Source organism: Mustelus asterias, chromosome 13, assembly GCF_964213995.1.
Source record: "Mustelus asterias chromosome 13, sMusAst1.hap1.1, whole genome shotgun sequence".
Lineage (NCBI taxonomy): Eukaryota > Metazoa > Chordata > Chondrichthyes > Carcharhiniformes > Triakidae > Mustelus > Mustelus asterias.
In genome coordinates, this window is record NC_135813.1 from 78,345,477 (window position 1) to 78,417,565 (window position 72,089).

Consider the following 72,089-nt stretch of genomic DNA (forward strand, 5'->3'; position numbering starts at 1 on the left):
GCAGAGACGTTTAAATTAAAACCTACCTCTAGCCATATACACTTGAGATTTTTTGATGGGTTTTGATGGATTGAGGATGCTTCGCCTTGCACAGATTAATAAAGCTTCTCATTGAATGTAAGATTCCCTAAAGAAATATGATCATAAATTAATAAGATGTCACTAGCTTACATTTACAAAGGAAGGATGTATTGTGATGAAGAATACAGTAATCAGCGGAACGAAGGTTTATGGGTGAAGTTGGGCCTTGTGATGTTGGCTGAATGCAAGTTTATGAAATTCTTTCGCCTTTATTTTCAGGGAAAATAAAAGGTTAACTGCCCCGTTAATAGAATGGAGAAAGAAATCTATCGGCTTGCATCCCAATATTATACAGCATGATTTTATATCATGCAGCATGAGGGCGGCACGGTGGCACAGTGGTTAGCACTGCTGCCTCAAAGCGCCAGGGACCCGGGTTCAATTCCGGCCTTGGCTGATTCTCCCCGTGTCTGCGTGGGTTTCCTCTGAGTGCTCCGGTCTCCTCCCACAGTCCAAAGATGTGCAGATTAAGTTGATTGGCCATGCTAAATTGACCGTTAGTGTCAGGAGGATCAGCAGGTTAAGTACGTGGGGTAATGGGGATAGAGCCTGGGTGGGACTGTTGTTGGTCCAGGCTTGATGGGCCAAATGGCCTCCTTCTGCACTGTAGAGATTCTATGATTTAACACAACTAGTTATTATTATTAGTTAGACATTGGTTGAAGATAATTACAATTATTCTCAGTGCTACAGCTGGTTGTGATTTTTGCCCCTCGATACATCTCCTATTTACACCATGTTAGGTAAGTAATTAAATGAAATTGTAAAATGTATATGTAAACACTATTTTTAACAGGAATTAAGTTATGCACAGATTGTGGATTAGTGCAAATTATGTCACTAAAATAATATTTCTCAGCCATCTGTTCTTATTTGCAATATTCTAAATCCTACCAGGGTCCCTAGGATACGAATGACTATGTGTTAGAATTAAGATCAGTGATATACGAGTGTGAATGGGCAGTATTGAGTGTGTTACAGTCTATAATTAACTCTTTTGTTGCAGCCACAGCCAAATAACCGCTGGAAAGGAGTACTTCCTGTGCTTTGTAACACGTAAATCTTGCACCATACCAATTAAAGGGTAAAGGTGTGGCTTGTGGTTCGATTCAATCTATTTTCCAGCATCCCCATTTCTCGTGTGTGCTATGTTGGAAACCTCGATTTGTAATGCATGTTGTGGTAGTGGGTACAAAATGCTTAAATTCATTGCTGGCTAGGCGCCTGCAGTAAAAGGCTGGAGATTATACCATCTTCCAGCTCATTTAGCATCAGAATCAGGTTCAGTGCATCTTTTGTATTGCACTCAATAGAGAAGAGAGCAGGAAAAAGATAAAATGGACCATAATATCATGTTCTAAGTGAGGTATGCAGTACCACAGAATGCCTACAGTGCAGAAGGAGACCATCCCCGCCCTATCCCCATAACCCTGTGCTTTTATTACGGTCAACCCACCTCATCTGCACATCTTTGGACTGTGGGAGGAAACCGGAACACCCAGAGGAAACCGACGCAGACACGGGGAAAACATGCAAACTCCACACAGACAGTCACCCAAGGCTGAAATCGAACCCAGGTCCCTGGCGCTGTGAGGTAGCAGTGCTAACCACTGTGCTACCGTGCCTCCCTGCCAGTACTGAGCATAGTGGGAATACTGTCCCAGGTAGTGGTAACTGGAGTATGTAGCATGGTAGATAAGGGAGTACCTGAATCTTATTAATATGGACTTCCAGAAAACATTTGATAAGAATCCTCGCAAGAGACAGTTACTAAAAATGAAGGAGCAGGTAAATGAAGGCAATCTTTTGACATTGGAAAGGAATTGGGTTGGAGGTGGGAGACAGGAAGGAAGTAATGGGTATGAATTCCAATTGGCAACGTATGATGTCCTCTGGAATCTGTACAGAAGGTTCAACTTTGTCTGAATAGCGCACAAGAAACAATACTTTTCACTGTACACAAATATACGTGACAATAATAAAACAAATCAAATCTGATTTATTATTGTCACATGTTTAAGCAGAGTGAAAAGTATTGTTTCTTGCGCGCTATACAGACAAAGCATACCATTCATAGAGAAGGAAACTAGAGAGTGCAGAATGTAGTGTCACAATCATAGCTAAGGTGTAGAGAAAGATCAACTTCATGCAAGGTAGGTCAAAAGTCTGACAGCAGCAGGGAAGAAGCTGTTCTTGAGTCGGTTGGTACGTGACCTCAGACTTTTGTATCTTTTTCCCGACAGAAGAAGGTGGAAGAGAGAATGTCCGGGGTGTGTGGGGTCCTTAATTATGCTGGCTGCTTTGCCGAGGCAGCGGGAAGTGAAGACAGAGTCAATGGATGGGAGGCTGGTTTGCGTGATGGGTTGGGCTACATTCACAACCTTTTGTAGTTTCTTCCGGTCTTAAGCAGAGCAGGAGCAGTACCAAGCTGTGATACAACCAGAAAGAATACTTTCTATGGTGCATCTGTAAACATTGGTGAGAGTCGTAGCTGACATGCCAAATTTCCTTAGTCTTCTGAGAAAGTAGAGACGTTGGTGGGCTTTCTTAACTATAGTGTCGGCATGGGGGGACTAGGACAGGTTGTTGGTGATCTGGACACCTAAAATCTTGAAGCTCTCGACTTTTTTTACTTTGCCCCCGTTGATGTAGACAGGGGCATGTTCTCCTCTACGCTTCCTGAAGTAGATGACAATCTCCTTCGTTTTGTTGACATTGAGGGAGAGATTATTGTCGCCGTACCAGTTCACCAGATTCTCTATCTCTTTCCTGTACTCTGTCTTGCCATTGTTTGAGAAAATACCCACTACTTTGGTGTTGTCAGCAAACTTGAAAATCGAGTTGGAGGGGAATTTGGCCACACAGTCATAGGTGTATAAGGAGTATAGTAAGGGGCTGAGAACACAGCCTTGTGGGGTACCGGTGTTGAGGATGATCATGGAGGAGGTGCTGTCGCCTATCCTTACTGATTGTGGTCTGTGGGTTAGGAAGTTCAGGATCCAGTTGCAGAGGGAGGAGCCGGGGCCCTGGCCATGGAGTTTGGAGATGGGTTTCGTAGGAATAATGGTGTTGAAGGCTGAGCTGTAGTGAATAAATAGGAATCTGACACAGGTGTCTTTGTTATCTAGGTGTTCCAGGCTTGAGTGCAGGACCAGTGACCTAAATAGAGAGATGGAGAGCCATATATCCAAGGTTGCTGATGACATTGTTAGGTGGCATGGTAATTGTTAGAAAGTTGCAGAAGAACACTAATTGATTAAGTTAGTGGAAAGAAATTGTGATAGATTAAGTTACATACGGGGAATTTTGAAGTCATTTCTAAGAGAGTATGCCCCAGACACGACCTAGAAGTGTACCACAATTTTTGCACCTTCACATTTTAAGTTCCACCTTCACATGATCAACTGTTCATGTTATAAATGCAAGCTCAGCCTTCCTTCTTTGCTCCAACACAGACAAATGAGTGTTGTGTACACCCATAGCTTAACTTACAAAGTCCCTGTAATTACTTGCTGGTTAATCGTGACAATTCTTGAGTTGTCAGCTTTTTATAACAAGTATCAGCTTTTCTGAAGCTCTGGGTCAAATTTTACTAACTTTCTAAGTTGATGCAGATCACGGGGTTATGGTCAATCAGCCTTCAGTTCCATATCCTCAATCTCTCTTTACACCACCCCCTCCTCCGCCCACATCCGCTCCTTTCAATTATTTACAGCACAACTCCCTTGAATGTATTAAAAGGTCTAAATTCTCATGGACTTCCTGTGTGTTTGATGTATGTCTGATCCCTCTACAGGACATTTCATCTGATGAAGAAGGGAGTGAATGATTCAAAGTAGCAGAAGAAATCATAATGGACATTAGAAATGAATAGAAAATACAAACCAGTCTCCCATCCATTGACCCTGTCTACACTTCCCGCTGCCTCGGAAAAGCAGCCAGAATAATCAAGGACTCCACGCACCCTGGACATACTCTCTTCCACCTTCTTCCATCAGGAAAAAGATACAAAAGTCTGAGATCAGGTACCAACTGACCCAAGAGCAGCTTCTTCCCTGCTGCCATCAGACGTTTGAATGGACCTACCTCATATTAAGTTGATCTTTCTCTACACCCGAGCTGTGACTGTAACACTACATTCTGCACCCTCTCCTTTCCTTCCCTACGTACAGTATGCTTTGTCTGTATAGCGCGCAAGAAAATACTTTTCGCTGTACTCACTAACATATGTGACAAAAATAAATCCAATCAAATTAATAGAAGGGGAAGAGAGTCAGTCATTTAAAAAAAAAACAGGAAAAGAGGAAAAAGGAGAATGAGGAGTGAGATGGAAAATAAGGCAACAGCAGTAAAGAGCTGAACTGGAAAACAAATTAGAAAACAGACACAAAATAACAATAAACGGTAGGTTTTAAATACCAACAGCTTACATTTTTTAAATTGCAGTATGCATTAGGGAAAACATGGTCAGACTGTATAGAAACAGTTTTTTTCCCCTCCATTTCCCCCATCCATGTATACAAGAAATATTAAAATTATGATCTCTGGGAAAAGTCTGATCAATATAGTGCCTTAAAAATATGGGCGGCATGATGGCACAGTGGTTAGCACTGCTGTCTCACAGCTCCAGGGATCTTGGTTCGATTCCCATCTTGGGACACTATCTGTGTGGAGTTTGCACATTCTCCCCGTGTCTGCGTGAGTTTCCTCCGCGTGCTCCAGTTTCCTCCCACAGTCCAAAGATGTGAGGGTTAGCTCAATTGGCCATGCTAAATTGCCCCTTAGTGTCCCGGGATGTGTAGGTTAGAGGGATTAGTGGGGTGAATATGTAGGGGTACGGGGATAGGGCCTGGGTGGGATTGTTGTCGGTGCAGACTTGATGAGTCGAATGGCCTCCTTCTGCACTATAGGGTTTCTATGATTCTTTCTATGATTATGCTGGAACTGAAAATTGTGATTTTATGATCCTGGAATATTTAAAATGGCATCACTGAATATATATGTGGGCAGTTATACTGTTTTTTAAGTTCATTTATAAGTGTCATAAGTAGGCTTACATTAACACTGCAATGAAGCTGCTGTGAAAATCCCTTAATCCCCAAACGCCGTTGCCTGTTCGGGAACACTGAAGGAGAATTAGGTGCCAGTGCACCTAACCAGCATGCCTTTTGAACTGTGGGAGGAAACCGGAGCACCCGGAGGAAACCCACACAGACAAAGGGAGAATGTGCAGTCTCAAGCTGGGAATCGAACTTGGGTCCCTGGCACTGTGAGACAGCAGTGCTAACTACTGTGCCGGCCCTGGGAATGAAATTAAAAGATGCAGTGAGATGCTGTGCATTGCAACAGCCAGAGCTACCTAACTGAATGGAGATTGTAACTTTATTATAATAAAACCAAGTTAAATAGAAACTTAGAATACATAAGCCTTCAAATTCACCATCTTCGCTCTCTGATTAAAGGTTCTTTTCTCAAAATATTAACTGGTTCTCTCCTCACAGATGCCACCTGACCTGCTCACCCAATGCTGGAAAATCTCAGCCAATCTGACAGCATCTGTGGAGAGAGAACAGAGCTAACATTCTGAGTCCGTATGACTCTTCATCAGCGCTCATTTGTTTTTACCTGACCATAGAATCCCTAATGCTGAAGGAGGCCATTCAGTCCTTCAAGTCTGCAATGACTCTCTGAAAGAGCATCTCACCCACCCGCCCTATCCCCACGCATTTACCATGGCTAATCCACCGAACCTACACATCTACACAACCTGCAGTCCAAAAACGTGCAGGTTAGGTGGATTGACTAAACTAAATTGCCCCTTAGTGACCCAACATGTGTAGATTAGAACAATTAGCCAGGGTAAATGTGTGAGATTACGGGGGAAAAGGGCCTGGGTAAGATACACTGAGTCGGTACAGACTTGGTGGGCTGAATGGCCTTTTCTGCATTGTAGGGATTCTATGATCTTTGGGCACTAAGGGGCAATTTGCTGTTTTAGGACCGGCTGTTTTTTTCAGCATGTTCTGTTTTTACTTCAGATTTCCAACAGTTGCAGTGTTTAGCAGGTGTAATGCAACATTACACCTGCTAAAATAAGTGTTCGTATTAGTGAGAGGCAACATGGTTTTGTGAAGGGGAGGTCGTGTCTCATGAACTTAATCGAGTTTTTCGAGGAAGTGATGAAGATGATTGATGAGGGTAGGGCAATGGATGTTGTCTACATGGAATTCAATAAGGCCTTTGACAAGGTCCCTCATGGCAGACTGATGCAGAAGGTGAAGTCGCATGGGATCAGAGGTGAGCTGGCAAGGTGGATACAAAACTGTCTCGGTCAAAGAAGACAGAGGGTAGCAGTGGAAGGGTGCGTTTCTGAATGGAGGGCTGTGACAAGTGGTGTTCCTCAGGGATCAGTGCTGGGACCTTTGCTGTTTGTAATATATATAAATGATTTGGAGGAAAATGTAACTGGATTGATTAGTAAGTTTGCGGATGACACAAAGGTTGGTGGATTTGCGGATAGCAATGAGGACCATCGGAGGATACAGCAGGATATAGATCAGTTGGAGACTTGGGTGGAGAGATGGCAGATGGAGTTTAATCCGGACAAATGTGAGGTAGTACATTTTGGATGTTCTAATACAGATAGGAAATATACAGTAAATGGTAGAACCCTTAAGAGTATTGATAGGCAAAGGGATCTGGGTGTACAGGTACACAGGTCACTGAAAGTGGCAATGCAGGTGGAGAAAGTAGTCAAGAAGGCATATGGCACGCTTGCCTTCATCGGCCGGAGCATTGAGTTTAAAAATTGGCAAGACATGTTGCAGCTTTATAGAACCTTAGTTAGACCACACTTGGAATACAGTGTTCAATTCTGGTCGCCACACTACCAGAAGGACGTGGAGGCTTTGGAGAGGATACAGAAAAGATTTACCAGGATGTTGCCTGGTATGGAGGGCATTAGCTATGAGGAGAGGTTGGAAAAACTTGGTTTGTTCTCACTGGAGCGACGAAGGTTGAGGGGAGAACTGATAGAAGTCTACAAGATTATGAGAGGCATGGACAGAGTGGATAGTCAGAAGCTTTTTCCCAGAGTCAATTACTAGGGGGCATAGGTGTGAGGTGCGAGGGGCAAGGTTTAAAGGAAATGTACAAGGCAGATTTTTTACACAGCGAGTAGTGGGTGCCTGGAACTCGTTGCCGAGGGAGGTAATGGAAGCGGATACGGTAGTGACTTTTAAGGGGCATCTTGACAAGTACATGAATAGGATGGGAATAGAGGGTTATGGTACCCGGAAGGGTAGGGGTTTTTAGTTATGTCGGGCAGCATGGTCGGTGCAGGCTTGGAGGGCCAAAGGGCCTGTTCCTGTGCTGTAATTTTCTTTGTTCTTTTATTTATGAAATGACAATAACTATACACACCAGTCCACCTGGCCATTGGAAAACTTCAAGCGCACTGTCCAAATTTGGCATGTCAGCTATGACCCTCACCAACTTTTATAGATGCACCATAGAAAGCATTCTTTCTGGCTGTATCACAGCTTGGTATGGCTCCTGATCTGCCCAAAACCACAAGAAACTACAAAAGGTTGTGAATGTAGCCCAATCCATCACACAAACCAGTCTCCCATCCATTGACTCGGTCTTCACTTCCCGCTGCCTCGGCAAAGCAGCCAGCATAATTAAGGACCCCACACACCCCGGACATTCTCTCTTCCATCTTCTTCCTTCAGGAAAAAGTTACAAAAGTCTGAGGTCATGTACCAACCGACCCAAGAACAGCTTCTTCCCTGCTGCTGTCAGACTTTTGAATGGACTTACCTTGCATTAAGTTGATCTTTCGCTACTCCCTAGCTATGACTGTAACACTACATTCTGCACTCTCTCGTTTCCTTCTCTAGGAATGGTATGCTTTGTCTATATAGCGCGCAAGAAACAATACTTTTCACTGTATGTTAATATATGTGACAATAATAAATCAAATCAAAGAGACCCGGGAAAGAGAGGCAGGCAACTGGGACTAACACCACCATCCACTCTGCTCTGCCTGCATCTTGTTAATGGGCAGGAACAGACTGCCAAAGAAAGTCCTTCAACCCTCATAGAGGTTACAGCCCACACCGGTAAAGCCGGCTTTGTTGTTCCACTGCCGGGGCGCGGCACTGTCCTTGGGACCTGGAGGAGGACTTCACCTGGCCTGCCATCGGTTGTCAAGACTGTCAATCAAAGCGATATGGGCGGGGTCGATTCAAGGCGGTGACGTCCGGTGGAGGGTGGGACTAGGTTGGCTCGGGTGCCAGAGTTGATTGGCTGAAGGGTCCTGTCAATCAGAGTGGGCGGTGACACTCGGGGCTGTCTAGGGGTCTGAATGGCTCAAAGGCCTGTCAATCTGGGTATGGGCGGTGACTTCCGATCGGGAGGGGGCTGGGCTGCTGCTTCGGGTGCCGAAATTGATTGGCTGAGGGGGTCTGTCAATCAGAGTGGGCGGTGACATTCGGGGCTGTCGAGGGGTCCGATTGGTTCAAAGGCCTGTCAATCAGAGTGTGGGCGGTGATTTCCGCTCTGGGCTGGGCTTCCTCGGGAGCTGGCGGCGCGCGGGGGGGGAGGGGGCAACTGGGAGGAGAGAGAGTCAGTCAGTGGGTGGGGGAATAACAAACATGTCGGTGCCGGACCTCAGCTCCCTGAGCCTGCAGGAGCTGAATGAGTTGCTGGAGGATGATGAGAAGCTGAATGAGATGACGGAGGAGATGGAGGAGGTGAGGCGCTCGATGTGTGGCTGTTACAAAGGCAGCGGCTGCTTGGGGGAGCGGGTTAGGCCCGGGGTTTTGGCAAAGTTGTCTCTCTGTGTGTGTGTGAGAGAAACAATGGAGGGAAGGCAGGGGAAGGGAGCAGCTGTGACCGTGGGCAGGGTCCCACCCAGAGGGACCCCTCGCCTGGGAGCCTGACTTTAACGCCTCGCTGAGGATCCTGTGTGTAAACAGTGGGGCTGGAGAAGCTGCACCGTGTACTCCAGGCTGCTGCTCCACACTTTACGCAGCACCCCCACATTCCCCACAGGGAGAGAATCACTGAGTGCTCAGCAAGGGCTTGGTTGAGGGTGGGTTGCTTGTTTACCGTATGATTCCCAAATGCTTACTGTTAAGGTATCCACACAGCAGAGAATAAGAGCCAGGAGATGTCACCTGAACCTAAGCACTGGTCCATTTCCTTTGTTGTTTTTTTTCCTGCTTATGATGTGACTGTTCTGAGAATCGTGAGATGGTTACAGCACAGGAGGCTGTTCAGTATAATATCAAAACAAACTACTGTGGATGCTGGGATCTGAGTCAAAAGCAGAAAATGCTGGAAAATCTCAGCAGGTCTGACAGTGGAGAGAGAATAGAGCCAATATCTTGAGTCAGGATGACCCTTCGTCTGGCTGTTCAGCATGTTGCCTCTCTGCTGGTCCCCCTGCACGAACAACTCATCTAGTCCCACTACTCGCTCTCTTTCTCTGCAATTTCCCCCCCCTGGGGTGCTTATCCAATTGCATTTTGAAAGCCACAATTGAATCTGCCCCCACCAGTGTCAGGCAGTGCATTCCAGAGCCCTTGTCGTGTAAAATTTAAAAATGTTGTTTCTTGCTTATTTTGCCAATCACTTTAAATGTGTATTGTCTGTCGATGGGAACAGTTTCAAAGATTAAAGAAAATTATAGCACAGGAACAGGCCCTTCGGCCCTCCAAGCCTGCACCGACAAGTGCTGCCTGACTTAACTAAAACCCCCTATGCTTCCGGGAACCATATCCCTCTATTCCCATCCTAGTCATGTATTTGTCAAGACGCCCCTTAAAAGTCACTACCGTATCCGCTTCCACTACCTCCCCCGGCAACGAGTTCCAGGCACCCACTACTGCATAAAAAAACTGCCTCCTACGTCTCCTTTAAACCTTGCACCTCGCACCTTAAACCGGTGCCCTCCATCTATTCTGTCTCAACTCTCATGATTTTGACTAGTTTTAGGACTAGAACGCGCAGATTTTTTTACTTTTTTCCCCACCGGCACAGAAACGCAGGCTGAATGGCCTCTGCGCCATAACATTTCTGTGGATTGTTTTGATTCATTCATGGGATGTGGGTATCACTGACAAGGCAGGCATATGTTGTTGCCCTTAAGAAGGTGGCGGTGAGCTGCCTTCTTGAAATCACTACAATTCCTGTAAAGTATGTGCATGACTTGTACAGAGATTCTGATTCCATGATTACCAACATTTTTTCTCTTAGACGTGGAAGTGTTTGTTAGCTCATTGCTGAACATTATTTGTTGATCTAGTTGCTGTGTTTTTACTTGTGCTGTCTTCTAGAACTTGGGATGGGCACTCAAAGTAAAAGTAAAGTTTATTTATTAGTCACAAGTAGGCTTACATTAACAGTGCAATGAAGTTACTGTGAAAATTCCCTAGTTGCCATACTCCGCCTGTTCGGGTACACCTGAGGGAGAATTTAGCATAGCCAATGCACCTAACCACATCTTTCAGACTGTGGGAGGAAACCAGAGCTCCCGGAGGAAACCCAGGCAGACACGAGGAGAACATGCAAACTGCACACAGACAGTGACCCAAGCCGGGAATTGAACCTGGGTCCCTGGCACTGAGGCAGCAGTGCTAACCACTGTGCCACCGTGCTGCTTGCTTGTAGCTGTGTGTCAATATATGCAAGGAGTCTGCCAATCATGGGTTTGAAAGTCACTGGTTCAGCCGGTTTCAAACTTCAGCTGCATTTTCTAGCAAAAATTCTTGAAATGAAGGGCAAACCCGGCTGTTTTCACTCAATGCCAGTAACAATAGTATCTCTGAAATTAGCAAAAGTCACTATCAGGGATCAAGTATAATATCATTTTGATAGCTTAGTGTCAAACCAGGTGGTACATTTTTGTATGAAAACAATGATCTTTTAAGGTTTCGTTTCCTTTGTCTCTTCCCCTCCCACCAGTCCTCCCAAAAATTAACTCCAGTGCTTCTGGGAGCTCCTTCATAATCTTTTTTTTATTGTGGACTTGTTTTTTCAAACAAAGGTTTCTTTGTGAAGTGCTGTGACATCACAAATGCATTGCTGCAGCTATGTTTCAGGTTTGTTCAGCTGTTGCTTTTGAGATGGTGTTCACAAATGGGCAGTAGCCCTGGAAACAAACTGAGGGGATTGAGTGAGATCTACACTTTTTGGTTTTCCAGCCAATTGCTGAGATTTTTCTGTAATGTACATAAACCATTGGAAAAGCTGTATTTGTAGTAAGCTGTGTTTCATTGTTTGAAAAATCCAATATAGTGTTTAAACATCGAACAGGAGATTGTGAACTCTATTGAATTGAATAATCAATCGGAAATGGCTTTAAGGGTACTGAAATTTACAGTATTTCTCCACTTGGTTTTTTTTTGGGGGGTGGGTGTTGGGTATTGTCAGACTAAGTCACTGCCTCATAGTTGGACAGAGAGAAGGAAGGAAAGGCATGCAGGTCGAGAGGGGAAATGGCAGAAGGAATTGTACAATTATGAAGTCAAGATTTGAGAAGCATAATGGGTTGCAATGTAAAATGTCATACAGTTGAGGAGCTGAAGCAGGCCATTCAGCCCCTTGAGCCTGTTCCGCCATTTAAGATCATGGCTGATCTGATAGTAATCTCAAATCTGCATCCCACCTACTCCCAGTAACCTTTCACCTCCTTGATAACCAAGAATCTGTCCACCTCTGCTTTAAAAATATTCAAAGACCCTGTTTCCACCACCTTTTTGAAGAGTTCCAAAGTCTCTCAACCCTCTGAGATATAAAATTTTGCCTCATCTCTGTTTAATATTTTTAAACAGTGACCCCTAGTTCTAGGTTCTCCCACAATTGGAAGCATCCTCTCCACATCTACAAGATCAAGTCACCTAGTCTTCTAAACAAACCTGACCTGTCCAACTTTTCCTCATAAGGCAACATGCCCATTCTGCATAGTAGTCTGATAAACCTTCCTTAAGGTCAACAATACTGTGCGTGCTACTCCAGATGTGGTCTCACTACTGGTCTGTAGAACTTGAGTTTCACCAGCTTTCCCAGCAGCTGGAACTTGCAACAACCAACAGTGGTTTCATGGTCAGTTAGCTCAAACACCCTGCAGCCTCCCCACTCTCCTCCAAACAAGCTGAAAACGATCTCAGATCTGTTGGACAGCTGCGAAGGCCAAGGCTGCTATCCTCTGGGTCCCTTTACCTGCCTCACTTGCAGTCACACCCTCCCGACCACCGACGAAATCAGAAGACCCTATTCTGAGGGATGGGTGACCACCTCCGCCTGGAATAAAGTGTCCAGGTAACTTCCCCAGTCCTGATGTGTCGCAGTGTTTGTGGCTCAGCCCTCTTAATTATTGAATGTAAATCTCCTTTCCAAAAGGAATCTGGGAAATGTGCTGCGGGGTTTAAAGTTTATTTATTGGTCACAAGTAGGCTTACATTCGCACTGCAATGAAGTTACTGTGAAAATCCTCTAGTCGCCACACTCCGGCGCCTGTTCGGGTACACTGAGGGAGAATTTAGCATGGCCAATTCACCTAACCTGCACATTTTTGGACTGAGAGGGGAAACCGGAGCACCCGGAGGAAACCCACACAGACGGGGAGAACGTGCAAACTCTACACAGTGACCCAAGCCGGGAGTCAAACTGCTGTGAGGCAGCAGTGCTAACCACTGTGTCGCCCATCTTATGCTACTATCTTAGATTTGTATTTAAAAATGAATAGTTTTGTGAAATTTGAGTGTTTATTTTGTTTTTCAAATCAGAAACTAGAGGTGTTTTGCAACAAAAAGCATTCCTTTGTAAATTGATAGCCATGATATTCAGGGAGTGGGAGGAGGCCCCTGTGGACCATAAACGCTGGCAAAGACTTGTTTGGCTGACCAGTCTGTAGTAATATTTAGTAATAACCTGCCGTCCCTCCTGTTGGGCTATTATTGAGTCAAATGTAACTGCAGATTCTGTTGAAGCTATTTATGCTGCAGTTATATTTATCTTTTGGACAAAAGCCTTGCAATAATACATTAATGTGGTGTTTTTAAATATAATATATATGGAAGTACAAGCAGGATAATCGGATCCATGCTCATAGACCAAATTTATATTTGTAGATGTTATGCCATATATCATATGGGATGGTAGCTGCCATCTAGCTTAATAATGGCTTAAACAGAAATCTTAAGGCAAATTGATTTTAATTTAAAAACAAATTGCCATATTTATATAAGTGTATGCAATATCTATTGTGACAAAAGTAGTTGGCATCACTCCTCCCTCTCAAACTGTTTGGTCGGACTTTATCAGTTGAGTTGTTGGAACTGAACAATGGAATGTCAGCCAGTTAGTTTGCTCACCACTAAATTCACAGTGTAAATGTGTTTACATTAGAACAATTTGTATTTGAACAGCACCTGTAATACTCAAATGTCCCAAGATGCTTCACAGGAGCGCTATCACAATTTGACACTGAGTCATGTAAGCAGAAGTCAGTTTTAAGGAGTGTCTTCCAGGAAGAAGCGAGCGAGAGGGTTCTGGGTAAATACACTGCTGTTTACATTCCACTTTCAGGAAGCTTTTTTTTTACAATGAAGATGCACTGGAGTTTCTCTGCTTGAAAAATAATCAGCCTGTAGATTTGGGATATGATTAGGTGTTGACTGCCATTTCAGATTATTCATGCCACGGTATTGCAAATACTTTAAAATCTGTTGGGCTGGAAAAATCCGAATGTTTACTCCATAATTCTACGTAATAGTATTTTTTGATTGCATATAAACATGACAGGCAGGCAAGGGCCAACTGATCAAGTAAGGCTGCCGTTCAGTGTTTGTGGTTGAAATGAGCCAATAAGTGCTGCAGTTCAACTAAAATGTAAAGGCTCATGGCTAGGAATCTCTTCCGCAAGATCTGCATTGAAGAGATTTTGCACCCACCTTCGTTTTACACTGGAATCTTGTAAGACAGAATTCCTCAGTTCATTGCACTGCTCCCATTTTACATCTATCAAGCCCCTAAATTACCCATTTAATATAGCTTTAATCATGCAAAAGACTGGAGAATGCAAGCTTCCTATATTGATGCCAGTTCCGAATAGGCGTAAATGTATGTCCAGACTTTTATAAGTACAGTACATAGCTACCAAACCTGAGATCACTGTGACTGAGGAGTTTCAGTCTTGAAACAAGCCTCAGACTTTCTTTCTGGTGTTTTCTTTCTTGGCAATTTTAAGTTTCCTGGGACCTTTGCTTACTTTTTGAATGCCTCTAACGGCAATAGAATCTGTGGCAATTAAAAAGATTCCAGAGTCAACACATGCACCGCTGCATGCTTTTAGAGGATGGTCTTGAAAAACTGATCCCCCTTCTTTAAACTTGTATTGCACCTTGATTTGTCCACAGTTGGCATAATGTGTTGCTGGTCTCCATTTGATCAAAAGGACAGAGGCACTGTAGAAGGTGCAAATAAAATCCACAAGCTTGAAGCCAATAAAGAGAGAATTTACTTATCAGGAAAAATTGAACCTGGAGAGAGAGTGATATCCAAGATATCTTTAAAGGTCATGAGCAGGTGGTTAGAATAGATTCCACTTGTGGGGAGTCCAAAACTAGGAGATAATCACTAACATCCAATATCAAATCTGAGGGAAACTTCTTTCATCCGAGGAGTGAAAATAAAAGACACTATAACAAGGATAACTGAGGTGAGTGGCATAAATTAATTTTAAGGGGAAGGTACTAAATGCAGAGAAAGGGACAGAGGGATATGCTGATGGGGTTAAATGAAGAGCAATAGGAACCTTGTGTGGAACATATGTTTGATAGATCAGTTGGGTTGATTGGCCGATTTCTGCTCTGTAGTACTATATAATTATGTAAATTCTGGTTTCATCATTTCAATATAATTTTCATACCATCAATAAGAAAAAGGAAGCTGGCATGTGATCTGCATGTTTCTTTGGGTCTTCGGACCTCAGTAGTTATGTTGAATTTGTACTGGTTTTGTGCATGAGATCAGCAGGAGGTTCTGGCTTTAGCTGCTGGCAGCAAGATCAGCATAGGTTTTGATGTAATGTTGTTGCAAGTCAGATGGAGAAAATTCCAGGTGGATCCTCCTGTTCACTTAGTTGCACATGGCCTCTTCACCTTTATGGCCTTACCTGACACTGTGGCTTTGCTCTCTCAAACCAATGTTTGGAAATAGGACAAATAGGATTTTGCAGTTCTAACCTTGGGTTGATGATGACAATCTGTCACGTGATTAATTGGGAATGGATGGATTATGCTACGTAGGCACGAGAGTAGGGAGTTGAATTGAATTTGTTGATTTCGGGCATGTGTTTAGGAAATTCAGCCAATGAAATCACTGCGTACTGGTAACGCTCAGCCAAGCAGAAGAACCCCAAGTCCTGTGTTAGAACAATGAGTTTCAGGTTTGTCAAACAGAAACATTAGATCTGGTTAGTACATTTACATATTCACTGTAGAGGCTGAAAGGATGGTAATCTTTATCATAGAGGGAACAATCATTTTGAAACCTTACTGTGGACAGCTGAGTCGAGCTTATTTTTTATGGGTCACAGGAGTTAACCAATTGTTAAAAAGGCATTAATTAGTCTGAAGTAGCTAATCAAAGAACTATCACTTTCTTTATGCAATAGGACTGTATTCCTGAAGCACCCAACGTTAGTGTAGGTTTATATTTGCCCCTTGATTTTTAAATCAATTTGCTACTTTGTTTTCTAAAAGATTTATTTTTCCTTTATACAAGATCAACATACTTCCAGTAAACCCTGATGGTGAATTGGAGAAATCTGTCGACTAGCATTCTCCATAAGCAAAACTTTGATCTCTTAGAAATGCAAATATTATGAACCTTCATAGAATCTTGCAGCTCAGGAGGGCAGTCGAAAATAGAGCAAGTAGATTTACTTTAGCTCCAGTTTTAGTTATTCTTTTTCTCCTCTTGCGTATCTTTTATAAACTGCAAAGAGCAGATGTCCTTTTGACTTCTCATTTTAAGCTCCTAAGTTTTCTGACTCTAGACTGTAGTTAAACCTGGAACAGCCACCACAGTGTATTTTACTTATCGGTGGTAGCTTGTGGATATTTGGCCATGGTTAATTCAACTGTTCCAATAGCTTAATGATTAACAGGTGACTTAAATTACAGCCACTGAAAATGTAACATCTGGATAAAATACTTTCAATGAAAGTGTTATATGAATTGACTCTTTCCTCTGAGAATGTATCTGGGCTGCACTAAAGTAGTTTGGGGGTAAAAGTTGCAATGATAAGGAGGTGCTACACTGAAATCCAACTGCAGTCATGTTTAAAATGACTAGGAGTTAGATTTGGTAATAGGCCAGAGTCATTCTAAAGTAATCCCATGTTTTGGAAACTTACACTTGCAAGACACAAAGTATAAACTTTTAATTTTTCAAACTATGGAGTAACTTTCTAATCTGGTTGCATGTTGAAAGCGTTTGCACAGATAATAATGAGTGAACCAAGAATCTAATCTTTGTTCTTTCAGTAAAAAGGCAGGGAAAATTGGATATTGCATGCAACTCCTTTCAATATTCGCAACCGAAATAATTGTGAAGAAGGCCATTCAGTTGGGAGTGAAGTTTACTAGTAGATGATTGCTGACTGGTGGTGCCTTTCTAATTTGTTGCATCTCAACTTTTTCTGTTACGGGATGTGGGTGCCGCTGGCAGGCCAGCATTTATTGCCTGTCCCGAATTGCCCTTGAGAAGGTGATGGTGAGCTGCTTCTTGAACCACTGTAGGTAGATCCACAGTGCTTTAAGGGAGGACGTTCCAGGGTTTTGACGCAGCAACAGTGAAGGAACGGTGATATATTTCCAAATCAGGATGATGTGTGGCCTGGAGGGGAACCTCAGCTTGTGGTGTTTCTATGTGTCAGCTGCCCTTGTCCTTTCCAGTTATTGTGGATTTGGATGCTGCTGCCCAAGGAGCCTTGGTGAGTTCCCCTGCAGTGCATCTTTTATATTGTACACACTGTCAGTGGTGGGGGGAGTGAATGTTTGCAGATGCGTGCTAATTAAGTAGGCTGCTTTACCATGGATGGTGTTAATAAGTGTTGTTGCCGCTGCACTCATTTAGGAGTGTGGAGAGTATTCCATTACACCCCAACTTGTGCCTTGTGAATGGTGGACAGGTTTTGGGGAGTCAGGAGATGAGTTACCAACGGAAGATTCCTAGCCTGTAACCTGCTTTGTAGCCACAGTGTTTATATGGCTAGTTCAGTTTCTGGCAATGGTAACCCCCCCCAGGATGTTGATAGTGGGAGTTTCAGCTATAGCTAGTTTTTATTGGAGTAGATACAGGCCGGTTAGTACTTCATCCAAGTGAACTTTTCTCTGGTTAATTGGTGAGTATTGACAGGTATTCAAGACTAAAGCAGGGCAATCTCTTTTTGCTTTGCAGTGAGGAATGGAAACTCTTCAGTGTCCTTGGCACGGAATCTAGTTGTAGCTTCCCAGCTGCAGCCTGGCTAGGGTCTGTTGACTCAGTGCAAATAAGAATTTGAACCAGTATGCTTGAAGTATGTAATTTTTAGAGCAAGCAACATTCTTTTCAGTGGCTTGTACAACTATTGTTAAAACACCAGAATTAATTTTATAAAATGTTTTATGTAATTATGTACATTTTGAATTATTGCTCCAAACCTAACATCTGCTGAAGGGGGAACCCACATTATTAATGGGAGAAAGGGCAATGCCCCTTTAATATGTCTGGTGGGTCATGAAATCGTTGATCATTGTATCCCTGGGTGCCAAACTTTCAGACTATGGAGATGTAAAATGAAGGTACAGAATGTTCAATGTTATGTTGGTTCCTGCCTAGTAATAAGGGTGGGGCTCTTGGGAGTGTTTTGACAGATCACCAGAGCAGTTCAAGGATCACTGAGCTTTTGAGACAGTCTTACGACCAATAAGTGTCAGAAGAACAGTTGTGCCATAGATTTGAATGTGTGTTTGTAAGCTAATGTTTATGCGTACTTGTGAATCCAGGGAAAAGGAATCTCAAAAGGTGTGTTTGAAATCTTATGAGGTGAGTCAAAGTTGACGGCGTGATGGCACTGGTTAGCACTGCTGCATCACAGCGCCAGGGACCTGGGTTTGATTCCCAGCTTGGGTCACCATCTGTGTGGAGTCTGCACATTCTCCGTGTCTGTGTGGGTTTCCTCTGGGTGTTCCAGTTTCCTCCCACAGTCCAAAGTTGTGCGGGTTAGGTGGATTGGCTGTGCTAAATTGCCCCTTAGTGTCAGGGGGACTAGCTAAGGTAAATGTATGGAGTTATGGGATAAGGCCTGGGTTGGATTGAGGTTGGTGCAGACTCAATGGGCCGAATGGCTGCCTCCTGCACTGTAGGATTCTAGGACAAAAGGGTCAAAAACTGATTCCAGTTAAGTTAAAGAAAACTGCAGGGAACAGACCTTGGAGAGCCATTGGGGTGAAGGTATTCTTTTGAAGCAGCAGTTTTCTGCTTGGGAGGGCCATGGATCTGTGTGTTTTTAAGCTAATGTTTGTGTACTTGGGAATCCAGGGAAAAGGAATCACAAAAGGTGTGTTTGAAATCTTAGGTGAGCCATTGTTAAAGCCATCTAAGTGGGAGTAACATTTGGAGAGAATTCCCAGGAGAGATCTTCAAAGGTGAAGCTGGGAATCCCTTGAGAGAAAGTTTCACCAAGATTGTTTGACTTGGTGTTTAGATTAGAAATCCATGGACTCTGTCTTGGTTGCATCTGTCATTTACTATATAGTGTGTTCGACCAGTTAATCTGTTAATTCACATGTACCTCATATTCTCCCTGAATTAGAGTACAAGATACATGTTGTAAATTGTCATGCCTTTCTGAACTTGATGTGGAGATGCCGGTGTTGGACTGGGGTGAACACAATAAGAAGTCTCACAACACCAGGTTAAAGTCCAACAGGTTTATTTGGTAGCAAATACCATAAGCTTTGGTAGCAAATACCATAAAGCTTATGGTATTTGCTACCAAATAAACCTGTTGGACTTTAACCTGGTGTTGTGAGACTTCTTTCTGAACTTGTACAGTAAATAGTTTGGTAGTACAGAACTTGAGTATTGCAGAAAAAAGAGATGTTGAAGTTTTCCGTCGGGGCCAATTTGTGTTTCTTACCCCTAATTACCCTTGCCAAGGCAGTGATGAGCTGCTGTCTTGAACTGTTGCAGTTTGTTGTGGAGGGAGAGAGTTGAGGAATTTAACCACTAGAGAGTTTTCACCCCAATTTTTAATTACTTTGATTTTGCTTTCCTTGATGTCACGCTTGGTCCAATGTGCCTTGATGTCTAGGGCACTTGGTCTCACCTCGCCCTGGAATTTGACTCTTTTTGTCCTTCTTTGGACCAAGATTGCAATAAGATCTGGAGTTGTGACCCTGGTAGAACCCAAACAGAACATCAGTGTTTTAATAGTTGCTGAGTAAATGCCACTTGACATTGCTGCCAACAGCACCTTCCATCATTTTAATGATTGAGTGGACTGGGGTGGTAATTAAATGACACTTCGTCATGATCATAAATAGTTGTGTCCTTAATGCAAATTTGATGTTATATTAGTGTTTGAAGTAAGTGTCCGAAGAAACATACTTTATAATCCAAGTGCACCAGTGGAAGTGAAAATAATCTTATTACTGGACACTGTGGTGTTCGAATAGGATTCAAAAAATCAAGTGGAATTTTGATTATTTATCACTAACTTGCACTATTAACATGTTAATTTTTTGGAGATTTATTTTTAATGCATGTTAATGACAGAAGTTAACTGCCACTAATTGACTGTCCTAATTGTCTACAGTTATAACTTTACAGACATTTTATGAATTCAAAATGTTTAGTTGGCACTGGATGTGTCTAAATTATTACTTTGTAGCTCGCTCTGCATTTAAATTTACATGCTTATTAGACACGAGGCAAGTTAATCTTGGGCACATTAAACTCTGCAAAATGTATCCGAACAGTCAAATATTATATTTTTGACTTGGGCACAACAGACTTCTTGTGCGCTATGAAAATGTTTAATTATTTAAAAACGCAAACATCTTAAATGCAGATCTGCTTTTCTTGCCTAGGGATGAGTAGAAAAATAATATTTGACATACATGGAACCAAAATATATTTATAATTAAATGCCAAAGCGATGAAATGTGAACCACTGGGCATAATTCAGACATCTTTAAATGTGCATTCCATAATGTAACACTAAGGTTTCTGAGTAAGCTTAAAATTTACATATTTAACAGAGGAAAAACTGCCAAGTTCCTAATATTGCTATATTTGTTTGAAAAATAAGTGACAGGAATGGCCATACACCCCTTTTTTGGGGGACGTGCATATAGTATGCCATTTGGTAGCAGCTTTACAAGTTTTTACTGTTGGTATGGACAGAGCTGAGGCAAAGCCCTCCAACCCCTCTCGGGGAATTATAATGGAAAGATAATTGAATCTGCACCTAAATGCCATGAAGACCTGAGGTGGAGCAGAAAAATCCATTGGGTTTATGCTTCAACTTGGGTGGTGAACATAGCTGGAGTCGGCCATTTGGTCTATCAAGCCTACTCTAAACAGATCATGATGTGGAGATGCACAGGGTTCACTGGCGTTCATCACTCCCCTGATGAAGGAGCAGCGCTCCAAAAGCTCGTGGTACCAAATAAACCTGTTGGACTTTAACCTGGTGTTGTGAGACTTTTTATTATTCAAACAGATTGATCATCTAACTCCATGCCATTTTCCGCCACTATCCCATACCCCTGATCATTAGTATCTGGGAATCTATTGATTTCTGCCTTGAGCATGCTCAGTAATTGAGCTTCCACAAGTGATGGGTGCGTAGTTGATAATTTGCTGGACAAGGTTAGGAAATACTTAAAGTTTCAAAATTTCTTTATAGGCTTTATTTGTATAACATCCTGCTCAAATTCTGTTACACATTTGTCAGAATTCTGTTGTGGCATGAACTTGCAAAAATAATTTCATGGACCTATTTTTAGCAGCTGATGCATTTGCAAATACAGTTATACTATAGCTATACTGTTGTGGCACTGAATCTTAATGGCAACAATGCATGGACGCAGTGGCTGAAACTGAAAATAATTCAAATAACTGCAAACTTACTGGAATAAAAAGAGCAACAAATTAGCATTTGACAAGGGTAACCTTAATGCTCCAGTTGTAATATGAAGTTAAGGAAATGTTTCTTGTTTTTCAGGTCCGGAACATACAGCCAAATAAAGACATGAGTCTTGCTAGTAATCGTAGTCTAGCAGAACAAAATCTACAATATCACCCCAAACTGGACTGTCAGAAACTCCAACTAACTAGGAAATATCAAGAACTACAGACACTATTTGAAGCATATCAGATGAGGAAGTCAAAATTAGGTAACCTACTGTCCCTTCTTTCAGATGTTGTATACGTGGATTTGAAATTTTACTTCTGCTCAGGTGTTTTATATGTAAATAAATGCATGCAGCATGTACTTCTCATAGTTTCACACTTCACAATAAGCAATTTCAGTCACCATAAGTTGTTGACCCTAATGTTAAATGCCAATGAGCAGGGTCCTCCGGCTTGTCTTGAGCATTGCCAAAGGAGTTTGTGCATTATTATTTGAAATCTGCATACATATGCTAAACAGTGACTTGCATTTCAAATTAAAAGTGAATTTTAAAGAAATTAAGATTTATTTGTAAAGGAAATCTTAATAAACTTGTATTCTCCTCCCTCATTTTTCCTATTTTACATAAAATTATTATAGCCATGGATTAGTTTGATGAGGCAAGACTTGAATTTGAACTGAATTACTGTGGTTTTACAGTCGTGCTTCCTGGAGAACATTATACTTCAGTTTTTACTCTTCCAATAACTTCATTTTTTTTCCTCTTGGTTTCTTTTTTCAGCAAGACTTAATCTATGCTGTGGATTTGAACTATTTGAAAAGATTATACATTTGTCATGTTGCACTTAGTGTGACCCGAGTGTGGTGACTAGGGGATTTTCGCAGTAACTTCATTGCAGTGTTAATGTAAGCCTACTTGTGACACTAATAAATAGGCTTTAGTAAGTTGGATATAATCGTTGTTCCTGGTCAATCTTTGCCATCTGAATGTTTTTCTATCTTTTTCTTCTGTCACATTGGCACTCTGAGTCATTGAACCAGTTCCAGAGCACACTGTCTACAACTTAGTTACATCTAATAGATGCTCAACACGTGTGTTCAAATCTTTGTGCTATTTAGTATCTCTTCACAATTATGTCTTTACAAGTAAGTGGTGTGCATTAAATTTTTTTTATACTTTTCCAATTCAATCAAATCAAGTCCAATGCAGAGACTCAACAAGTTGAGGCATTTCCAATCCAAGCTGACAAGACAGGATATGCAACCCTTTACCCTGTCTTGGGCCTGATCTACATGAGCCAAGCTGATTGGAGTAGGCGGAGGTTTCCTCCTCCAAGGCTTGATCTCATTTGCATCTTAGCCAAAAGACCGAGATACCGCTTTTAAAAATTGCTTCATATGAAAATGAAGCTTAAATGCAACCCAATGACCTCAACCAAGTACAGCATCCGCATAACTACACTTGATCTTAGCCAAAAGGGCGTGCATTAAATAGCTCAATCTAATTGCACGTTGTGGGAATTGTGTGCTCTGAGTGAAGAAAGTTAACTGCATTGTTCTGGTTTGAACTTTCCTATTTAGGTTAGCATGATTTTATTTTTACTCAGGACCTTATAGATAATGACTCAAAGATGTGCGGGTTAGGTTGATTGGCCATGCTAAAATTGCCCCTTAGTGTCCTGAGATGCGTAGGTTAGAGGGATTGGCGGGTAAATGTATAGAGATATGGGGGTAGGGCCTGGGTGGGATTGTGATCGGTGCAGACTCGATGGGCCCAATGGCCTCTTTCTGTACTGTAGGGTTTCTATGATTTCTATGACCCAGAATTCTCTGAAATTGCATAATGACCACTAACACCATAACATAGCTCTGATCCCCTGATCCTCAATAACTAATTTTCTGTTAATATTTGCTAATATTCCACAAAGTTGGCCAGCTTAGCCAATATATTTCTCTACAGCAGCAGGAAAAATCAAAAACATAATTTTTTTTCCCAAATTGGTTGATTTCAATATTACTGCAGTAAAGAAAATGCTTTATGTAGTGGTTTAACCTTACTTTGTGAGGTTTAATAAAACGCAATATCTGATATATATACCGTATGCCAGAATTTGTTACAAAATCATCTGGTGCTGTTTAGAAATTTAATCCACATATGCAGGCCTCTGTTCATTAAAAATAAGTGAAGTACATAATATAAATCAAAGTGACTGACAAGTCACTTGAATATTGTGTGGAGAGAAAAATATCATAATGTGATAATAGCAAACTTCCCTAGTGGCCTGGATGCATCTATGTGTGCACGATTGGCAATCAAACCAGCCTGTGTGCAAAGCCTCTGGTAATGCCCCAAAGGAAACGTTCAATATTTTGTTCATTCAGAGTGCCCTGTGTGTGAGACCTCAATGATCTGGGCAAAGTGCCGGCTTGATCTATGGCAGAAACGAAGGAGCTGAGTTGTCTTAAATGCAGGCTTGCTGCTAGTATGCAAAATGCTGCTTAGGCCACAGCATAAAAGTTGGGTGTATTGATCTGGGCACTATACCTTGGGATAAAAGCAAAATACTGCAATGTGAAATGTAAGAAAACATACCGAAAATGCTAGAAAAACTCAGCTGGTCTGGCAGCATCCATGGAGAGAGAAACAGTGTGAATCTTTTTCAGACCTGAGTTTTCCCAACATTTTCTGTTTTTATTGCACCTTGGCATATATTGCTCTTGGAAAATAGTGCATTAACTTTGGATTCACCAGAAGGACTCCAAGGATTATATTAGTTATTATATAGGGCGGCACGGTAGCACAGTGGTTAGCACTGCTGCTTCACAGCTCCAGGGACCTGGGTTCGATTCCCGGCTTGGGTCACTGTCTGTGTGGAGTTTGCACATTCTCCTCGTGTCTGCGTGGGTTTCCTCCGGGTGCTCCGGTTTCCTCTCACAGTCCAAAGATGTGCGGGTTAGGTTGATTGGCCATGCTAAAATTGCCCTTAGAGTCCTGAGATGCGTAGGTTAGAGGGATTAGTGGGTAAATATGTAGGGGTATGGGGGTAGGGCCTGGGTGGGACTGTGGTCGGTGCAGACTCGATGGGCTGAATGGCCTCTTTCTGTGCTGTAGGGTTTCTATGATAAATTAGACTTGTTATTTCCTGCTCAAAGAACTTCTTTCTTTTTTCTTCTCTCTATAAATGCTACCTGATCTGCTGAATGCTTCCAGCATTTTCTATTCCTAGGCATATAGGAGCTTGAAGTGACTTTGTGAAGGTTAAGATTTTGCAAGGAATGGGCCACAGGACAAGAACTAGTGGAGGGGTGGGAGCGGCAGTCTAGGATGGGAATTAGTGGAAGGGTGGGTGAGGGAGGGTGGGAGTCCAAGACGGAGGAACTAGTAGAGTGTGGTTGGGATGGGGGGAGGTGGAGTCTAGGACATAGGAGCTAGTAGAAGCATGGTAGGTGGGTTGCAGTCCTAGTCAGGGGAACTAGTGGGGCAGGAAGCAATCTTGGACTGAGAAACCTGTTTTTTTGGGAGGGGGTGGCAGGGGCAGTAGAGGACAGGGGAACTCGGTGTTAGGGTGGCAGTCAACGGCAGGGGAACATGACCTTAAAATCTGAGGTAGGCCATTCAGAGGACAGAAGCTGGAAAGTGCTGCAAATGAAGTGTAGAACACTTTCTCAAGCAGTGGATGTTCGTTCAGTTTGTTTAAAAATCAGAGACAGCCTTTTGCAGGACGTGGATATAAAAGGATATGGTGTTAAGATATAGATCAGTTCATAATAAGAATGAATGTGGAGCAGACATGGACTGAATGGCCTACTTCTGGTTCTATGTTCATTTTAAGCTGCTGATAGTAATTAGTGATGTAATAGTGAAGTAACCCTACCTGTGGTAGGTTATAAATATGAGAATCTTGAATAAACTGATTCCAAAGTACTGCAAGAGTGATTATTAAACATTTTCCTTGTTGATCTGACTTAGTTTTTAAGCAATTTCTGTGTCAATCCAAAAAAATTTCACTATGACGATTGATTAGGATAAATTTCCTTGGGTTTTCACAAGGACAAGGCGATATAGAAATCTCAAGAAAATTATGTTGTGGTATAAGTCACTTTTGCCATTATTTCCTCATTTCCTATGCCATAAAATGGATCTATAATGTAGCATTACAAATTCCACAATGGAAATAACTAAACCAAACGATCAAAAAGAGATACACAAGTAACTACTATGTGTCCTGAAAAGAATTTCAATTTTAAAAATATTTTTGCAGAAAAATGATTATTTAAAAAGGTCAAGTGGTAATGTAAAATACAAGGCACAACAATTATCAAAAATCATATTCCTTTTTGCACTCTGAATTCTAGATTGGCATTCCATTCAATATATCCAATTGGGGAATTTGGATGGGGGGGATAATATAGTTGGTGCTTCCACATCATGAGGGGTGGTTTCACGTGCAAAACAATAACTTAAATCCAACTCTTTCGGATAGCTTAGAGGATTTCTTTCTCTCTTCTGCACCCGTTTCATCCGTTCATTCTGTAATAGACGCAGAGAGTTGCAATTTGCCACTCGTGATCTGAACTGAGATAGAGATCTTGTGGGGAATGTGTTTAAGTTCATCGATGTGTTTCATGCAAGATTAAACCAGATTGTTGGTTTACACTTGACCTTGTCTCGCTTGAATGCTTCTTATCTACCCTTTGAAAAGGAGCCTGTGTACAAGAGCAAATTACCCAGTGTACACACCAAGCAGTTCTTTTGTTTGCAGCAGTGGATTAACCTATCATTTAGCTAAACTTGAGTAGCAAAAATGTTCTCGTACAAATTGATTTCCACCTACAGGAGTCACTTATCCAACTTCTGTCGACATCTTTCCACTCCAAAAGATGATGGCCATGCAGCAAACAATCCATTGAGAATAGGGTGTCTCTATATCGTGTACCTTGGTTCTAGGTTAAAGAAACCAAACCTTGAGAGCCAGATTTTGACACAAGTGCCACACTTGGAGCCACCAAGTGTCATTGTGGGTTGTTATCTGGCTTGGTGTTTCCAGCATTAACCTACCTAACTCTACCTTTGACAATATCCACTATAAAACTGTAAATTTCAAACTTCATATTTGTTCTTGCGTCACATTTTGTGCAAAATGCTTTGAGGCATGAATATGCAATGAATTATCTTTTGAAATGCCAGTCACTTCAAATTGGAAAAGGATTAACCAGAAAAAAATGTTTTTTGGGGTCATCTTCTCAATACCTTTTGTCCCAACTGAAAGCAAACGTTAGTTTCCTTGGGCATTTCCTGTCATTTGAAGCTTGAAACTGTACTCAAAATATCTAGGATATCATTGACACCATGTGAATATTGCCTTGGGGATATGCACTGGTGATAGTACAGCTGCACCATATTCCTCATGATCTCCCTGTCATGCTTATGGAAGCTCAGATTTAGAAACTGTTTATTTGAGTACGTACAGATGGAAGCAATAGGAAACTTGGGTTACGGCATTGTCCATAATTTCTGATTTGAAATTAAAAGTTGTAATATCAATTTTCATTAACTTTTGACCATCAGCCTGTGATGAAAAGATTTGAGAAATGAATCTTGTGGAGTTTCTTGATTTGATTTGGTTTTAATGGGGTAAGGGGGAGGGGAAATCTCAGGCAATAATAAGTTTAATAGCCAGAGATTTTATCCAGTAAAGATCTGTTTTAAAGGTTATAGGTACCAATTATAGGTGTAATGTATAAAATTGAAATATTCAGGGTGTATGTAGGTGGTTCTCCGTATAGCAGATTGCTACAAGTTGAGCAGCTGTAACCATTCTGTTTTGAATGCCTTAATATTTAAATGGTAATGGTGTAATTTTGCAAACTACCTAGCTGATTAATATGATATTTGACTGGTGCATTTGTATTTTTAATGACAATTATTTTGATAGAACATACTGATGTTTCCTTTTCCATCTTCCTAAGTGATGTGTCTCAAACAGTTGTTGGTGTTTTAGCTCTTACCTGATGTAGCTGTTATCTAGCCCAATGGACCAAATTTCCCTGAATTGTTCCTTGGTGCCCGTGCCCTGAACTTGTCTTTCTCTAGACCAGTGGTTCCCAAAGGGTGCGGCGAGTGAGGATGGCAAGTGTGGCGGGAAGATTCGAAGAAACATTTAAACATGGATAGATATTTTTCCAAAGTGAGAGCAAGAGCATCAAGTGATGCTGAGGACGCTGTCCCATGATTATATTATAAAGTAGCTGTGTTCTATGTTATGAATCAAGCACAGCTAGTTTTTTTTGTTTTTGAATGTATTTCTTATCAATAAAAAATTTGGTGTGGCACGAGCAAATTTTTATTCCGAAAGGTAACTAGGTGTGTTGATGAAGGTAGGGCGGTTGATGTCATATACATGGATTTTAGTAAGGCGTTTGATAAGGTCCCCCATGGTCGGCTTATGATGAAAGTAAGGAGGTGTGGGAAAGTTGGCCGATTGGATAGGTAACTGGCTATCTGATCGAAGACAGAGGGTGGTGGTGGATGGAAAATTTTCGGACTGGAGGCAGGTTGCTAGCGGAGTGCCGCAGGGATCGGTGCTTGGTCCTCTGCTCTTTGTGATTTTTATTAATGACTTGGAGGAGGGGGCTGAAGGGTGGATCAGTAAATTTGCTGATGACACCAAGATTGGTGGAGTAGTGGATGAGGTGGAGGGCTGTTGTAGGCTGCAAAGAGACATAGATAGGATGCAAAGCTGGGCTGAAAAATGGCAAATGGAGTTTAACCCTGATAAATGTGAGGTGATTCATTTTGGTATTTAAATGTGGATTACAGGGTCAAAGGTAGGGTTCTGAAGACTGTGGAGGAACAGAGAGATCTTGGGGTCCATATCCACAGATCTCTAAAGGTTGCCACTCAAGTGGATAGAGCTGTGAAGAAGGCATATAGTGTGTTAGCTTTTATTAACAGGGGGTTGGAGTTTAAGAGCCGTGGGGTTATGCTGCAACTGTACAGGACCTTGGTGAGACCGCATTTGGAATATTGCGTGCAGTTCTGGTCACCTCACTATAAGAAGGATGTGGAAGCGCTGGAAAGAGTGCAGAGGAGATTTACCAGGATGCTGCCTGGTTTGGAGTGTCGGTCTTATGAGGAAAGGTTGAGGGAGCTGGGGCTGTTCTCTCTGGAGCGGAGGAGATTGAGGGGAGACTTAATAGAGGTTTATAAAATGATGAAGGGGATAGATCGAGTGAACGTTCAAAGACTATTTCCTCGGGTGGATGGAGCTATTACAAGGGGGCATAACTATAGGGTTCATGGTGGGAGATATAGGAAGGATATCAGAGGTAGGTTCTTCACGCAGAGAGTGGTTGGGGTGTGGAATGGACTGCCTGCAGTGATAGTGGAGTCAGACACTTTAGGATCATTTAAGCGGTTATTGGATAGGCACATGGAGCACACCAGGATGGTAGGGAGTGGGATAGCTTGATCTTGGTTTCAGATGAAGGTCGGCACAACATCGTGGGCCGAAGGGCCTGTTCTGTGCTGTACTGTTCTATGTTCTAAGTGCGGCCCAGTGAAAACACTTTGGGAACCACTACTCTAGACACTGTCCCATTTCCTGTCTTGATTTCTGTGAGCTAATTTGTCTGAGACCCTGCTCCCTCGATCCTAATCTGACCAAGCTGCTGACTACCAAACTTCCCTACCTGGGCTTATGGTAGCTCATATTGTTAATGGCTCCCTCTCCTTGGGTACAATTTCTTCCACTAACCACCACCAATCTCCAATCACCATTTCCTCTTCAAAGCCCATGAACAAGCCCATCTCCCAAATTAGGGTTCATCTCTCCGAAATTCCATGTTTGGATTCCTCCAATCTGGTTTCTGGCCTGTAATTGCCCCCATCTGTGTCATTAATGGCAGTCTTGATGACTGTCACAGTCATCAACTACCCCTCCTCATCATCCTCTACCTATCTGCAGCTCACGCCACACTTGGCCACTCTATCCTGCTCCAATGTTTCTTTTTTGTCATTGGCTGAGAGAGCTGCTGTTGTTTGGTTCCATTATTGACTATTAAATCGTCGTCACAACAATGCCTTCACAACAACTAGGAGGAGTAGGCTATTTGGTCCCTTGAGCCTGCTCCACCGTTTGATAAGATTGTGGTTAATCTGATTGTGGCCTCATCTCCACTTTCCTGTCCATCCACCATAACCCTTGACTCCCTTCTCTTTCCTACTCCTGCGCTGTTCATAGAATCCCTTCAGTGCAGGAGGCCATTCGGCCCATTTGAGTCTACACCGATCATAATCCCATCCAGGACATCCCCTTTACCCTGCTAATCCCGCTGACACTATGGGGCAATTTACCATGGCCAATCTACCTAACCTGCGCATCATTGGACTGTGGGAGGAAACTGGCACATCCGGAGGAAATCCACGCAGACATGGGGAGAACATGCAAACTCCACACGGTCACCTGAGGCCGGAATTGAACCCGGGTCCTGGCTCTGTGAGGCAGCAGTGCTAACCACTCTACCACCTCAGGTGTCCACAAGGATCTAACCTTGGACCTCCCTGTACATACTATCTACCTCTGTGCAACATCGTCTGAAAACCCAACATCAGGTTGCGGATGTATGGTGACAATATTTCGCTCTATTCTCAATCTGATTCCCTTCCCTGTATGATTTGTCTCTGCTCGTCAGACAGCATGAATTGATTGAGCAGAAACTTTCTACAAAGCGTACAGTAAATCTTCACAAAGTTGTGATGTGTTGCTGAAAATTCCTACTTTAATGAAGCATTGGCTCTCATGGGAATGGATGTTAAAGCTGTAATTGGATTCTGTAAGACCTTCCTTTAAAAATAACATAGTTCAGAACTTGGCTATTGCTGAAAAAAGAGACATGGTGTTAAAGCTTTTTGTCTTGTTTATCAGATTCTCAAGAATATCAAATCTAAGGAAATAATTTATACTGCATGCGAAGAGGGTGCTGATTGGTTGGCAAGAGGACTCTGGCAGCGGCAATGCCACAGAGAATGTACCACATACCTGGCACTATCACACCGGCACTGAAATTCATTTACCACATTACTCATTTGTGTGATAGGCAGGAAATCGTTTTGGCTTGCCATATTGCGACTGCACTGTAGCAGCAGGTAACGGCTAGCTTTACCTGTAGCTCAGTTTTTCAGTGCTGGCTGTGTAAGCTGTGCTTCCCAATTGGGGAGGATCATTTCAACCGGCAAAGTACTGACCATGCTCAAGCAGCCTGTGTTTGCAAAACTCAGAAAATAGTGCTTAGTGTTAGATGTGATTCCACAATTGGATCAACATTTCCGAAATATTCCTGATTGTGCTAAGAATTACACTGACAACTATTTCCAGATTATCACTGGCACAAAGTGTGGCTCATTTGCGTGCACTGGATGCTACCTATGTTCACACACACTGCCTCGTCCTTTGCAAACGGAGCATGTCCTGTTTCGACTAAACAAAAACTTGGGATCAGCCATTCCCTGGTACACCCCCTATAGCTATGTCTTGATCGGAGTCGACCTTCTGATTTGAATTTAAATGAAATAACTTTTATAATAAAGTTTAAAAATGTAAAATCAAAATGTAGCTTTCCACTAGCAGTGCCTCTTGCTTGCCGTGGATCCTGCTTCCCAACCCTCTCCGTGCCTGATCCTCCCTTTCCCTGACCTCCGTTGAGGCCTCTCCCTTTCCCACTCCCCGGGTTGTGGATGGTTCCATCCCACCCACCCTCTGGCTGAACCTTCTTTGACTCACCCCTTCACTGCTTCCCTCTCTGCTGAGCCTGTGCTCCTGTTGAAGGTCCTGATCTGATCAAAAGCTGGATCGCCGCTGTTGTGGAAGTGCAGAGTGCAAAAGTGTCAGGCTGGGGCTGCTATAATCCATAATTTTTGTTTTAAATGCTCCAATGAGGGCTTTGGAGAAGAGCAACAGGTAGGAGCATTTAAAACACAAGAAATGGACTATAGCAGTGCTAGCCTGACACTTTTGCACTGTCCAGCATCTTTTGCACTACCAGCATATAAGCCGGCACCTCCACATCATGACTTTTGCACTATCCAGATTCTCACTTCCACAACGTCAGAGTTCCGGCTTTTGATCGGATCTGAATTTTTAATGGGAACGCAGATCCATGAGACTGAGTCAGGGATTGGGAGGTTTGGCCAGAAGGTAAGTCCAGGTGGGACTACAACCTGTGGAGCAGGGTGGGGGAGAGGTCGCTCCAACATGGCATCAAACAAGTCTTGCAGGAAATGATAAAATAAATCTCGCTATGCTCGATGAGCTTAAAGGCCCCATTAACAAACAAAGTGAAGCTACATTAAACAGGACAGCATTAAACAAGGACTTAACTAAAGCTATCTTTTGTCTTTGCTACAAGCTCTGTTCCTGACAACATTTGCATCGCTGGTAGTTTGAATCTGAACCAGACCTAGCAACTTTGTTGCATTTCATCCCAAGATGACCTTCTGGCCACACATCCACTCCATCATCAAGATGTCTACTCTCATCTCTGCCATATTGTCCCAATCAACCTGACCCCAACTCATTTGCTGCTGAAATCCTCACACGTCTTTCATTACTTCAAGGTTCTGTGTTTCCCTAGATATAGCTCTTGGGGCTCAAGGGATATGGGAGGAAGGGGGAATCAGGATATTGAATTCAATCGTCAGCCCTGATCAAGATGAATAGTGGAGCAGGCTCAAAGGGCCGAATGGCCAACTCCAGCTTCTAGTTTATGGTTCAAGGCTTCATGACTTTGATACTTTCCTGGCTGAGCGCCCACTTCCATCCTACGTTGCCAGGTGCGCATCCAAAACAGTGCTTTCCATTTTTAATTTGCTCCAGATCTCTCTGACCCATAAACCCTGTGCTTACTGACCAACATGGCTGCAAGTCAGACAATTCCTCAATATTGAAATCCCTCCATTGCCTTGCCACTCCCTATCTCTAACGTCACACCTTGCGAGTGTTTGAGATTTGCATTCTTCTAATTCTGGCCTCTTGCGCATCTCTAATTTTAGTTCCTGCGCCATTAGCAGCTATGCTTTCAATTGCCTTGACCCTAAGCTTGGAATTCCCTCTGTAAACCCCACTACTCCAATACCTCTTTCCCTCTTTAAAAATGTTCCTGGAAACCAACCTCTTTGACCAAGCTTTTGGTCATCTGCCTAATATCTCCTACTGTGGGTCAGTGTCAGAAAGGGTTTATTAATATCTTGTTCAGCATCTTCGGCATTTGCCAAGTTAAAGGCAGTATCAAAATACTTTTGTAACCTGTTTTTAAAAGAAAAGGCAGTTGTATCGTGAAATTTTTAAAAATTGCTTTAGTGTAGAGTCCTTTTGCATTCAAGATGGTTCAATCTCTGTACATTACACTGGGCTGCCAGTAAATTGTTTAATTGATTGCAAGATCAAAAGATGCAACAAAGTGCCCAAGCTGTTTTACCAGAGCTGCTAGCTCACATTGAAACTGAGTTCCTCAAAACACTTCAATGCATTTCCAACTATTATATAATAGAGGACATTGTAAGTAAGCATCTAAATCACTGTATTGCATGAAACTTGGTGATGCACGATAGCAGTCTCCATAATGGTGCTTAAATAAGACTACTATTCAGCAGCGAACGGGCATTTGTGGTCCTCTGCTATTCAAAATGGATATGTGCCTAATTAATGTCTGCTTCATTGCTGCAGTTTTACAGGCTCTGCTGTTGTTTCCATGAATATGTTATGTTTTTGTAGAGTATCTTGAGATATTTTTCCATTCCACTTGTGGTCTGTTATGAAATCTCATGCTAAGCAGCTTGCTGGTTAAAGAAGATTTTGGTGGCTTGGCAGTGGATCTGTCCTATTGAATTTAGCAGAGGCGGCACACACAATGGTTTGGTTGAACTAGACTCAAATTGGTCCCTGCTCTGAATTTTGACCTAATTTTTCACTATTGAGAGCTCTAATATTGCAAGCAGTAGTTAACTACAGTGTCATGGGGATTTGTCATTCACTATTGAGTGTTTTGTACAAGGAAAACATTCTAAACACTGTAGAGTATATTTACTACAGAATAGCCAAAATTTATAGTACTCTTATCGCCATTGCGCTGAAAGAAAGGAAAATCATGCAATGGGCAGATTTCTGGAATTTAAAATCAGCTGTTTTTATGCACAACATTTATGTAAATGTAACCCATTGTAACACCTTAGCTAGTTAAGGCAATGAGGATATGATGGAGAGACCAGGAAAGGTTTAATCTCCCATGTATATTGATTTCTGCCACGAGTATAGTGGCCACAATTGATGATGTACTTGGGCTGAAATCAGCCAAAGCTCCTGCTCACATTGACTTATTAATCTTGGCCATCTTGAAAACAAAATGTTGGGCATAAAAGCATCAACACTGGAACATTGACTCTTTTTCCCCTCTCCACAGATGCTACCTGATCTGCGTATTTCCAGCATTTTGTTTATTTTGTAAATTTTGTTTTGTAGCATCAGTTGTTTGTCCGTTGAATGAAAACCTAATTGGTTTCCGTTCGTTTGAGGTTTCTGGATGGTATTGCTGCACACTAAGACCATAAGACATGGGAGCAGAATTAGGCCACTCGGCTCATCGAAGTCTAGCTAATTTGCTTTCTAGCTTCTGGTAAGCAAATTAATCTTGGCCATGATGCCAGCTGCATTCAGCCAGCTGCATTCAAGTAGCCAACTACTCCCCAAACAGTGTAACCAGATTGCTACTTGGGAGCAGGTGGCTGCAGGAACTTAACCCAAACAAGTCACTGTCAGGTACCAGAGGAATTTGGCTGAAAAAAGCAGGGTAGTGTAATGGGTCCTGGAATATTTATTTTTTATTAACTTCTGTTGTGGTCAAAGGGAAAATTAAGAATTTTTTTTATCAATCTAAGTAAAACAATGCAAAAAATGATGGAGCAGCTTTGAATAACCAACTGATTATTAGTTTTGGATCTTTTACATTATAACAACAGTTATTGGAGTTTGTTTACTGTGCTGATGTGAAATAGCATCGGACTATGGTTAAATCTCCTCTTTTTGCATCTTGATTCAGTTAGTTGTTTGAGTTCTGTGGCAGAAAGCCACTAGGAAGATTGCCTGCGGGTAACAAGTCGTGAAGTTTGGAGAAAGAACGGCAAAGTTGATTGCATTTTTTTCTAGTGTCTCCGGACCGTAATTGTGTAAGACACCTGAGTAACTATGGTAATTAGGGCCAATGAAAAAGATTCATTGAATTTTTTTTAAAGACTTAAGCAAAATAGTATAGATGCCGGAAATCTGCAATGAAAACAAAATGCTAGGCATAAAAGCATTAACACTGGAACATTAACTTTTTCCCCTCTCCACAGATGCTACCTGATCTGCGTTTTTGTAAAATTTTATATTGAGGTACCAGTTGTTTGTCCCGTTTGAATGAAAACCTAATTGGTTTCCGTTCGTTTGAGGTTTCTGGATGGTATTGCTGAATACCAGCTTCTGGAGAGCAAAGAGAAACGTTATACTCGCAGCCCTGTGCTGATGCTGTTTTGAATCCGTTAAGCAGTGACTGGCAGTGGCCCAAGATGACAGCACATCAGTGATCAAAAACATGTGGCTTGGGAAAACTAAACCAGCAGTAATCAGTTTTGAACAATCAAATAACAAAATTCTCAGATTTCCCAAGTGTTTAGCATTTGGTATGGAAAATATATATTTTAACCCGCTGTTAGTCTAATTGTCTCTTTGGCACTGTTTTAAAAAAAAATCCCCTCAAAGAAAAACAACTATTAATTCATCTTGCATATTAATTCATAACCATTGGTGAAAGCTTACAAAGTGTGGAGCCAGAGAGAGTAGTTGCCAATCTCTGCTGAGTTAGCTGAGCTCAATCATAGGCTGAGTGGAATTTCCATTGTGACTGAAAAACCTGTGACCTTTTTCACTGCAAGAGCGAAGGTGATTTTTTTTTAAATAAACGATGTGCAGATTATGTGGCTTCTAAACCAGTTAAACGGATAGGAGTCAAGAAAGGTCCCAGGTTTAACCTTCAGTCTGTCATAGTTAGGGCCACTACGATTGCTTTCAGCACCCTTGAGCTGAAGAGGAGGAGATTAATCAGGAACCTTTGTTCCCGATAAGCATGATGTAACCCATGCTGGAATTGTGCGAACATGACTTGGCTCTCTTCTGATGCCCCATGCAGTGGAATATCCTGAACCCTGTCAAGATAGACACATGATTAATGGCCACTTTGGCAGGTTGGGGCTGCGGAGCCATTAATGCTGCGCCCCAATATGTGAGAAACAAGAAATAGTGCTAGAATCCATTGTGAACCATAGGAATGTTTTCTTGCTCAAAATAAAGGGACAGGTGAGTCTGAAAGGAAGAGAGAAGTGTTAAAAGTGACAGTATTTTAAAGGGGGCCAGTGAGCCTTGGAGAGAAAATTTAGACGTGATATTAATTTTAAAGGGTTAGATGAGATGCATCTCAAAGGGATGGGAATGTGGAATTCGAAACACAGACCAGCCAAAGAAGTGCAGGTTAGGTGGATTGACCAGACTAAATTGTCTCTTAGTGCCCCAAGATGTGTAGGTTAGGGGAATTAGGGTAAATACGTGGATACGGGGCAAGGTGGGTCTGAATACGTTGGAGAGTTGGTACAGACTTGATGCGCTGAATGGCCTCCTTCTGCACTAGGGATTTTATCTTATTGAATAGGGGAGCAGGCTCAATGGGCTGAAATGCCGCCACCTGCTTCTAACTCGTATGTTCACAAAATTATTTACAGAGCCGTATGTGTGCAATTTTTAATAAAATGTAATCAATAATGCTTGAAGTTCATCATTATCACCATCATATTAAGGAAGGCTGCAACATCTTATGGCTATGTAAAATTGTTTTGCTGGCTGCTCGAATGAAGATTGCAGCATTTGAGTTGTTGATTCCTGGCTATTTTTGAAGTAACATCTGCTACCTAAAGTCTGGTATGGAGCATTGTAGAGATTCATCTGAGCTTTTGAAACATCTTGAGATTGAATGTGTAGGTGAAAGCAGAAATTTAATTTCTGGGTAGAGATGTGAATGAAGAGAGAATTTTTTGAAAAATGTAACCAAAATTAGACATGGTCTGTTTGGAATGAGAAAAGAACTGGCAGGAAAGAACAAACTAGGAAAAATTGAGGAAATTATTTTGAGTACACTTTTCTTGCACTAGTTGATCTGTTAGAATTCTTTGAGGAGGCAACACACAGGTTAGACAAAGGTGGGTGTTATCTACTTGAATTTCCAGAAGGCCTTTAACAAGGTGTCGCACAGAAAGTGCTGAGTAAGAGAACAAAGAACAAAGAACAGTACAGCACAGGAAACAGGCCCTTCGGCCCTCCAAGCCTGTGCCACTCCTTGGTCCAACTAGACCAATCGTTTGTATCCCTCCATTCCCAGGCTGCTCATGTGACTATCCAGGTAAGTCTTAAACGATGTCAGCGTGCCTGCCTCCACCACCCTACTTGGCAGCGCATTCCAGGCCCCCACCACCCTCTGTGTAAAAAACATCCCTCTAATATCTGAGTTATACTTCGCTCCTCTCACCTTGAGCCTGTGACCCCTCGTGAACGTCACTTCTGATCTGGGAAAAAGCTTCCCACCGTTCACCCTATCTATCCCCTTCATAATCTTGTATACCTCTATTAGATCGCCCCTCATTCTCCGTCTTTCCAGGGAGAACAACCCCAGTTTACCCAATCTCTCCTCATAGCTAAGACCCTCCATACCAGGCAACATCCTGGTAAACCTTCTCTGCACTCTCTCTAACACCTCCACGTCCTTCTGGTAGTGCGGCGACCAGAACTGGACGCAGTACTCCAAATGTGGCCTAACCAGCGTTCTATACAGCTGCATCATCAGACTCCAGCTTTTATACTCTATACCCCGTCCTATAAAGGCAAGCATACCATATGCCTTCTTCACCACCACCTCCACCTGTGTTGCCACCTTCAAGGATTTGTGGACTTGCACACCTAGGTCCCTCTGTGTTTCTATACTCCTGATGACTCTGCCATTTATTGTATAACTCCTCCCTACATTATTTCTTCCAAAATGCATCACTTCGCATTTATTCGGATTAAACTCCATCTGCCACCTCTCCGCCCAATTTTCCAGCCTATCTATATCCTGCTGTATTGCCCGACAATGCTCTTCGCTATCCGCAAGTCCAGCCATCTTCGTGTCATCCGCAAACTTGCTGATTACACCAGTTACACCTTCTTCCAAATCATTTATATATATCACAAATAGCAGAGGTCCCAGTACAGAGCCTTGCGGAACACCATGGTGCTAGAGGCAAGGTACTAGCATGGATAGAAGATTGGCTGACTGGCAGAAGGCAGAGAGTGGGGATGAAAGGGTCCTTTTTGGGATGGCAGCTGGTGACTAGTAGTGTTCTGCAGGGATCACTGTTGGGACCACAACTTTTCACTTTATACATCAATGATTTAGATGAAGGAACTGAGGGCATTGTGGCTAACTTTGCAGATAAAGGTGGAGGGACAGGTAATGTTGAGGAGGTGGGGAGGCTGCAGAAGGACTTGGACAGGTTAGTAGAGTGGGCAAAGAAGTGACAGATGGAATGCAGTGTGGGAAAGTGAGAGATTTTGCACTTTGGTAGGAAGAATAGAGATGTAGACTATTTTCTAAATGAGAGAATTCAGAAATTGGAAGCACATAGTGACTTGGCGTTCTAGTTCAGGATTCTCCTTGAGGTTAACTTGCAGGTTGAGTTGGTAGTTAGGAAGACAAATGCATTCATTTCAAGAGGATTAGAATACAAAAGCAGGGATGTATTGCTGAGGCTTTATAAGGCTCTGTTCAGACCACATTTGGAGTATTGTGAGCAATTTTGGAACTCCTATCTAAGGAAGGATGTGCTGGCCCCGGAGAGGGTCCAGAGGAGGTTCACAAGAATCTCGGGAATCAAACGTTTGCTGTATGAGGAGCGTTTGAGGATTCTGGGTCTATATGCAATGGAATTTGGAAGGATGGAGGAGGATCTCATTGAAACCTACAGAATACTGAAAGGCCTGGATAGTGGATTTTGGGAAGATGTTTTCATTAGTAGGTGAGATTAGGATCCAAGGGCGCAGCCTCAGAGTAAAGGAACGACCCTTTAGATGAGGAATTTCTTCAATCAGAGAGTGGTGAATCTATGGAATTCATTGCCACAGTAGGTTGGGGAGGCCAGGTCATTCTGTATATTTAAGACTGAGATAGATGGGTCCTTGATTGGTAAGGGGATCATAGGTTACGGGGAAAAGGCGAGAGAATGGGGTTGAGAAACGTATCACTGGCCCAATCTTGATCAATTGGGCCATCGGGCTGACGAATGGCAGATGGAGTTTAATTTAGACAAATGCGAGGTGATGCATTTTGGTAGATTGAACCAGGGCAGGACTTACTCAGTTAATGGTAGGGCGTTGGGGAGAGTTACAGAACAAAGAGATCTAGGGGTACATGTTCATAGCTCCTTGAAAGTGGAGTCACAGGTGGACAGAGTGGTGAAGAAGGCATTTGGCATGCTTGGTTTCATTGGTCAGAACATTGAATACAGGAGTTGGGACGTCTTGTTGAAGTTGTACAAGACATTGGCAGGGCCACACTTGGAATACTGTGTGCAGTTCTGGTCACCCTATTATAGAAAGGATATTATTAAACTAGAAAGAGTGCAGAAAATATTTACTAGGATGCTACCGGGACTTGATGGATTGAGTTATAAGGAGAGGCTGGATAGACTGGGACATTTTTCTCTGGAGCGTAGGAGGCTGAGGGGTGACCTTATAGAGGTCTATAAAATAGTGAGGGGCACAGATCAGCTAGATAGTCAATATCTTTTCCCAAAGGTAGGGGAGTCTAAAACTAGAGGGCATAGGTTTAAGGTGAGAGGGGAGAGATACAAAAGCGTCCAGAGGGGCAGGTTTTTCTCACAGAAGATGGTAAGTGTCTGGAACAAGCTGCCAGAGGTAGTAGTAGAGGCGGGTACAATTTTGTCTTTTAAAAAGCATTTAGATAGTTACATGGATAAGATGGGTATAGAAGGATATGGGCCAAACGTGGGCAATTGGGATTAGTTTAGGGGTTTAAAAAAAAAGTGCGGCATGGAAAAGTTGGGCCGAAGGGCCTGTTTCCATGCTGTAAACCTCTGACTCATGACTCATATCAACCATGATTGAATGGCAGAGCAGACCTGATGGGCTGAATGGCCTAATTCTGCTCCTATATCTTATGATCTTATGAATTGTTTTAAAATTTGGGGAATATCCAGAGACCATAGTCCAAATCATGGAGAAAAAGATCACCAAGACCACTACATTTGATATAGGAACATTAAAATAAAAGCAAAAAGAGGATTCCTGCTGAGTCTTCCCAGCATTTCCTGTTTTGATACAGGAACAGTACTAATTAGTTGTGGTAGCCCACAGCACTAATTAGTGCTGATGAACAACTCCTGGAATATTGCCCATGTGAATCTACTTCCTACCATTTACCCGACACAGGTTATTGCTGCTAATGGGTAGAGATTGAGAATCAATCTGTTAGTTTGTTAATGGTTAAGTCAATGACGAGTGCTTCATCTAATCTGTCAAATACCCCTGAACTTGCTGTACCTAAATGTACTTTGGTTTCCAGTTTAATTAAGTAGCTCTAGATTAGTAGAATCAGCTGAAGTAATACAAGTCTGAAAGATAAAAGTTGCACTGTTGCAATGTTCGTGAACCATTCAGTGAGGTAATAAATGTTTTGCATTGAGCCTGCTTGTTTTTTTTTCAAATAAACAATGTGGAAAGTATTTTTCCACCTGTTTGCTCCAGATTTCCGTTCGCCACCATTTGTTGAAAGGTGGATAATCTGCTTCCAGGGATGCCTGTGCCATCCCACCAACCACCATCCCTTAGCATAATGCTGGTGTCTGTTATACCTAATCTCAATTGGAAACTTGGAAATTCTTTGGGGAAACAGTGGCATGGGCCCACTCCATACAAATATATTTATAGTTTGATGTTCCAACATGTGCAGATTGTGAAAACTTTTTATTTTGAGTTCCAGGTTGACTGCACATTCCAAAACATGTGATAGAAATGTATTTCCCAGCATTTGTCAGTTATCATTTCATTTAGTTTCCAACTATGGAGATCAGGCTGAGGCAAATGTTGTATAGTGTATCGCAGTTAGATTAAACTTGTGTTGACCAGGGGAAAAAATCCATTGATGTAATTATTACTGTAACTTCATGCTAAACAGTTAAGAATTATTTTAATCTGTTCACCTATTGGACCCTCAACTAGCTACACAATTTACAACAGTAAAAATTGAAGCTGCAAGTTCAGTGAAAGACTCTTGAAGCATGTGACTCTTTCATTTTTGTGATTATGATTTTGAAATCATAGAATCCCTACAGTGCAAGAGGAGGCCATTCGGCACATCGAGTCTGCACCGACCACAATCCCACCCAGGCTCTATTCCCATAACCCCACATATTTACCCTGCTAACCCCCCTGACAGGGTCAATTTATCATGGCCAATCCACCTAACCCGCACATCTTTGGACTATGGGAGGAAACCGGAGCACCCGGAGGAAACCCACACAGACAGGGACAGAATGTGCAAACTCCACACTGACAGTGACACCCCCCCCCCCAAGCCAGGATTTGAACCCAGGTCTCTGGCACTGAGAGACAGCAGTGCTAACCACTGTGCTACCGTGCCACCCAAATCATTGGAAACAAAATTAGAAATCCAACACAATTACAGCTGAGATCACGAGAAAACTCCCACTTTTTAAAAACATGTTATTTCCAGCAATAGTTTGATGAAAATAGTTTGAATTCTGAATAACTTGATTCATTGTTCTGTCTATTTGAGCTGTATTCTCTTTAAGCCTCATCACTTTTGCATCTATTTGTTTCAAGGCCATGCTACATTCCATTGTGAAATTATTCTATTTAGTACCAATTTCGTGTGTAGTGTCATGGGAGGTTGATCAGTGCAAGCAGAATTTGCACAAGATAGTATTTAAACCAAGGTTTCACTGCACAATTTTTGTAATCTAAACTGAAAGGATATTAAAGCCATAGAAAAGTGCGCCTAGTCTTGATTCATAGTGCTATGAATAAGAAACTATATTGTGGTTTATGAGAAATGGGCATTGCTTCAATTGGAACAGAGAAAACCATGCATGGGCTTTGTAGAGGTTTTTGACATTTATTCAGGGACCTGATGGGGGTAAATAATGCAAGACTTATTTCCTGTGACTAGGACTTTTAATGCCAAAGTATGACTAATGTAAAATTCTTTCTGGTAGGAAAATGTCTTTATGTGGACTTGTTAGGCCTTGAAGTGCTTTGACCCAGCTAGTTTGAGTGTGACACCGTTGCTTCCTTTCAGAGAAAGGTGAATCATCCCCTTGAAGCCAAAGACTGTACAGGACAATAGAACTAAGTGAGCCAGTGGGATTAATTTTGGATTGCTCTAACAAAGAGCCAGCACTGATATTGGCTGATTAGTTTTTTAGCATGCTGTGAGCTTCTATATTTCAGCGGTACTCTAGTGCTACTGGCTCTGCTGAGGAAATTGAGAAACTAGGGTCCTAATTAATAAGCAGAACCTCAAAGGTACCAATCTCTCATCATTTTGAACAATGTGCAAATTAGCATTGGGTCAAACAGTTCAGAAATGGAATGCATGATGAGATCAGAAATAAGGGATAGAAGATACTATTGGGAGAAATTTCTAGCTCCTTAACAGTAGCTGTACTGCTTACCAGAGTATTAATCAAGGAATCAGAAGCTGGTAACAAAGATAATGCAATATCATGTGAGTGTTTAATTTTCATTTGGACTGGGCAAATCAAATTGACAAAAAACATTTTAGAGGGCAAGTTAACAATGTATTTGTAACAGCTTTTCAGAACAATATACTGTGAAAGGAAACGGGGAACAGGCTATTTTAGATTCTGTATCGTGTTAATGAGTCTATTGATTCATAAGGGATCTTCTGGTGAGGAATGATATGTTAGCATTTTACATGCAGCTCAAGAATGTCCCACTTAATTCTAAAATTAGTGTCCAGATCTTAAACTTAAATAACACACGTTGCATTGATATGAGGGGCAAAGTTGGCTAAGGTAGATTGGAAAATAGGATTGAAAAGTATGAAGGTTGACCAGCAATGGTGAATATTTAAAGCAGTCTTTCTCAATTCTCCTCAAATATATGTTCAGTTGCAAAATAAATGCTCCTTAGAGGAAGTAATCAATTGTTGCTCGCTAAAGAGATTATAGATGGTATTATCTTAAAAACAGAGGCTTAATGTTGCCAAGAGTAGTAGTAAGCTTGATGATTAGGATAGTTTGGAAGCCAGCAAAGAATGATCAAAAGATCAATAAAAGATGGAGACAAATGGCAAGAAGCCAGTGACTCCCACATCCAGTGCAATGAATGGAAAAAAACACCAAGCTTCTACAAGTATGTTAAAAGGAAGAGTAACAGAAATAAATGTGGGTCCTTTAAAAAGCTGAAACAGGGGAAGTTGTAATGAAGAATGAGGAAGTAGCTGAGATGTTAAATATGACCCACAAATACTGTAGTTGGTGTGGAACCAAAAACAGCAGAGAGGAACATGGGGGGCGGGGGGGGTGATTTTTCCCAGCGCGCTGTTCAGCGAACCGGGAGACTTGTGCGGAGGCTGTGGCAACCAGCGGGATGCCAGTTACACAAACTTGGCACGGAGCTATATAAATTATGCTAATGGCCATTGTAATATCATTAGCGAACCCGGGACTGAAGTGTATCTTCTCTCTCTCTCTCTCTCTCTCTCTCTCTCTCTTCCCCCCCCCCCCCCCCCCCCCCCGAAAAACCAGGAGTGTTTCACTCCAGCGGGATTTGCAACGTCTCCCCACTAGCAGGGACCTGACGGCCCGACACTGCTGGAGTGAAGGGGGTCATGGAGGCCCCTCAGAAGTCGGAGATAAGGGAGGGTACCTGTGGGCATTGCAAGCTTGCCAGTGCTAGCCTGGCCCTCTGGCACTGCCCAAGGGGCAAACTGGCAATGCCCAGGGAGCATCTTGGCACTGCCCAGGGCACAATGGAGGTGGGGCTTTTGTGGGAGTTGGTGGGGGTCCCACTGCCACTTTACACTCTGGCTTGGTGACAAATGGAGGGAGGCCAGCAATCGGGGCTGGACACTGCGGTGGGGGGCGGGTTGGACTTGGCCCAGGCATGTCAGGGTGGCCAGCGATCTGGAGAGGTGGGTCACACTGTCAGTGTTGCAGGGTCGTGGATCTGGGCAGTGATCGGGAAACCGGCAGTGCGGGGCTGCTGAGCATGCGCCAATCTACACTATGACAGATTAGTACATGCACAGTGGCCTGCTCAGCGCTATGTTGTCAGCCTGGATCCAGTGGAAATAGGCTCCGGCCACTGATCTTTAATGAGATTCATGCTCCTGCACTCTGCAATGCAGCGAGTGTCGGAGATTCATTTTGAAAATCCCACTGAAAAAACCAGCGGGATTTACTCCAGTTTTTTACGTGAATTTGACACTTAGAATTCTTTTGGGAGAATCCCACCCATTATTAATAAAGAAAAAGTATGAGAGAAATGAATGATAAAGCTGACAATTCTCAAGAGCCTGATGGCCTACACCAGATGGTTCTAAAGTTCCCTAGATTTTGGAATGGTTCCACTCAAGAAAGGAGAAGAGGTTTGGAGGTAGGAGAGAGGGGAATTGTCATGAGGAAAACTAGGACCCACAGCCCAGTTATTATGACATCCATCACTGGAAAATTGCTGGAATCAGGTTATTAGGGAAATGGTAAATGTAGCACGTAATTCAGTGGAGTTGCGACCATATAATTAGGTAGAGTTGACATGGTCTGAGAGAAGGAAATGGTGTTTAGCAGATCTGTTTCTTTGAGTAGGTTAGTAGCAGTGTAGATGAAGGAAACTAATGGATGTAGTGTTTTTGGATTTTCAAAAGGCTCAGGCCACATCGAATGCTGTTACACAAGTTAAGGGCACATAGGGTTGGGGTAATACGTTTGAAGGATAGAAAGGAAAGAACAGAGAGCAAGGAAAAAACAATTCATTTTCAGTTTGAGAAACTGTTGGATACTGCAAAAAATCAGTGCTTGGACTTTGTTTACAATCTATAATGGATTGGATGAAGAGATTGTGTGTAGTGCATTGAAGTTTGTTAACGATACAAAGCTAGGTGGGAAAGTAAGCTGTGAGGGTGACAGTCTGCAAGTGGTGATAGACCAATTGAGTGGGCAGGAGGGTGGCAGATCGAGTACAGTGAGGAAATATTAAGTCACTTTATAGGAAGAACTAAAAAAAAATTATGGTGAGAAACTATTATACTGAGGGATTTGGATGTCCTTGCACCTGAAACACAACATTAACATGCAAATACAGCAGCCAGTTGAGAGGGCAAATGGTATGTTGGCATTTATTGCAAGGGAGTTGGAGTACAAGAGTAAAGAAATCTTGTTGCGATTGTACAGCATTTTGGTGAATTGATGCCTGGAGTAATGTGGGTGGTATTGGCATGGGGTTGTGGGTATGAGGCAGGGGAGTGGGCCTGGGTAAGATGCTCTTTCAGAGAGTTGGTGCAGACTCAATGGGCCAAATGCTCAGCTTCTGCACTGTAGGGGTTCTGTGGTTCATACCTAATGAAATATATACTTGCTGTTAAGGACAGGGATTGTTGAGGGGAGGTGGGGGCGTCAGTTCAAATAGCATTTTTTTCTGTGCTCTCAACACCTGCCCATAAACTGAAAGGTGCTATGAATCTATTTTTTTATGAATAAGCAGTGGCATATTTCTGTGTGTCGATTTCTACTAAACTCCACCGCAAATTTGAGATGGGATTACTTCAGAAAGTTGATTTATTGCATATATTCAAAAACAACAACAAAAAGGAGGGTCTGCAATTTCCCCCTCCACACTCTGACAATAAGGAGAGGGATAGAGAAAAGAAATATTGGTTCATGCGAGTCCAGAATCCAAGCCCAGTGAGGGATTTTTCCACTGAGGTTGGCAGGCGGAAAACCAGTGTTGTAAAAATTTGCTTTTCTGCTGGTGTTGCCATCACAAGATGAAATGAGCATACCGAGATGATTCCATTTTGTGGGCATTGGTACAGAACTTCCAGCAGAGTTAAATTAGATGGGGCCAGCTGCCAATCAGAGTTGCAATCCCCCCAGTCTGCTGGTTAACAAGCCAAAATGTCTTCAAAGGATGTTTATCCATTGTCTGGAAATTGGCTTGGTCTTCAAGGCTGCCAATGTCTCCGCCATTATGGATTGCAGAGGAATCTTTAAAAGGCTATTGTCTCTGTGTACTCATCAACTCTGCTGACAAGACTAGTTTATCAAATGCAAAAGGCCCCTTTGAAGTTGGGCTGCGTGGACCCCAGGTGGTCTGATAGAAACTCCTTAAACATAATGTGACATTTCCAAAACAATTGTAAATACTTTTGTTCTGGATACTCACAGATAACCCAGCGGGTCAGTCATCATTAATGGTCTTCATTCAGCCAAAAGGTCCAGTTTAAAATGAAGAAATAAGGACAGATTTTTATAAAAGTATAGTGTTAAGTTCTATTCTGTCAGCTTTAAAGCTGATGCAGCAAATAATTGCTAGATTAATTCCTGGGATGCAAGAGTTTCCCTTTGAGAAAAAATTGAGTAGAAATGGGTCTATACACTTGTGTAGAAGAATGAGCAGTGATCTTATTGAAACATTAAGAAGTCTCACAGCACCAGGTTAAAGTCCAACAGGTTTATTTGGAATCACAAACTTTCGGAGTGCTGCTGCTTCATCAGGTGAGTCAACAGTTAACCTGTTGGACTTTAACCTGGTGTTGTGAGACTTCTTACTGTACCCACCCCAGTCCAATGCATGTTTCAATTATGTGGGATGCAGTCTAATGCCTCTCCACATCATTGAAACATACCAGATTCTGAGGCTCCTTCCCCTTGCTGGAACATTTAGAATTAAGGTGTATAGTCACAGGGCAAGGTATCTGCTGTTTAGGATTGGCACAAGGAGCAACTTCTTCACTGAGTTGTGTATCTTTGGAATTTTCTACCCCAGAAGGCTGTGGATGCTCAGTTGTTGAATGTTTTCAAGGCTGAAATCAATTCATTCCTGGACACCCAGAATTGAGGGATAGGGCTGGAAAATAGCATTGAGGTTGAAGGTCAGCCTTGATCCTTTTGAATGGCAGAGAAGGCTTGAGAGGCCCTCCTGTTTCCTTGTGTTACGCACTATATTGCGTTCTACCAAGGCCAGGCAGTTTAATTCGACAAGGTATTGAGATTAATCTTGTTTTAAATTATTGCAGAATTCAATTTGCGGCATTACTTTAAATGAAAATGACATTGTTTTAATCTGCTTATCAAAATATAAAATATAGCTGTTTCTGAAAAAAGCTGACATTAAAACTATTCTTGTTCTCCTCTCCACAGATAGTCAAATGAATGGTTCTTCTCTAGACATACTCCTTGCACTACTACAAACAGAAGGAGCAAAGATTGAAGAGGAGACGGAGGTAAATGTCTCATGATTCAAACTTTTAATTGCAAAATTAAGGTGTTTGTGCAGTGAGTAATTGCATCACAAGTTATATCACTGAGGGACATGGGAATATTGAGGAAGTCCAAAGATCAATCTATTCTTTTCTGATTTAATTAAGCCTGGTAGTTTGATGTCCCTAGGCTAGGGAGGAGGAACTTATTCACCCTGGCTTGCCACTCCTGTCTGTAATCCAACAAGTGGATGAAAGCAAATTACTGCAGATGCTGGAATCAAACAAAAACAGAAAAGGCTGAAAAATCTCAACAGGTCTGACAGCATCTGTGGAGAGAGAATAGAGCCAACGTTTCGAGTCTGGACGACCCTTCGTAAGAGTTCCGTTAGAGTCTAGGTGAAAGTATGTGAAATGTTGCAGAGTAGGATCAGGTTAACCTGTGATTCTCACCATCACGTAATCTAACATTCATCTGTTGCTTATTCTTTGAGTAGAAACTACATCAAAGAAATAGGATACTGCTTACTAAAGCTGAAACTAGTTTGTCCAGAATTTTTGTTTCCACGTACAAGTGGAATATTTGCTAATTTGTTTTCAAATCATGATCAGCTTTGTTTAGATTTTGTTCTAGTAACTATTCTCAATATTAAGCCTTTCTGAAGGTGGTGGCAACCTGCTGCAGAGTACATACAGACATGGTCACAAGTGATCTCACTAGTTTCATTGCAGTGACTGAGAAATTAGAAGGTTTCACAAGCAGAAAGGAAGCTTCTTGTAAGGACACTGTTTTGCATTAGGGCATGAGGAAACTCTGTCTTCAAAGCAAATTCTAATCCTCTACTTAAAACTTTTCACATACAAATAAAAGGGCCAGATGTTCCATTTCCCAGAGGATCATATCCCAGAAGATGCATTCGGGGTCCCCATGTGAGTCCTGCCCAGGAAGTTTCGATTTCTGTGAAATTACGCTGCACCTGGAACCCTCAAATTAAATCAGAGACTTTGACTGGTCCCGATTCTCTTAGCAGATGTTACCAAGGAAAAGTTAGTAGGATTGAAACCACTTCTAACTCCTGGGTAATTATGGTACTTAATACCTCCATTCCTAACCCATCCATCACCTTGCACTAAGATAAAAGCAAATTACTGTGAATGCTGGAAACTGAAACAGAATCATCATCAGACGATGAAGAGTCATCCAGAATCGAAACGTTGGCTCTATTCTCTCTCTCCAGATGCTGTCAGACCTGCTGAGATTTTCCAGCATTTTCGGTTTTTGTTTCACTCCCCTTATGTACTTGCTTTCTCTCCTGTCGAAGTGGCTGGGACTTTAAACTTTGATTTACAGCAGCTAATTTTTCTTTTGCTAAAATATATGTTGTTCATAAAACATTCAAAATGTCTGAGACGTTACAAAACATTTCAAATGTAATAACAAAGTGCAATGATATTCACATTTTCTCCAGAGACCAAGGTGCACTCTGAGGCGCTTCTACTCAGTTGCGAACATTACAAACATTTCAATATTTTCATTAGAGTACAATTCTTTTCAAACTATATACATCAGTCACGTTGCACTCTGCGGTGCTTCAATACAGTTACGTACTGCAGGATTAAGCACACAGTCCGAGAACTTTTGCACCGTTTCCAGCCTCTCAGTCTACATTGGCTGAAAGGCTATAGACCGTGGCCTTTCCCCATTGCGATTAGGCAGCGACAGCCCCAAACTTGAGTGCGTCCCTCAGCGCGTGGTCCTGAACCTTGGAACATGCCAGTCTGCAACACTCAGGAACAGCTTGTAGAACACAGAGCTGTGCGCCACAGACCTGCTCGTGATAAACCTGGATAAATACCACTGCATCTCTCTCCAGACTGTCTTTGCAAAGTGTTAGGATCCCGGACAAGAAAGCCAACTTGCGTTCGAATGCCAGACAATTTTTTAATTTTGGCGTAAATGTGAGAAAAGGATGCTTTGCTCCAGGAGTAATTCCAGACAAATTAAGGATCTTTTATAGTAAAACAAACTTTATTTAATTACACAGTTTAAATATAACTAACAAATGAAGCACCTTAACTATTAACAGTTGAACAATATTTAAAATCAAAAAGGAAGCAACTTTACTTTCTAGCTTGAGAGTTCCTGTTCCAAATAAACAATATTTCTCTTACAGACTTAAATGCCACTTTAAATAGTTAGCACCCAGAAATGTACTTGCTGTAGGGTGTGTAGACAATCTTGAAGCTTTCAAAGAGAAAATGAGTTTCGGAGCAGCTTGCAATAGTTCTGTCTTCCAATAATTCCCAGTTAGAACTCCAACTCTACAAAAGCTTCTTCCTCTGTTACAGATCCAAATCTGCCCATAAACCACATCATCACATGACCCTGTGAATGACTGATCAGAAATCCTAAGGGAACTTAAGTAAACAAAAGTCCAGTAATGCTACTTAAAATAAGCACTTGCAAGGTTGAAATGAGTAATTAGCCTGCGCTCCCAGTATCTGAGCTGCATTCCTACCAAACATATCGACTGCCTGTAGAAGAGAGCTGAATTTTTAAACATTCCCCTTAAAGATGAAAAATCTATATAAAATATATATCTATAGCAATTGCACTGCAATCATCACAAGAGGCACATTCCACAAGGAGGTGTGCAAGTGCACCCCCCCTCAACCACTTTGAGGGCAGCATGCGGTAACAGAGACTTTGGGGCGTACATGAGGGTTATGATGAGGAATGCCCTTCCCACCATCAGCCAAACTAATTCTTGGTGCTTGTTTGAAAGTCCTGATAATGAGGTGTTCTGCAAATGACTTTGACTGTCTGATCAGGGAACCATCCGACTTGATCTACCATCTCCTTTTCCCTCTGGGCCTTGAGGACGTTCTATGCAGACCACTGATGGACAATCAGTCCAACTACTTGGAGCTTTCCACGACAATGTGGTCAGACCCATCCTTCGCAACACTGGGGACAGGTAGAATCTCAGTACATAGTGACACTTGGTGTTTGCGTACTGAGGATCTGCACACAGTTTGATGCAGTCACGAACAAAGATGGCCATCAGGATGAATTGGGTGCATTTCTCTCTTTCCCCCCCCCCCCCCTCCCCCCCCCCCCCCCCCCCCCCCCTCCCTCCCTCTTATCCAGGGATTTGTACATGGTGTCCCTTCAGACATGATCCATCTTTGGATTACAGCAGTTAGTTACCTAAAGGAGGAACATGGCTTCACTTCCCCCACCAATTCTGAACTGCACCAGAGGCCTCCTCGAGAGCTGCACTGCACACTTCTCAGGAGGCCTGAGTTGGAAGTCTAGCCGAGAAACATGCAGTTTTAGACGTGGGTAAGTAAATAGGAGTGAAGTGGCAATTCAATGGTGATTGCTGTTCCACAGAAGTTCTGGACCACTGTCTTTAGTTATCAGACAAATGATCTGCATATGAGCTGAAGCAACCAGCTTGAGCATGATTTAAAACAAGGCTTTGACAGCCTATTAATTTCTGCACTAACCAGTTGTTATGACTCATATATTTGGTGGTATAGATTTTCAGTGCTAAATTGGTGGCTCTGATATACTTTAAACTTAGTGGTAAAATCTTTATGAAAATAAATTTTAAAAAGTTTAGTTCTACCTTTCCACAAGTTTTTAAAATATGAGAATCGCTAATATAAAATGTTGTATTTCTCTCGGTTGTTTAATACAAAAAACAGTAATTGAACAAACTCTTTGGTGGCTTTAATCTCAATTTTCAGATCATGGCTCAGGAGTTTCTGGACGGTGAGGTACCCTTGGACGTTTTCATTGAACAGTATCAGAATAAAAGGAAACTTGCTCATCAGCGGCGGGTGAAAATTGAAAAGCTGCAAGAGATTGTCTTGAATGGACCGAGGCTGACTCAGGCACGGCCAACACAGTTACAGAAGCAACCTGAGCCAATACAAACAAATCAGAATTCCAGTTTAATGGAATCCAACACTCCCACTGTTGTGCCTCGGAGGGTTCCACCGCCCCCACCCACTCAAACAGGAGCCACCCCCACTCCATTTACAAGTGCGGCTTTGGGAGCCGAATCAGTACCTCCTTATCCGATTGCTGCTTTCCCTCCGATCCCACCAAGATCGGGAAATGTTGCTCCAATTTCCACATCTCAGTTAGGTTATCCACTACAGTACAGGCCACCTTGTCCTCCACCGGTTGCTCAGAAAGCTGGACAGCGTCCTCCTCAACCAGGTTTCATTTTGCAATAATCTTAAGAAGTGTGGTCCATTCTACTCTTAGGTGCTTTTAAATTCTGCTGAAATATTCAATGTATGATGAAAGCGTGCGTGATCTATATTTCTTCGAGGGGGAATTACTGCATTTGTTAGGAGACCACACATTAGAAATTTCCTCCGACGTGGCGTTTTTTCTTAAGAATTTCAGAAAATTGTGTATAGCCGCAAAGTTCTATTTTGTGCGAACACTTTTGGATAAGATGTTTGAAGATGTAATGGGGCTTTTTACCCTAATCTTTCAATTTTATAACTCTTTTGAATCCATTGCACTTTTCCAATAGACTTTTAAGTGGAAATTCAACTGATGGAAAAAACCTGCAAAAATTGTTTAATAAAATGCTGGTACAAGAAGTTCATTGAAATTTGGGAATAGTCCGGTAGCACAGTTGATAGAAATTTATTTGCTGATTCACATTTAGAATCAAGTTGATTTGTTGTTGAAAAAAGACAATTTTCTGCTTTTATACAATGATTGGCATAAACACACACGGTATAACACTGGCAGAAAGGGTAGGGTGGTGATTGTTTGAATGTCGAAGCTCTAAAGATTATACCTGCTGTGATTGCATGTGGGTATAGTTTTCTTAAACTTTCTGCTAAATTTGACCATGTTTTTGAAGGGGAGAGCTTCATTGTATTTCGTTTATTTCAACTTTAATAGTGTAGATTGATTGAATCTTAGTTACCTTTCACTTGAATGTTATTCTGAAGTTCCGGCTTAAAATTAGTTGTGATCAGCCAAACAGGTTTGGCCAAAAAAGCTGCAATGTTCAGTTGTCTTGCTGAAACATGTAATAACCACTTTAAAACTCTACAAATCTTATGGCTACAAAATTATCTTTCGTTTTGCCACTCTTGACATAACTTTCATTAAAAAGCTTGGTAGAAACTCGTCTTGGGCGCGAGGGTATAAAGGGAGGTAACTCCAAGTGCCTATTGCACACCCTGCTTTTGGAGTCAGTGAATCTGAATATCAGGCACCAGCCTGTTGATGCATTACCACCGAAGACTAATTTCTACCTCTTTTATAAAAAAAAACACATTATATTCTACAACGGATTTCCCTCCTCAGTTCTTCAATTGTGAAATGCTGGAGCTGGATTCTATTTCGTTAATTGTTACCTGATGACGAAATGGTTTTAAAATTATGGAAATGTATAGAGTAAATTAAAGTCATAGGAAAGGGTGTTAGATAACCCTGTTTCACCAGATGTTAGAAAAATTCAGATTTTTCTTTAAATGAATAAGCTGTATTGCACATTTTATCCAGTGTATCTGATCATTGCATGTTGAGCAGTTCCATTCAGGACTCAAGTCGGATGGGCTACTTCATTTATTTGCAAACTCCTGGCTCAAGGTATCATATATGGATGAATTTTGAGTCTCGAACATATGTTTGTTATGTGCCTTAGCAATATTCGTTATAAGGGACAGTGGGAAATGTTTTACTTTGTAAGATTGTGATGCTTACGTGGGCAGCACATAACCTTTCATAAAATGTATGTTTTTGGGGGAATGTTGGGGGGGGAGGGGAGGGGGGGAAGTGGAGAGGGAGAGTTGCAGGTAATCAGATTGTGACTAAGCTGGTAGTGTGCAGTACATTGAAATAGAGTTAAATGACTGTAATCTCCTAATGTTGATATTAAAATTGAGCAAATTAGTTTGTGTTAAGATGACTCCATGTGTGCTAAAAGAAAATGTACCATTGCGAGTGACAGTCCAATGTCTTAACTGTTTTATGATTCTGAGATTGCATGTTGAGTTGCAAAATCTCTGACATCTTTTGTCATTTAAAGCTCAAGTCAAGTGACATAGCAACATTTTTAATCTAACAATGGAGCAAATCGTTTGTGTGGTTTGTAGGACATCTTGGTCAAATTGCTTAAATTGGCTTGAAAGATTAACTATGTCTGCTACAGTTTTTCATTCAGTAGTGGAAAACTGTTTTTTTATAATAACTGGTAACTACGTGCCTACCATAGGAAAAACTCAACACATCGATTTCAGATGTTTTTTAAAAAGTAAAATATTTGACAATACACTTTTTTGTGAAGTTTATAGTTAAGAACTGCTGTTACTAATTGTTGTAGTGGTGAGCTACAGAAAGTTACCTCAATATTTTAATCATATTCTATTAATAAAATCCAATGTACTATATCCATTTTCTTATGGCTCTTGTTTCAATTCTTCAACGTTATCAGTAAAACTTAGTGAGTCATGAGTTGAGTTTGATCTCCCTGTCCGCTCTCAATTCAAAGGTCAACTTTACTTGGCAAGTGAGTAAAAATTAACAGCCTGCCATCTGCTTCTTTGCTTTTTCAGTGGAAATGGATATTCGATCCTGGATTTTGCATCCAAAATTTGTTTTTTTACAATCATTTTTGAAAAGCTTGCCTTTATTGTTTGTGAAAATGGTGTGAAGCACAGAAATAGGAATTGTCAAATATCATTGCTAAGTGCTCAAATTCCATCTACTGGTCTATTAAGTGCTTTAATTTTTATTTAGCCAGCCATGTTTGAAGATCTAATAATTAATTCCTGCTTTTGTATTATTTAATGCCTTAACATCTCACTCTCCAGTTATATAATCCTTGCAGAATCAAAAACAGGGATATATGATATGCAACAGCAATAATTCAAATTTATTGTAATTTGTATATATGTTTACCCTCCTTTTTGTCTAAAGGTTGCATCGACTTAATTAAATTGATCCATGTACAATTTCTACAGAGTCACTGGGAATTATTTTTGAAATCCCTCTGATTGAGCTGCCTCAGTACAACAGAGTATTGTTGACTTGCAGGACCTGAAACGCTTGAATCATTTGTCTTTGCTTGATCATGGGTATGGGTGTGATGTTGAAATCCTGTCTTGTACCCGTTGTGGTGGCTGGCACGCAAGAGCTTAGTCAAATTGGATTATTTATAAAGGCTGTGACTCACATTGGGGTGGTATGAAGAGTGCGTATAACTCCTTGCAACTAAAACACTGCTTGTTGCTGTAATTTGTGACAACAGATATATCTAGTCTATTGTGAAGCTTGTTGACTCGAACTGCGGATGAATTGTTGCTTTGTACTGGCCTACATGTTGTGTCCATCTGCATTCACATGAACTTTTATTTCTGCTTGCTCTCGGGCTCCAGTTAATGATTTCAACAGCAGGTATTTTGGCAGCACTTTTCAGGTAACAGTGACCTGAGGTGGACACCCGTCAGGCAATTGGGGGAGGTGACTGAAAGATAATTTGGTGTTTTTGAAGGGGAAGATTTGTCAGAAGATCGGGCCGTTGTGTTATTAAGTGTAATGTGAATGAGAAAAATAGTTTCCCGGGTAGCTCAGTGAGTCAATGCATATTGTGGAGCCATCCAGCAGATTAGAAAAGTACCGAAGATGAAGAAATTCCAACTTATTTTTGGGGGAAAAATATATCTCATAGAATCACACAAGCCCTACAGTGCAGGAGGTGGCCATTCGGCCCATCGAGTCTGCACTGACAACAATCCCACCCAGGGCCCTATCCCTGCTTAATTTCCCTGCTAATCCCTCTAACCTATCACATCCTGGGACACTAAGGGTTAATTTAGCATGGCCAATCAACCTAACCCCCACATCTTTGGACTATGGGAGGAAACCGGAGCACCCGGAGGGAATCCACGCAAACGCAGGGAGAATGTGCAAACTCCACACAGTGTCCCAAGCCGGGAATCGAACCCAGGTCCCTGGAGCTTTGTGACAGCAGTGCTAACCTCGTTTAGTATCATAGAAATCATAGAAACCCTACAGTGCAGAAGGAGGCCATTCGGCCCATCGAGTCTGCACCGACCACAATCCCACCCAGGCCCTACCCCTACATATTTACCTGCTAATCCCTCTAACCTACGCATCTCAGGACTCTAAGGGACAATTTTTAACCTGGCCAATCAACCTAACCCGCACATCTTTGGACAGTGGGAGGAAACCGGAGCACCCGGAGGAAACCCACGCAGACACGAGGAGAATGTGCAAACTCCAAAGTATGGGGTTGAACATGGGGAAAAAATGGAATTCACTGAGAGGACAGTAGTTTCATAATTACGACTTCGGGTGAGAGGTAATGTGTCCTCCCACGCTCTCGCATCACCCCTCTCTTGGTGCTGATGCAAGGACTGGGACTTTTCTTCTTGAAACAATTATTTGTGGTGATGATGCCATGTCCTGTTTTTAGATTTCTCAATTGAGGCAAGTCTTGGGAATATTCCCAATAGATCTGTTGGTGAATGAAGTAAATAATTTAAGATGTGCAGACTAACAAAGCACCATTTTGATCTTTGTTCTTCACTGTGTTACCTGATCTTGGCCAGAGTGGGTTTTAAGAGTACTGCACTTAGCTTCTACAGCTTAGGCCTGGGGTTCCTGCTTTGATCAACATTCCCTAGATTCCGGAGTCGTACTCCTGGACTGGATTGGCTCATGTCACTCCACTCTAAGAAGGGTGACAAAGGGAAACCAAGGAATTACAGACCAGTTAGCCTAATGCCTATGCTGGGGGAATTAGTGTCAGCATGGATTCATGGAGGATAGGTCATGCCTGAGAAACCTCATAAAATTCTTTGAAGAGGTGAGAAATACGGTGGACAGAGGCACATCGATGGATGTTGTTTATATGGACTTTTGATAAGATCCAGCATGAGATTGTTAGCTAAGGTGGAAGCCCGTGGAATTGAATGCGGATTGCTGACATGGATAGGAAATTGAGCAACAGGAAAGAGTTGTACTAATGGGTAAATACTCAGATTGGGAGGGTGTAACTAGTGGTGTCCCACAGGGATCTGTCTTGGGGCTTCAATTATTTACAATATTCATTAATGACTTGGATAATGGCATTAAAAAGTCATATCCAAATTTGTGGACGGCAAAATTGGGCAGCATCGTAAATAGTGTTGCAGACAGCATAAAACGGCAAATGGATTTTAATGTAAGCAAGTGTGAGGTTATCCATTTCAGATCAAAAATGGGTATTTTTTAGAAAACACAAAGTTAAATTCAGTGGATGTCCAATGAAATTTGGCCATTCAGGTGCATAACTCCTACTGCAAAGAACAGAACAGCACAGGAAACAGGCCCTTCGGCCCTCCAAGCCTGTGCTGCTCCTTGGTCCAACTAGACCAATCGTTTGTATCCCTCCATTCCCAGGCTGCTCATGTGACTATCCAGGTAAGTCTTAACCGATGTCAGCGTGTCTGCCTCCACCACCCTACTTGGCAGCGCATTCCAGGCCCCCACCACCCTCTGTGTAAAAAAAAAAAAACATCCCTCTAATATCTGAGTTATACTTCGCCCCTCTCACCTTGAGCCCGTGACCCCTCGTGATCATCACTTCTGATCTGGGAAAAAGCTTCCCCATCGTTCACCCTATCTATCCCCTTCATAATCTTGTACACCTCTATTAGATCTCCCCTCATTCTCCGTCTTTCCAGGGAGAACAACCCCAGTTTACCCAATCTCTCCTCATAGCTAAGACCCTCCATACCAGGCAACATCCTGGTAAACCTTCTCTGCACCCCCTCTAATGCCTCCACGTCCTTCTGGTAGTGCGGCGACCAGAACTGGACGTAGTACTCGAAACATGGCTTAACTAGCGTTCTATACAGCTGCATCATCAGACTCCAGCTTTTATACTCTATACCCCGTCCTATAAAGGCAAGCATACCATATGCCTTCTTCACCACCACCTCCACCTGTGTTGCCACCTTCAAGGATTTGTGGACTTGCACACCTAGATTCCTCTGTGTTTCTATACTCTTGATGGCTCTGCCATTTATTGTATAACTCCTCCCTACATTATTTCTTCCAAAATGCATCACTTTGCATTTATCCGGATTAAATTCCATCTGCCACCTCTCCGCCTAATTTTCCAGCCTATCTATATCCTGCTGTATTGCCCGACAATGCTCATCGCTATCCGCAAGTCCAGCCATCTTCGTGTCATCTGCAACAGTCAAGAAGGCCAATGGAATGGTGGCCTTCATATCTAAAGGGCTGGAATATAGGAATGCAGATGTTATACTGCAGTTATACAAACCCTAGTTAGATCCCACTTGGAGTACTGTGAGCAGGTATGGGCACCACCCCTTGGTGTTTTGGCCCTGGAGGGAGTTCAACGCAGAATGATACCTGGACTTCAGGGGTTGATACGAGGAGAGATTAGACAACTTAGGCCTTTATTCTCAAATTCAGAAAGTTGAAGGGTGATCTGAAACAAGTCTTCAAAATATTTACAGGGAAGGCCAGGATGGATAAGGACAAACTGTTTCCACTGGTTGAAGGCTGTAGAACCAGGGGTCACAATCTAAAAATTAGGGCCAAGCCGTTCAGGAGAGATGTTAGAAAACACTTCTACACGCAGAGAGTGGTGGAGGTTTGGAAAGCTCTTCCTCAAACTGTGGTGGATGCTGCTTCAATTGTGAGGTTTCAGTCTGGAGAGATGAACAAATTTTTATTGAGCAAGGCTATCAAGGGATATGGGCCTAGAGCAGGTACATGGAACTAAGCTACAATCAGCCATGACCTTATTGAATCGCAGAGTGGGCTCGAGGGACTGAAATAATATGTATCCCAGTGCAAATATAAATTCAGATCATTGTCTCCTTGTGGCAAAAATAAAGTCCAAAAAAGGCAAATATGGATGATTATTTAGACCGTGATATGTTGAAGGATGAGAATATCGATATTCAGTTAAAGACAAATATTGAATACCTCCGGTTTGAGGAAACAGAAGAAAGATCTCAAACAGCACATGGAAAAAAATGAGAGGATTGTGGCATGATGGCACAGTGGTTGGCACTGCTGCCTCACAGCACCAGGGACCAGGGTTCCACTCCAGCCTTGGGTGGCTGTGTATGGAGTTTGCACATTCTCCCCGTGTCTGCATGGATTTCCTCCCGGGTGCTCCAGTTTCCACCCACAGTCCAAAGTTCTGCACGTTAAGTGGATTGGCCGTGCTAAATTGCCCCTTAGTGGCCAAAGATGTGTAAAGGTTAGGTGGACTAGCCATGGGAAATGGGGATAAGGAGGGGGCGATGGGCCTGGGTAAGATACTCTTTGGGAGAGTCTGTGCAATCTTGATGGGCCGAATGGCCTCTTTCTGCATTGTAGGGTCTATGGTATACAACCTGCTGCAAATAAATATTGGTAAAATGGGAAAGAAAGAGGCGAGGAGTGGTAGATGAGATGCTGGCAATGATAGAGAAGGGAAAGAAAATAAATGCATCCAATTATGATACAATTGGAAAGAAAGATGAAACGAAATGGTGAGAGATGTGATGAAGTAATGGAACTGGAAGCAGATCAGAGACTTCTGCACCAAAAGATGAAATCTTTTGACAGAAGAATAACAACAGTTATTGGTTGCATAAAAGGCAAAGATGGTAAGATTATTGTTTGATGGATGCAGAAGCAAAGAGACAGAATATATAAACGAACTGTATGAAAATTCAAATTGAGGTAGTCCTCAAGATAGAGGCGAATGTGTGCCCAAACATTATAAAGATTGCTTTGAAATTGAGTACAGGAAAAGCTCTAGGGATAGATGAAGTAACAACAGAACATTTAAAAGCTCTTTGAGAAACGGAATTAGAAGTGATAACAGAAATCTGTGGTCAAAAATAAACAAAAAGGATGTATTCCAAATGACTCGAGACATGTATTATTCATTAACTTACCCAAGAAAGCTAAAGCAATGGAGTGCCATCATTTTTGAACTATAAGTTTAGTGAGTCATCTCATTAAAATGATCCTAAATCCAAATGGAAATAATGCATTTGAAGCAGAAATCTGTGAAATGCACTATGGATTTAGACCTGGAGAAGGTGCAAGAGAGAAAATACTTAATCTAAGAATCTTCAATAAGTAAGAAGAACATTTACATATGCTTCATAGAGTGTGAAAGGGCATATGGTTCTGTTTATCACCCAAAGTTAATGGATGGGTTGCTGACATGTGACATTGACAGTAAGGATGTGACATTGGGACCAAATAGCAAGCAAGCAGACTAAAAGAGGGGCAATCAAATATTCAATCTGTACATGGATCAAATTTTCAGAGAATTAGATGTGCGTCCATGGGTAAAAGGAACATAAACTTCTGGTATGCTGACGATACAAGTGTTATTGGCAGAATCAGAAGAGGCTCTACAAAATTGCATAGATCAATTAAAATCTAGTTTTTAAAAAAAGGGTGGAAGGAATATATTAGATAATTAGAAACTAGTGAAGTGAATGGTGTCACTATTTAGAACAAATGATAAGGTGGAAGTTAGAATAGCCAGAAGTAATTTTGTGAAGATGAAAGATGTGTTAACAGCAAGAAAATGCAAGGCTTGTAGCAAGGAAAAACTCAGATGCTACACTCTATCCAATTTCCTGTATGCCTCAGAAACCTAAATAATAAGAGGCCCTGAAAATGGATGCTAAAATAGAAGATGTGCTGGAAATTGCAAGAGCACACAAAACCCTAAAAGTGACATCCAGGGAAGAAAATGTCAGTATTTTGGCCACTTGATCAGAGCTGAAAATCTAGAGATCTCTTGTGGAGAGCAGCAGAAAGGGATTGCCTTAGAGTGCAGATAGATGATGGATGTCAGTCGTTACAGATGAGCTCGAGTGAATGTCTGAGGATGGTACAAGGCAGATGAGGGTAGCATCCCATGACAGCAGATCTCCTGGAAGCACTAGCTGCAAGCAGAAGCAGTAATGTTCACAGGCCTCTGCAACATCCATCCTTGCCTCAGTATCCTCAGAAGTTACTCATTCGGTCCTGGTGACATATTACTTTAAGTATAGCCACCCTTTCTAATATCTCCTCTGTCCATTTTGTATCCATGATGTGGAGAGGCCAGCGTTGGACTGGGGTGAACACAGTAAGAGTTATAACAACACCAGGTTAAAGTCCAACAGGTTTATTTGGTAGCAAATACCATTAGCTTTCGGAGTGCTGCTCCTTCATCAGATGGAATGGAAATGTGTATCCAACCAGTGTCTCACTACCTCCTTTCACTGACTTTGGAGAATTCCCTATAGAAATTCACCTCTGAACGAGTCAATGCTGAGATATTAAAGTTACTGCATTTTCCGATAGCTACTTTCTGAAGAATGATATTGCCAAACCCTTTCCTGTCCACCCTGTTACCCCAACTTTTCCTACATTTGGTATTGCAGCTGCTGCAACCCACCTTGGCTATCCACTAGAACACTGAACCAATCCACTTACACAACACATCAAACTTAACAATTGCCACTTTAACCTGCTGCTGTGATAGTCTCAACCTCCACATCCTAGATTTTGATTTGATTTATTATTGTCACATGTTTTAGCATACAGTGAAAAGTATTGTTTCTTGCGCGCTATACAGACAAAACATACCGTTCATAGAGAAGGAAAGGAGAGTGTGCAGAATGTAGTGTTACAGTCATAGCTAGAGTGTGGAGAAAGATCAACTTAATGCGAGGTAGGTCCATTCAAAAGTCTGGCAGTAGGGAAGGAGCTGTTTTTGAATCAGTTGGTACGTGACCTCAGACTTTTGTATCTTTTTCCCAAAAGAAGAAAGTGGAAGAGAGAATGTCCAGGGTGCGTGGGGTCCTTAATTATGCTGGCTGCTTTGCCAAGGCAGTGGGAAGTATAGACAGAGTCAATGGATAGGAGGCTGGTTTGCGTGATGGACTGGGCTACATTCATGACCTTTTGTAATTTCTTGCGGTCTTGGGCAGAGCAGGTGCCATGCCAAGATACAGCCAGAAAGAATGTGGTCTATGGTGCATCTGTAAAAGTTGGTGAGAGTCGTAGCTGACATGCCAAATTTCCTTAGAGGGGCAAGTAGTGCTTGGCGAAAATGAGAGGCTGTGGCTTGAGATCTACAACCAATCGATAATCACCCTTGGAAGGAAACTGAATTACCTGATTATGAAAAAGATTTGATGAAGTGGAAAGTGAATGGTCCTCGGCTAGAATACAAATGATGGCGAGAAAGTAAGTTATACTGTTCTGAATTAATTACTTCGGGAAGAGTTGAAGGTGCTGAATGTTAAATTTGTAGATAAATGTATTAAGTTATGATTAAGAGCACAAGGAAAGAAAAGGGCACGAGCAAAACTGCAAACTTGGGCATTGGCTAGACTGGGATCTTGGGAGAGACCTGGCAATCCTGCCTGATGTTAAATTGCAATAGAAATCTATTGCAAAACTTTACAATGTTTATATTTGAATAATGACTGAGGTAGGCTTTGCACACACTCAGTTTAGGGACTCATTTGCTATTTCATAGAATCATAGAACAGAATCTCTATGGTGCAGAAGGAGGCCATTCAGTCCATCCAAACCTGCACTGACTGTCCGACAGAGTATTTTACCCAGGTCCTTTCCCCTGCCCTAATCCCCTAACCCCACACAGTTCCCATGGCTAACCCATCTAATATACACGGCTTTGGAAACTAAGGGGCAATTTAGCATGGCTAATCCATGAAAGCTGCACATCTTTGGAGAATGTTTTTGTTAATGTTGGAGTGTAGGCCAGTTCATTCAAGACTGTGTCCAACAGGCAGTCCATGGATAGCACAGCAGCAGCATTGGAGTCAAAGGCATCAAATTAAAGGTGGTTTCATAAAATCCATAGAATCCCCACAGTGCAGGAGGAGGCCATTCAGCCCATAGAGTCTGCACTGATCACAATCCCATCCAGGCCCTATTTCCATAACCCCACATTTTTACCCTGCTAATCCCCCTGACTCTAGAATCAATTTAGCATGGTCAATCAACCTAACCCAAACATCTTTGGACTGTGGGAGGAAACGGGAGCATCCGGAGGAAACCCATGCAGACACAAGGAGAACGTGCAAACTCCACACAGACAGTGACCTGAGGCCGGAATTGAACCCAAGTCCCTGGCACTATGAGGCAGCAGTGCTAGCCATTGTGCCACCCGTGTCGTTTCAGTAATGTAGTCGTAAAAACTGACCTTGTACTTGGAGATAATTTCAGCAAACTGATTAGATACTACTTCATGTTGAGTTCAATGTTTTAAGTTATGTGAAGCAGAATGATTGTAAATCTGTATTAACAGTAAGAGGCAACAATGATGTGGTTGGTTGTCCAGGTAGATCCTTAGGACTTTATAACCCTATTAAATATGTCTGATGTAAAATAAACAAGTGCAACAAAATGTTAGTAACTATTTATTTCAAATTTCACATGTAAAATTCATGTTTTCATAACATGAAATTCAGCAACGCAGCTGAAGACAACTGTTCATATGGCAAATTCATTATGTCTTGGCTAAAAGTTGACTATTGCTAATAAATAGACCACACCCATTAAAATGTCCACATACATACAAAAAGACCTTGCTCTATGGGATTTAAATCTAAAACGGTATAATTTCTGGGGAAGGTATGTACAAAGCTTCTGAAACTATTTTATTGATATTTCATAGTGCTTTCCAGCAAATCCTCAAATATTCTGACCCAGCAGCAAGTTCAAAAGTGTACAGAGCACTTTAATAACCTTTTATAGAAAAAAAAAGACATTTCAGTGTAATCAATAACAGTCTGATTTGTGACGGACTTCAGTTCACAGAGGTTGCAATGAATGGAGGACAGTTGACTTATTCTATCTCTTCCCATTTCTATCCCACGTGACCAATTTGATAATTAATGTAGGTATCGGTAACAATGATTATTCTGCAATGTTAACATCTATCCTTTGCTTTCCATATAAATTATTTTAATCTGATAGAGCGATCAGGTTAAAAACAAGTAATTTGATAAAATGAGCAAGTTAAGATTGTGGAATGTAACACTGCCATCTGATGAGCTTGACTTGTAGGAGCAGCATAGAGGAGATTCTTCTTCCCTGTTCCAAGCAACTGCAGCCAATGTCAGTCTCTGCACATTTCTTTATTGAGAGCTCCGTAAATGAGCAATGTAAGTCACGTCGGGTGCGTTTAGCTGCAAAACAACATGGAACAATTGTCATATTTGAAACGAGGTTATAATCAGGCAGGAACCCACTACCAGTGTCTCGTGGCAACAAATGCACCACATTGCTGTTTGTGGGAGTTTGGTGTGTGCAAATTGGCTGCAGTATTTCCTACTTTATACATTTCCACCCCCCCCCCCCAAAAAAACAACATCCTGAAGCAACTCAAGGTTTAACAGCTTAGAGGGTAGCACGGTTCACAGTAGTTAGCACTGCTGCCTCACAGTGCCAGGAACCTGGGTTCAACTCCAGCCTTGGGTGACTGTCTGTATGGACTTTGCACATTCTCCCCGTGTCTGCGTGAGTTTCCTCCGGTTTCCTCCCACAGTCCAAAAGATATGCAGGTTAGGTGGACTGGCAATTATAAATTACCCCGAAGTGTCCAAAGATGTGATGGTTAGATGGATTAGCTATGGTAATTGTGTGGGGTTATGGGCATAGGGTCAGGGAGAGGGCCTGGGTAAGATGCTCTTAATAATTAATGTAATCAAGGAGACTCACCTGAAGAAGGAGCTTAAGGCTCCGAAAGTTTGTGGCTTTTGCTACCAAATAAACCTGTTGGACTTTAACCTGGTGTTGTTAGACTTCTTACTGTGTTTACCCCAGTCCAACGCTGGCATCTCCACATTAAGATGCTCTTGACAGAGTCGGCGCAAGCTTGATGGGCCAAATGGTCTCCTCCTGCACTGCAGTGATTCTGTGATTCCTCAGAATAAGAGCCTTGGATACAAAGGGTCACTGATTTTCTGGACTACATTACTATCAACAATATATGATCATTAAATGAGAAAGGTCAAACTTGCCTGACTATCTTTTTTTGCTGGGATGTTTGGTTTTTGGGAAAGTGGTGGCTTCTTTGAGATCCCCGGTTTGGAAGGCAGCTTCTCATCCTCCAGAATGTCATCACATATTCCACCCAGATCATAGTGTTTCTTCCTTAAATCTCCCAGCTTCATTCTCTCCTGCTGCAGTTTATTTTCCAGCTCCAACACTTTCACCTGGATGAATGGTAAGGAAAGCGATTAGTCCATGATATCATATTCCCCCAGATGTTTAAAAACCATTTATTAACTGGCCCAGAAGCTGAATTAGAAAAAGGTTTGGCCATCTAGAATTGCTTTGTGGAGGAGGATTGCTGATGCCTCATAATGATATCATAGACAAATGATGTAAATCAGGTATTTCAACATATTCGAACTTCATCAAATCCTGTTTCTATGTGATGCATATTTAATGAAACAATGGATAAGTTGCGCAAGGACTGAGTTAGATCAAGGTGATTGTTTCTATAATGCAAATTGTGTGGGTGGGGGAAGTGGAATTGAAACCATGTAATCCATGAGGCTTCACTGTTGCCTGGCTACTAATATACCTCGCTGCCGCAGAGCAGAAAATACCAGTGAACTCCAGCCACCTGGGGATGTTCTGGATGACGACCTTTCTTTAAACATGATTTTTTTTTTTAATACTTTTCCAATTCAATCAAATCAAATCCAATTCAGAGTCTCAACAAGTTGAGACATTTCAGATCCAGGCTGACAAGACAGGACGGGAGACCAAAACCACCCTGTCCTGGGCCTGATCTACATGAGTCAAGCTGATTGGAGAAGGGGGAGGATCCTCCTCCAAGACTTGAGCTCATTTGCATCGTAGCCAAAAGGCCGAGATGCCGCTTTTAAAAATTGCTTCATATGAAACATATGAAGCCTCAGCATAACCCCATGACCTCAACCAAGTGCAGATCCGATACTACACTTGATCTTAGCCAAAAGGCCGAGAAGTATGTAACCCCCACCATTTGGCCTGGGCTTGCAAAATCCTACTAACTGTCCTGGCTTGAGACAATTCACACCTCTTTAACCTGAGTTTATCCCTCTCTCCACTCGCATTGTCTGTTCCTGGAAAGACTCACATTCCAACCATTATCTTGCAATTGTGTCTTTGTCTATATATGCCATGTTTGTGAACCCATCTCTCCACTCACCTGATGAAGGAGCGGCACTCCAAAAGCCCGTGATTCCAAATAAACCTGTTGTACTTTAACCTGATGTTGTGAGACTTCTTACTGTTTCTTTTGAACATTCACAACTCTTATTTTTTTAAAATTTGTTCCTGAGTTGTGGGCGTCACTGGCTGTTCCAGCATTTATTGCCCATCCCTGAGAGCGATTAAAAGACAACCACATTGCTGTGGGATCTGGAGTCACACGTAGGCCAGGCCAGGTAGGTACGGCAGATTTCCTTCCCTAAAGGAACCAGATGGGTTTTTGTGCCAATTGACAACGGTTTCATGGTCATCATTAAACTTTTAATTCCAGATTTTTGTTGAATTCAAATTTCACCATCTGCCGTGGTTTGTTTTTGAACCCGGGTCTCCAGAGCATTACCCTGAGTCTCTGGCTTATTAGTCCAGCGCCAAAGCCGCTGCGCCACCGCCTCCCCATCTGATGTTGCTATCCAGATGGTTCGCCTCAGTGTAAATTGATGAGCAGGCACTTGCACAATATGCAGTGCCAGTGGTGAAGTTGCCTTTGACGTCCACCACCTTGAGTTTGAGTGTTTCTATTGTAAGCGCGTGTCCGAGGCTCTCGATCATCCTTCTTTGATAATGTCACAGCAGCAACTACTGACAGCTCTTCAACAGGACACAATGGAAGCCGACTTTTAGGAATAGTCACTGATCAATCTTCTTGGTTGAGGCTGTGTCACGTTCCCTTTACCCCACTAACACAAAATCTAATATTACTCAAAATGCTTGGCATGTATCAAATCTGATTGAGGTCTGATAGTTTGGGAAGGAAGGATTTGCAGTTTCAGATTAAATCTCAGTGCAATGTTTGCATTAACTATATATTTTACAATTTTCAAATTAAAATGCAATAGTATAAAAAAGCACCTATTTAAAAACTGATTTCATGCATGTCCTTTGCAAAGCTCCAACCCATGAAAATCAAACTTATTGCCAACACCATTACTGTCTAATATGGAGAATAATAACCTTCTTGCTCCTGGACACAAACCTGGTAGCATTTAAGCTAATAAAGTGGCAGGCTAAACCTTGCTCGAGACTGATTCAATAATTGCAAAACTGCATCTTGCTGGAGTCAATTATACAGAATTTAATTCCCAACAAAGGATGGGTTTGGATCAGGTGGGATGTTAAAATGTCAGATTAAGTCCAACTATGGTGACCAGACGTCAGATTTTGTACCTGACATTTCACTGCATCGGGAGTCCTTTCCAGTGTTCGACAGCCTTCCATCTGGTATTTCAAAGCCGAGATGATAGCCTGACCATTACCGTGGCTAACCACCACATGACATTGGTGGTGACACTGAGAATGCTGACAGCTACATGTAAAACCTTTCCAGTTTATCACTTGATATGCAAAGGATGATAGAAATGGTTTGTAGTCAGAACAACTGTGTCGTATACGGATCACACTTTTGCCTGGTTCCAGTGACCCGTGAAGAGGGTCAGCACAGGAAATATAGCCCCTGTTTATGGCACCAGCTGCTATATGGAAAGTTTAAAGGCCCTGTTTGAATATTAGTGCATGGGTGAGTGAGCGAAGTAGGGTAGTGAGTGAGGTGGCTAAGTGCGTAGGGAGAAAGATGGGTAAAATGATGGAGGTGGGTAGTTGGATGTCTTAACATTTCCTGGGTAAGTATTCAGGCAAGTATTGCGGATCTTTCCCAAGTCTCCAACTCTTAACTGCAAATCAGAAACAGACGCAGAGGGTCTTGGAAAGCAGGGAAATTGCCCATTGGACATGGAAATTTCCCAGAGGTCAGATCGTCATGACTGCCACAGGGTCCTGAACAAATCTTGGTAGAATTACACTTAGCGCATCAGATGTACAAGTTTCACGTATCATTTCAGACATTCTACAAGTTCAAAGGTATCCCAATGCAGCCTACTTTTTTTATACTGTCTACATACTCCACTGTTACCGTTTATTACTTAGACGCAAATGTCCATCAAATACTTATTTTCAGGTATCCATTTTTCAAGAAACAGATATGTGATAAATGGAGTATCACGCTATATCTGTGCATTTATTCTCAAATATTTATCATAGTAAATTTTGTTCTACCAACGGAAATCTGCTTTGTGCTGTCATTTTAGCTGGGCACTGAACGTAATCCATTTTCATCAGTTGTATCCAGAATGCATCTGGTCTTTGATGTTCCGGAGACAGGAAGATTTGGCCCAATATTATTCCACTAAACAAGAAATTTAACACTAGCCGTGTCATGATAAGATCTAGGATGCAAATTTGCTCTGTTAGTTTTTCCACTGGCTCCGGTGTTGACCCAAGTGATAGATTGTAAATTCATTTTCTTATTCATCCTGATTAAACAAATAGAAATGGAGTCTACTTTGTGAGAAATCAAACACCATTTACAGTGTCACTGGTTACTGTAGGTGTGGGCACACTGCAGATCGTTAAGAATATACAGGTAACCCTGTTAATTTGGTTATTGTAGGTATGAGCACATTGCAGATCGTTAAGAATTTCCAAATTTTCATCTTCGTTTTTAAAAATCTGGAGCTGAACTTGCGTTTACTGCTCGGGTTGTACTTGTATTTTCTCCGTCAAAGAACATAAAGACATGACTCCTTGCACTGGCTGTCCACACCAAATGAAGCCTTGGTACATTTGATAGGAAACACTGGATTTACACACAGTTTTACATGACCCCAAGCGGACTTGTAGGCAGCACCTGCCTCCATCACCCGATGACAATGAATTGGCCTCGTGACTTTCCACCAAGTAATTGTGATGTTTTACCTGTGTGTACTCCCCACTGGAGAGATACCTGTGCAGCTTTTGGGAAAAAACATCTTGGAGAAAGCATACCCAACATTCCATGGACATGAGTGTCGTTGGACAATGTGTCGAGTGGATTTTAGTTCATTAGAAATTGGCAGGTCAGCCAGGCCTTAGCTTACCTTGAGACCACTTTTACTAATACATTGTGCTGGAGTGGATGGGCTGGTGGTGGTGGTAGTGGTGGGACCCCAATCCCAACTCCAACTCATTTGCAGTTTTAACAAAGGGGATACAGTGAGTTGGCCAACCAACGGGGGCGGCACGGTAGCACAGTGGTTGGCACTGTTGCTTCACAGCTCCAGGGACCTGGGTTCGATTCCCGGCTTGGGTCACTGTCTGTGTGTAGTTTGCACATTCTCCTTGTGTCTGCATGGGTTTCCTCCGGGTGCTCCGGTTTCCTCCCACAGTCCAAAGATGTGCGGGTTAGGTTGATTGGCCATGCTAAAATGTGGTCAGTGCAGACTCGATGGGCCGAATGGCCTGTTTCTGCACTCTAGGGTTTCTTTCTATGATTTCAACCCCCTCCAAGGAGGCAGGCGGACAATTTCTGTATAATGAGGATGTCTGCCTCGCATTCAGCCTCCATTTTACATTTAATTCGGGTGAGCCAGTTTGCCCAAGCCTTGGGAAATCCAGCAACCAAAGGGAGGCGAAGACTATTGGATTTGTGAGAATAAATATCTCCTCACTGATCCTTTAGGATCCTGTTTACCTGCTTCACCAAATCCCTCACCAGTCGAACACCTCCCGACCCTTTCAATCCCCACCCCATCCCTTCTGAGCTCGCCTCCCTCCAACTTTCCAATCTCCTTCCTGGGGCCTCTGATCTCATAGAATCATATAGAATCCTACAGTGCAGAAGGAGGCCATTTGGCCCATCAAGTGCACTGACAACAATCCCACCCAGGCCCTATCCTATCCCCGCAACACCACATATTTACCCCGCTAATCTCTCTCACACTAAGGGGGAAGTTAGCATAGGCCAATCCACCTAACCCGCACATCTTTGGAGTGTGGGAGGAAATCGGAGCACCCGGAGAAAACCCACGCAGACACTAGGAGAATGTGCAAACTCCACACAGACAGTCAACTGAGGCCGGAGTTGAACCCGGGGTCCCTGGCGCCATGAGGCAGCAGTGCTAACCATTGTGCCACCGTGCTGCCCTCTCTCCCTACGTGGGCCTCCGATCTGCCTTCTGGCCTCAGATCTCCCTTTGTTGTCCTGCACCTCAATCTTCCCTCTGCTCACCAATCATCCTGAACAGCACCCCAACCCCTTCAACCTTTCTCTTTCCCTCCCTCCCTCCTCATCGTTTCCCGGCTTCAGCCTGGTACAGAAGGGCGACCGACCCAGCAACCGATCAATCTCTCAATATGGCTGGCTAACAGCTGGAAAATAGAGTTCAAAAATAAAAGAATCCTAATCTGGTTCTCCTGTTAAATTTGGCGGGATCTGCAGGAAACCCATTCTTCCAAGTTTCCCATTACAAGGCGGCTCCCCCTCTCCCTGCCTCTGAGCAAAAAAAGGTTTGCTCGATGGAGGAAAAGACAATGCAAATCTGAAACGATCGAAGTTAGTTTTAACAAGTTATCTTTTCAGAAAGTGAAGAATTTAAACTTGCATTTGTTTGCCACTGGCCCTGAGCCTGTACCTGGAGCGGCACGGTAGCACAGTGGTTAGCACTGCTGCTTAACAGCTCCAGGGACCTGGGTTCGATTCCCGGCTTGGGTCACTGTCTGTGTGGAGTTTGCACATTCTCCCCGTGTCTGCGTGGGTTTCCTCCGGGTGCTCCGGTTTCCTCCCACAGTCCAAAGATGTGCGGGTTAGGTTGACTGGCCATGCTAAATTGCCCCTTAGTGTCCTGAGATGCGTAGATTAACGGGTAAATATGTAGGGATATGGGGGTAGGGCCTGGGTGGGATTGTGGTCGGTGCAGACGCGATGGGCCGAATGGCCTCTTTCTGTACTGTACGGTTTCTATGATTCTAACACAACGCACGACCCTTCCATCAGCCAGCGCAATCCCAAAAGCAATTAAAAATTACCTGTGTTTCAATCTCCTCCTTTTTAAGTTTAATCCTTGACATTCCGGAAAAGTCCATTGTATCTGAGGAATGTAGAGAGAGAGAGAGGGATATCAGGACCTGAACCCCAATGTACATAAGATGCAAAGTGTCAAATTCACCGCCACCTTGTGAAGCAGCAAGTCGAACATGATCGCAATTACCTTTGTCTTCAATTTGCTCCTGTCCCGATTTTGTTGAAGCCACGACGTTCGCGGTCATTTCGTTCACGTGCCTGGAGGCCTGTTGCAATCTGGACAGGTTTCTGCTGCCCCTGGCTGCTTTCACCTGCAGTCACAACATGCCCATCATTCCAGACTATCGGTAACTTGCCTTTCTGCCCAGTGCCTCACATCAAATAAAACGTGTCGGGGTCCCCCTCAACTGGATCAGAAAGGGGACGGGCAGCAAGCCGGCTAAGTACAGGAAGGGTTAAACCTGGTGATTGGGCTGCAGCTAAAGAAAAGCTTTTCAGAATATGATGTAAGCAAAGCGAAGCAGACAGGCACAGGGATTGAGAATCATACAGTGCAGAAGAGGCCATTCAGCCCTTCGGGTCTGCACTGATTCTCTGACAGAGTCGTCGGAATTCGACTGCCCTGCCTGCCATGGGAATCAGACCGGGCCAGGGGCGGACAATGGGAAGGTCCATTAACCTCGGGCGGGATTGTCCAGTCTCGGGTCGAGCAAGGACATAAAATCCAGCCCAGTATCTTACTAAGGCCCTATCCCCATAACCCCACACATTTCCCATGGCCAATCCACCTCACCTACACATCTTGGGACACTAAGGGTCAATTTAGCACGGCCAATCCACCTAATCTGCGCATCTTTGGACTGTGGGGGAGGAAACCGGAGCACCCGGAGGAAACCCACGCAGACACGGGGAGAATGTGTAGACTCCGCACAGACCGGAACTGAACCCGGGTCCCTGGAGCTGTGAGGCAGCAGTGCTGACCACTGTGCCACCCCGAGAGAGGCGTTGAAAGATTACCCAATGAGGGCGCACTGGGGAACCAGGGGTATAAGTGTGATAGAGGGGTGGAAAGGATTTGAAACAGCTTGCAATCAATTTTTGGGATACGTTGGGCCACTCCTAACTCCTGTTGCAACCCTCATTGGTGGCTTTTATTTCAGCCAATCTAAAGCCTGTTTCTAAACCTCCCCGCCATGCCCTCTCAATCCTGAGGAATAAGTGAATAGTGGGAAGATGCAAAGTAAACCCCTCACAGCTTGTTCATATTGGATACAATTCCTTGTTTCAGTCGTACTGATTTCTCCTCACCCATTCCCTCTCCCCCTTTCTGTTTAAGAGCTGATTTTCTTACCTTTGATGCAGCGACTAGCTGTGCAGTGCTGGCTGCCACCTCATGCGAGCAGACGATCAACTCTTCATATTTCCCAGTCTTCAGGACGACTTTATCGGCCGAATCCCTGGATCCGGAAAAGAAACACCAACGTGACTTGACGACACTTCACCCCCTCGCCATCATCAGCTCCACTTTGGGGGAGGGGGATACCTCCATTATCAACCCAAAACTAAATGGGGATCAGGGAAGAAATAGAGAGAGCCTGGCGCAGGCTCAGTAAAAATGGGGAGCGCAAATTTAACTCTTTAGCCCATTCATTTACTGGATGTATAATCAGACCCACTCCCTCTGAATATGTGCCCAATCTTAGAAACCCTACAGCACAGAGAGAGGCCATTCGGCCCATCGAGTCTGCACCGACCACAATCCCACCCAGGCCTATCCCCATATCCCTACATATTTACCCATTAATCCCTCTAACCTACACATCCCAGGACACTAAGGGCAATTTTAGCATGGCCAATCAATGTAACCCGCACATCTTTGGACTGTGGGAGGAAACCGGAGCACCCGGAGGAAACCCACGCAGACACGAAGAGAATGTGCAAACTCCACACAGACAGTGACCCAAGCCGGGAATCGAATGCAGGTCCCTGGAGCTGTGAAGCAGCAGTGCTAACCACTGTGCTACCGTGCCGCCCTAATGCTATCTGGTATC

At 42.5% G+C, this 72,089-nt stretch overlaps 2 protein-coding genes and 1 pseudogene across 4 annotated transcripts in view; 1 reads left to right on the plus strand and 2 right to left on the minus strand.

Moving 5' to 3' along the window:
- The first annotated feature begins 8,666 nt into the window (after positions 1 to 8,666).
- Positions 8,667 to 53,311, plus strand: vps37ba (VPS37B subunit of ESCRT-I a). 2 transcript variants are annotated; one of them, XM_078227052.1, is made up of 4 exons: positions 8,667 to 8,837; positions 21,371 to 21,542; positions 46,818 to 46,900; positions 50,633 to 53,311. In XM_078227052.1, the coding sequence occupies exons 1-4, from the start codon at positions 8,739 to 8,741 to the stop codon at positions 51,125 to 51,127; spliced, it is 849 nt and encodes a 282-aa protein (XP_078083178.1). In that variant the 5' UTR covers positions 8,667 to 8,738; the 3' UTR covers positions 51,128 to 53,311. The 2 variants fall into 2 exon arrangements, with proteins under 2 accessions (XP_078083178.1, XP_078083179.1); XM_078227053.1 differs by lacking the exon at positions 8,667 to 8,837 and adding an exon at positions 18,062 to 18,183.
- Positions 53,312 to 62,346: 9,035 nt separating this feature from the next.
- The window catches only part of LOC144502780 (huntingtin-interacting protein 1-related protein-like), a 180,696-nt gene continuing 170,953 nt past the window's right edge, over positions 62,347 to 72,089 (minus strand). For both annotated transcript variants that reach the window (XM_078227047.1, XM_078227046.1), the window contains 5 exons: positions 71,390 to 71,495; positions 70,226 to 70,349; positions 70,044 to 70,105; positions 63,965 to 64,159; positions 62,347 to 63,130 (listed from right to left, as the gene is read on the minus strand). In XM_078227047.1, the coding sequence (XP_078083173.1) occupies positions 63,080 to 63,130; positions 63,965 to 64,159; positions 70,044 to 70,105; positions 70,226 to 70,349; positions 71,390 to 71,495 (538 nt within the window). In that variant the 3' untranslated portion in view covers positions 62,347 to 63,079. The remainder of the gene's footprint in view (positions 63,131 to 63,964; positions 64,160 to 70,043; positions 70,106 to 70,225; positions 70,350 to 71,389; positions 71,496 to 72,089) is intronic.
- LOC144503251 (U2 spliceosomal RNA) lies at positions 64,817 to 64,946 on the minus strand (annotated as a pseudogene).

What these genes read in the sequence shown, in the direction of transcription:
- vps37ba (XM_078227052.1), top strand. Translation starts at nt 8,739, where the DNA reads ATGTCGGTGCCGGACCTCAGCTCCCTGAGCCTGCAGGAGCTGAATGAG. An exon ending in TGACGGAGGAGATGGAGGAG is followed by an intron (nt 8,838 to 21,370) that starts GTGAGGCGCTCG and finishes CTTGTTTTTCAG; the next exon opens with GTCCGGAACATACAGCCAAA. An exon ending in GATGAGGAAGTCAAAATTAG is followed by an intron (nt 21,543 to 46,817) that starts GTAACCTACTGT and finishes TCCTCTCCACAG; the next exon opens with ATAGTCAAATGAATGGTTCT.